Genomic DNA, 72089 nt, shown 5'->3' with positions numbered 1-72089 from the left:
GTTCTAGTTCGATCTAGAACACCCCCAAAAATCACTCGAGCCTCGAACTGGAGAACCACGAACCGCGAACCGCGCTCAACTCTACTCCCAACTCAGGTTTCAGGTAATTGACCATGTTGGTGTTAACCGCAGAGGTGGTGACAGAGTCAAGCTGCTCCGAGAGAGGGAAGCAAAATGGATCCACACTTTGGGTACTCTTGAGCCCTATGGACTAAATCGCAAGTACGAACAGGGTTTCTAACATGATATACATCTCCACGCAATATTGTCTCTTTAGTACCTCACGATTATTATAATTGCCGTATTGTTTATATTGTTTACATTGTGTCCGCATGGGTCACTTGTTGTTTATTGCCCTAACTATGACAACTCGTTTTCACCCATATATATCCTTATTCACAGACAAATCCCTTCTGTTTCTCATTGTCCCATCCTATTGATCTAAGGATACTACGAGTGTTACATTTTCCCAATATGAGCAATGTGTTATGCAATGATGTGTTTATTTTACATACATTTATGTACTCCAATATATGTATAACTTAATATATTTTTTTACATGCATCCTAATCTTTATTTTCATTCATTGCAGAACTAGCACCACCACTGCGGATGTACACCACTCTCACCTATCAGACCACCAACCAGCCTGTTACAGTTCCCTATCACTGCAGCTGCATCTCTCCTCCCAGGATTCTCCATTACTATCACCATGTGATCCTCAAACACGCCCTCCTTGCTTTATGTGTGCTCCACTGTCTCACTTCCGCGTTTCACACAGCGGTAGTGACGTGCCCTCCTCCCCTGACATGCACTGTGACACCCTACATCACCTGCACGATCGCGTAACGTCACTTCCGGTTTTCCAGAGTGCGAAACCGGAAGTGACGTAGCGGCATGGTCCCTGATAAATAAGCTTTCCTCTCACAGTTCCATACCTCTCAGGACACTCCCAGATGCTCTTGGCTACCACCATTACACCACAGGCACCTGGTAAGTGACTCACCTAGATGATCAGAGCCCATTAGTATTCCTAGAGCTCCTTTTTCATCCACCCTTCTCTCTTTCCTACCATTAGCAGCCTGGTAGTCTCTGGACTGATTACCAAACATTACCTATGGACCTTTTTTCCTAACCAACCTTGTGAAGTCACAGGTACTGATCATTTCAGCTGATACTAGTGATGACTATAGATTGTATGCTTTATCCTGGTCTCTCTATACCTAGATAGCCAGAGACCTGCACCTGCTAACCTGTTCACATATATGTCCACTTGAGATACCTCCCTGCTGATGTGGGATATCTTCCTGCTGAAGTGGCAAACTTCCTTATTCTTCTACTAAGGTAATATTTCCATGAAGTATTGCTACAGACCCTAATCATTATTCCTCAACATGGGACTTGCCTTTCCCCCCCTCTTCCCCCCTTCCCCCCACCCTCCCGCCTCCCTTTTCTCTTCCTTTTCTTCTCCTTTTTTTCCTCCTTTTTCTCCTCCTTTCCCCACCTCTAACCCTGTTTGTTTTCCTTTTTATATTTACCCAACATATGGTACAGCAATATACCATTAGAGACCCATATCTCCTACATTGGACCTGACTGTGCTGAAGTTGTACTTTTCAATCAAGGTACTTGCTTTGCTTCCTCACTCTATACCATATATGTCATTTATATCATACTCATTTTCTTAATGGCTTATACTTATTACCTATACAGATTATCCTCAGCAATCCCAAGGACATTCTTTACTCTGTCCACATTCTCTAGCCACTATAGAGAAGCATTCACGTTACTGCCTGATTGATTAGTCCTCTCCATATATAGGTATTTACCATATACAGGCTCTCTCAAGACCTCATAACCTATGCTATTTTAGCTACTGACATCCTTCTCCCTCTTCTAGCACACATACGGTCATCTGGGATATTTCCCTGCTGATAGGATATACCTCTGCTGATGTGGTAAACTCTTCCTGCTCTTTAACTCAGGTAAAGTCTATATGGTACACGGATATGAACCTTAGCTACTACCCTTCACTTGCCATTATCAGTCTTGCCTCTTTCCTTGTTTCTTCCTTCCCTTTTTCCACCTTTCACCTTTTCTTTTTTCCCTCATACTCCACCTAGGATTAGGTATAGCAGCACTTGAGGACATCGACTCCCTTGTCTTCAACATTCAGTCACAATAAAGAAACATCTTCCTTGTTATACACAGGTATTTACCATATGTAGACTCTCACAAGATCACATGACCTCTGTTACCATAGCCCTTTAACAATTGACAACTCTCTTCCTTCTACAGTAAATTGCTGTTAACACGTATCCCTTACTGGATAACCCTGAACACTATTGCTGCTTCAACCCCTGTGACTATGTGACTATATATATGTATGGTACGTCCCTATGTATTCCTACGTTACTTTCCTGACTCACCTGAGACCGGACATAATCTATAATCTATTATCTCCTCCTATAACAGCTTGATCATATACATCTGTATCCCACATATTACCCACTGAATCTAGGTGAGTTCCCTTACCAAACGTGTCGCATCTATCTGACACCACACATTGCTCACCACCACTTTCTTACCTGCACAAAGTTCCCTTTTCTATGATGGTCCTAGCTTCATATATCCATGGTATCACCATGGACCCTGGAAGATGTTACTGTTTTGTTTCTTTCCATCGTCTTCTCCATTCCAATGTTGTACTATGTTACTCAAATGTCAAATATGCTTATACAACTATATTGATGGATGTCCTTTTATTTTGTTTCTTGTTTTGTCACTTTGTAAATTTGTATCCAGTCTGTCCGACCTGAAGAAGGCCTCCTGGCCGAAACGTCGTCACCTGGCGGACATTACTTTGTACAGCACTTTTTTCACGATTTTTGCACAATAAAACAAAAGGAACTGAAATCTATTTTTTTCCGTGTACTTACTTCAATATACCTATTGGAAACGATTAGTGTGCCGGATTTACCCTCTTTGTGCTGATGTGTTTCACACACTGCAATGTTGCTGGTTAGGTTGCTATAACGTCACAAAATCGGTGACGTTACAGCGATGTCGTTTGCGATGTTGCAGTGTGTAAATGAGACTTAAGACTTCCAGGATCCAGAAACTACAATATTTGATGTCACAGCTGACCCTTCTTCCCCTTCCTTCACAATGACTATTGCATCGGCTCATTAGATACCGTAATTCAATACAAAAGACAGAGTTGAGATCTGACCATTGTGGCTATGTATATGTGTTGTTTCCTATAAAAAAAAAAGTTAAAGTCTACAAAAGCACTAGTGCCCATAGTGAAAATTACAAGATATTCAGTTTTTAGGTTTAATAGTAATTGTGATATTAGAAAAAGCAATGCAAACATTTCAACAAAAAATTCATTTAACACAAAAAAACTGATTTAAACCAAATTTTCTCATGAAACCTTCCCGTTATGTTCCTTCTATATTTAGGGTAACAAATGAAACAATATTAAGACTATAGATACTTCCATGTACTTGTATGTATATATTTTATTACAAACAGCTGATACATACTTTCACATGGCATTTCAGACAACTGGGGAATTAAAGTATAACAATCTGCAAAAGATATCAACTGACAAAAAGTATTAACTCTATACACATTATACTTCACAAAGCTTCATTTCAAGTTCAGTCAGCTGAAATATTGCAGTTAATATGATGCTGCTACCTATAAAATTGATACATAACTTCTTTCCTGTAGAAAAAGAAAGGAAGAAAGAAAAAATAATGGGAGAAAGAAGATGATAGATGGACAGACAGATAGATAGATAGATAGATACAGTGCCTTGCGAAAGTATTCGGCCCCCTTGAATTTTTCAACCTTTTTCCACATTTCAGGCATCAAGCATAAAGACAAAAATGTTAATGTTATGGTGAAGAATCAACAAGTGGGACACAATTGTGAAGTTGAATGAAATTCATTGCTTATTTTAAACTTTTTAAAAAAAATAAACAACTGAAAAGTGGAGCGTGCAATATTATTCGGCCCCTTTAAGTCAATACTTTGTAGCGCCACCTTTTGCTACGATTACAGCTGCAAGTCGCTTGGGTATGTCTCTATCAGTTTTCACATGGAGAGATTGAAATTCTTGCCCATTCTTCCTTTGCAAACAGCTCTATCTCAGTGAGGTTGGATGGAGAGCGTTTGTAAACAGCAGTTTTAGCTCTTTCCACAGACTCTCGATTGGATTCAGGTCTGGACTTTGACTTGGCCATTCTAACATCTGGATATGCTTATTTGTGAACCATTCCATTGTAGATTTTGCTTTATGTTTGGAATCATTGTCTTGTTGGAAGAAAAATCTCCGTCCCAGTCTCAGGTCTTTTGCAGACTACAACCGGTTTTCTTCAAGAATGGTCCTGTATGGGACTCCATCCATCTTCCCATCAATTTTAACCATCTTCCCTGTCCCTGCTGAAGAAAAGCAGGCCCAAACCATGATGCTGCCACCACCATGTTTGACAGTGGTGATGCTGTGTTCAGGGTGATGAGCTATGTTGCTTTTACGCCAAACATATCATTTGGCATTGTGCCCAAATAGTTCGATTTTGGTTTCATCTGACCAGAGCACCTTCTTCCACATGTTTGGTGTGTCTCCCCGGAGGCTTGTGGCAAACTTTAAACAACACTTTTTATGGATATCTTTGAGGAATGGCTTTCTCCTTGCCACTCTTCCATAAAGGCCAGATTTGTGCAGTGTACAATTGATTGTTATCCTATGGACAGACTCTCACACCTCAGCTGTAGATCTCTGCAGTTCATACAGAGTGATCATGGGCCTCTTGGCTGCATCTCTGATCAGTCTTTTCCTTGTTTGAGATTAAAGTTTGGATGGATGGCTGAGTCTTGATAGATTTACAGTTGTATGATACTCCTTCCATTTCAATATGATTGCTTGCACAGTGCTCCTTGGGATGTCAGCACAGTGGCTCATTGATTAGCACTGCAGTCTTGCAGCGTTAGGGTCCTGGGTTCAAATCCCACCAAGGACACCTTCTGCAAGGAGTTTGTATGTTCTCCCCGTGTTTGCGTGGATTTCCTCCGAGTGCTCCAGTTTCCTCCCACACCTCAAAGACATACAGATAGGGACTTTAGATTGTGAGCCCAAATGAGGACAGTGTTCCTGATGTATGTAAAGTGCTGCGGAATATGTTAGCGATATATAAAAATAAAGATTTTTTTTTTTTTATTTGATGTTTAAAGTTTTGGAAATCTTTTTGTAACCAAATCCAGCTTTAAACTTCTCAGTTATTTATTTTTTAAAAAAGTTTAAATTAAGCAATAAATTTCGTTCAACTTCAGAATTGTGTCCCACTTATTGATTCTTCACCATAACATTAAAGTGTTTATCTTTATGTTTGATGCCTGAAATGTGGGAAAAGGTTGAAATATTCAAGAGGGCCGAATACTTTCGTAAGGCACTGTAGATAGATAGATAGTGTAATGTCACCACTAGGGGGAGTTAGCAAACAGTGTGTGTAACGAGAACAACCACTAGAGAAGGAGCTAGAGCACAAGGCGTCCCAGGTAACTAAGTGGTTGCTAAGAGGAGTCGTGCTAACCGGGTCAGAGCCAAGAGGGAGCGCAGTACAAGGGAGGAGGCGGAGTCAGGGTCAGGAACAAGCCAGAAATCGGTAACCGGGAAAACAAGTTGAAAGAGGGGGCGCAGGGAAGGGACAACAAACAGGGAGCAGGAGGGAAGAACGGAAGGTAAGACAAGACGGAGAGGATGGGAGACAGGGAGATCAAGCAGAACAGAAGTGAGGGAGGTCAGGCAGAACAGACGTCAGGGAGGTCAGGAATGGCCAGGGGAAGTAGCATACAGAATCCAGAGCACTTACAGGGACCAGGAGAGCACATTGCTGAGCAGGACTTTAACTGGCACCATGTTGATGGAGGGAACTTCCTGATAATGCGGCATGCTCCTGGGAACGAGGCATAGAAGGATAGTCTCCTCCCACTGGGAAACGCTGACCACGGAATTAGGTGACACATACAACTCTGCAATGGCAGACTGCAAACAGCATTGTGACAGATAGATAGATAGAGATGGCTAGATACTTTTGTACTGTTAATACTGTTTAAAGTTTAAAGCAAGGCATGATTTTTCACAAATTGCAGTAAATGGAAAATGAAATGCAAGATGAAAGCTAATGACATTTCAATTACTTTTTCCCCTTAAATGTTATGACATTATTCTATTTTAAAAGTTTCCATCACGTACTGTATTATAAACATCTATAAGCAAAATCAAATCTATGTATTTACAAAATTATGACATACTTCCCATCCAACTCTCTTACAAAACACATACAGTGTACTTCACCAGCTTCGGGCTGAGGTTTTTAGCGCGGGGGACCAGAATGCTTAGGCCTTACCACGCTGAGAATCCCATCCCACCATCCTGACTGGTGATAAAAATACGGTGGGAGCCCACGCTTTTTTTAAATTATTTTTTATATAATAAAAAAAAATAATGGGTTTCCCTGTATTTTGATTGCCAGCCAAGATAAAGCCAGGCAAATGGGGGTGGCAGCCTGTAGCCGTTTGCTTTATCTGCGCTGAGAATCAATAATATCATAATAAAAATATAATAATATCATTTTTTTTAAATTATTTATTTATTTTTACACTACTATATGTGTGAGGTACAGCCAATCACAGACGCTGTCACACAGAATGGGCATCTGTGATTGGCTGTTGGAGTATCCTTGAATCTGCCCATACATTCTAGATGATAGAATGTATGGGCTGGTTTCAGCTTACTTCAGCATCCTATCACAGACTCCCACTCTGTGACAGAGTCTGTGATTGTCTGTTATTTTAACAGTAAAATAAAACAACACAGAAAAAAAAATATTTTAATAGAAATAAAACAAAAGACATTTAGGACTCCATCTTTATTACCCAAAAAAGCCTCTCCAACGTAGTCCAAAGGCAGATGAGCATCTTCAGCTCTGCTACATCTGTGCGAAAAGACAAACACAGGTCTGCTCACACAGACTCAGCTGAGAGCAGTCAGAGACTTCACACCCGAGTGCATAGCTGAGGCCGGTCAGCTGTGCCCTCGGGTAACCACCAATGACAACAGGACCTTCCATGACCAAATAGCCATGGGACAAGTCTGTAACCAACGAGATAATACAATATTCACACCAGACTGGTCACATGGCTATGACATCATGGAAGGTTCTGTAGTCAGTGGTGGTTACCCAGAGGCACAGCAATGATCGGACCCAGAAGCAAAAGCGGCCGGGAGACAGAGTCTGCAGGACGCGTCATGTGACCTGTAAGTATAATGACAAAGTTTATTATTAACTATATTCTTTATTTTACAGCCCTTCCCGCTCCATCACATAACTGTAAAGTCCAAATTTGGGGTTTGGACGCAAGTTTGCGTTATCTCCAACCCCAATCATGAACTTTACAAAATGTTTGGCGAGGCTCCTGGTCCCGAACATTGGGGGGATCACCCATCACGAATCACATACAGTGTAGTTTTTATCATAGGTACACTTCAACTGTGACAGACAAAATCTCCCCAAAAATCCAGAAAATCACATTGTATGATTTTTTAATAATGAATTTGCATTTTATTGCCTAAAAAAGTACTTGATACAATAGAAAAACAGAATGTAATATTTGGTAGAGAAACCTTTGTTTGCAATTAGAGGTCAGATGTTTCTCGTAGTTCATAATCAAGTTTGTATACTCTTCTGCAGGGGTTTTAGGCCCACTTATCCATACAGATCTTTTAGGTTTCGGGGCTGTCACTTGGCAACATTGAGTTTCAGCTTCCTCTAAAGATTTTTAGTTGGTTTCAGGTCTGAAGACTGGCTATGCCACTGCAGGATCTTGAAATGCTTCTTATCGACCCTCTCCTTAGTTGCCCTGGTTGTGTGTTTTGGGTCATTGTCATGCTGGAAGACCCATCCATGACCTATCTGCAATGTTCTTACTAAGGGAAGGAGGTTGTTGACCACAATCTCGCAATATATGACCTCCTCCACCCTCATTTCAATATAGTGCAGTCGCCCTGTGCCCTTTGCATAAAAGCATCCCGAAAGTATGAGATTTCCACCCCCATGCTTTATGGTTGGGACAGTGTTCTTAAGTTGTACTCATCCTTTTTCTTTCTCTAAACCGAGCGAGAAGAGTTCATACAAAAAAGTTCTCTTTTGGTCTGATATGACCACATGCCTCCTTTGGATCATCCAGACGGTCATTGCAAACTTCAAATAGGCCTGGACATACAGTTAGGTCCAGAAATATTTGGACAGTGACACAATTTTCGCGAGTTGGGCTCTGCATGCCACCACATTGGATTTGAAATGAAACCTCTACAACAGAATTCAAGTGCAGATTGTAACGTTTAATTTGAAGGTTTGAACAAAAATATCTGATAGAAATTGTAGGAATTGTACACATTTCTTTACAAACACTCCACATTTTAGGAGGTCAAAAGTAATTGGACAAATAAACCAAACCCAAACAAAATATTTTTATTTTCAATATTTTGTTGCGAATCCTTTGGAGGCAATCACTGCCTTAAGTCTGGAACCCATGGACATCACCAAACGCTGGGTTTCCTCCTTCTTAATGCTTTGCCAGGCCTTTACAGCCGCAGCCTTCAGGTCTTGCTTGTTTGTGGGTCTTTCCGTCTTAAGTCTGGATTTGAGCAAGTGAAATGCATGCTCAATTGGGTTAAGATCTGGTGATTGACTTGGCCATTGCAGAATGTTCCACTTTTTTGCACTCATGAACTCCTGGGTAGCTTTGGCTGTATGCTTGGGGTCATTGTCCAGCTGTACTATGAAGCGCCGTCCAATCAAATTTGCGGCATTTGGCTGAATCTGGGCTGAAAGTATATCCCGGTACACTTCAGAATTCATCCGGCTACTCTTGTCTGCTGTTATGTCATCAATAAACACAAGTGACCCAGTGCCATTGAAAGCCATGCATGCCCATGCCATCACGTTGCCTCCACCATGTTTTACAGAGGATGTTGGGTGCCTTGGATCATGTGCCGTTCTCTTTCTTCTCCAAACTTTTTTCTTCCCATCATTCTGGTACAGGTTGATCTTGGTCTCATTTGTCCATAGAATACTTTTCCAGAACTGAGCTGGCTTCATGAGGTGTTTTTCAGCAAATTTAACTCTGGCCTGTCTATTTTTGGAATTGATGAATGGTTTGCATCTAGATGTGAACCCTTTGTATTTACTTTCATGGAGTCTTCTCTTTACTGTTGACTTAGAGACAGATACACCTACTTCACTGAGAGTGTTCTGGACTTCAGTTGATGTTGTGAACGGGTTCTTCTTCACCAAAGAAAGTATGCGGCGATCATCCACCACTGTTGTCATCCGTGGACGCCCAGGCCTTTTTGAGTTCCCAAGCTCACCAGTCAAATCCTTTTTTCTCAGAATGTACCTGACTGTTGATTTTGCTACTCCAAGCATGTCTGCTATCTCTCTGATGGATTTTTTCTTTTTTTCCAGCCTCAGGATGTTCTGCTTCACCTCAATTGAGAGTTCCTTAGACCGCATGTTGTCTGGTCACAGCAACAACTTCCAAATGCAAAACCACACACCTGTAATCAACCCCAGACCTTTTAACTACTTCATTGATTACAGGTTAACAAGGGAGACGCCTTCAGAGTTAATTGCAACCCTTAGAGTCCCTTGTCCAATTACTTTTGGTCCCTTGAAAAAGAGGTGGCTATGCATTACAGAGCTATGATTCCTAAACCCTTTCTCCGATTTGGATGTGAAAACTCTCATATTGCAGCTGGGAGTGTGCGCTTTCAGCCCATATTATATATATAATTGTATTTCTGAACATGTTTTTGTAAACAGCTAAAATAACAAAACTTGTGTCACTGTCCAAATATTTCTGGACCTAACTGTATTTTGGCATGAGCAGGGGGACCTTGCATGCTCTGCAGGATTTTAGTCCATGATGGTGTACTGTATTACTAAGGCCTAAGACACACAGCATGAAAATCGGAGCAGGTGGAATGCGATAAACCATTGCATTCCACTTGGACCAATATTAGCCTATGTGCCAGCACCCATGAGCAATTATTTTCTCAGCCCTAATCGGAGCGAGAAAATAGTCGCAGCATACTGCGGGTGCAATGCAATCCTCATTTCTCTCACACCCATTCAAGTCTATGGGGCGAGAGAAGAATCGCACTGCACTCGCAGTACACCTGTGTACTGCGAGTGCAGAGCAAGAATGAAATAGCCAGCAACGGTGGAGAGAGGAAGATAAATCCCTCCCCTCTTCAGCACAGACCCTCCTCTCCTCAGCACTGGCCCTCCCCTCCTCAGTGCCAGCCCAGCCTCCGCAGCTGCGGTCCGATCGCATGATCGGACCTCAGTCGCAGTGACACTCGAATGACAATCGGCTCCTGCTGTGCTGCCAGCATGAGCCGAGTGTCATGCGAGGATCGCAGTAGTCCTCCGTGTGGCCCCGACCTTACAGTATTCTTTGAGACTGTGGTCCCCACTCTATTTAGGTCATTGACCGGGTTCTCTTGTGTAGTTTTTGGCTGATTCATGACCTTTCTCAGAATCATCCTTAACCCACAAGGCGAGATCTTGCATGGAACCCCAGACCGCGTAATATTGACAGTCATCTTGTGTTTCTTCCATTTTCTAATAATTCTGCCATCAGTTTCACCAAGTTGATTGCCTATTTTCCTGTATCTCATACCCGCTTGTAAAGTTCTATAATTTTGTCCCTAGTGTGATTGATTGTGTTGACAGGTGTATTTTATACATGTAACGGGATCAAAGAGGTGCAATTAATACAGGTAATGAGTGCAGAGCAGGAGGGCTTCTTAACACAGAAAATAACAGGTCTGTGAGAGGCAGAATTCTGTCTGTCAGAGTTAAAGTGTACATAAGATCAAAATTACAGACCTTTCCATTCTTTGTAGGTTCAAAACTTCCAAAATCGGCAGTGTATCAAATACTTATTTTCCTCACTGTGTTATATATTTTAACAAGCTCTAATTTAATTACTTTTGCACTTTCTTTCCTGATTGTTTCCTCTATAATTTTGCATTTTGCAAATGTCCTTGTCCTTACTGGTAGCATGGGACTCTACCCGCAGCCCAAGTAGTCCAGCTCCTCCTGGAATCAAATCCATAAGTTCCATTGCAAGGTTTACTATTAGGGATGATCGAATACCAAAATATCCGCTTCGACGAATATCCGACGAATAGGTCGTCACTATTCGACTATTCGCAAATATTCGATGTGCAATGTAAGGCTTTGGGAAACTCGAATAATTTCACAAAGGAAAAGGCTGAAATGGATGGGAAAAGGCAGAAACAGTATGGGCACAGCCTGTAGAAGGTGCGTGATTGCATTTCTGGTGTCTTTGAATAACGTGCTCAGAGCAGCACGTGGCATTTACGTAGTCGCCAGACCAGCTCTAAAGCCAAAGTATTTGCTTTTTTGACAAAAAGAACACAGGTCTTTCGGTCTCTCTCTCTGTTTGTCGGTCTCTGCCTCTCCCCCCTCTCTCATAGTCACCGATCACTGACCGATCACCGACACAGCGCTGCACGGCTGTCACACTGCTTCGGTGGCTTCTCCAGCTTTTGAAAATACCGGCCGCTCATTATTCCATCTCGTATTCCATGCTTCCCCTGCGCACTGGTGCCTATGATTGGTTGTATTCAGATATGCCCCCACGCTGAGTGACAGCTGTCTCACTACAACCAATCACAGCTGCCGGTGGGTGGGTCTATGTAGTGCAGTAAAATAAATAAATAATTTTAAATAATGGCATGCGGCCCCCCCAAATTTTGATACCAGCCAAGATAAAGCCATACGGCTGAAGGCTGTTATTCTCAGGATGGGGAGCCCCACATTATGGGGAGCCCCCCAGCCTAAAAATATCAGCCAGCAGCTGCCCGGAATTGCCTCATCCATTAGATGCGACAGCCCCGGGACTCTACCCGGCTCATCCCGAATTGCCCTGGTGCGATGGCTATCGGGGTAATAAGGAGTTAATGGCAGCCCATAGCTGCCACTAAGTCCTAGGTTAATCATGGCAGGCATCTATGAGACACCTCCAATGATTAACCTGTAAGTGAAAGTAAATAAACACATACACCCGAAAAAAATCCTTTATTTGGAATAAAAGACAAAAAAACCCACCCTCTTTCACCACTTTCTTAAAATCCCCAAATCCCCCTCCAGGTCCGGCGCAATTCTCACGAAGTCTCGTGACACATCCAGCTCTGCTACATAAAGCTGCCAGGAGCGGCCGTGGAACACCGCCACTCCCTGTCAGTTCCACGCAGCAACTGAAATGAGCCGCGCAATCAGCGGTGATGTCATTCAGGTTACTTTCAGCCACAGTTCTCAGGTGGAGGACTGTCGCTGACCGCGGGTCACCTGAGTGATGGCACTGCTGATCGCACGGCTCACTTCAGTCACTCAGGGGATTTGCAGTCACGGGTGAGTCCTTCACCTGTGATCGCAAATCAGGCCACGGTGCACAGACAGAGCTGTACGATGACAATGAAGTTGGGTGAAGTTCATCCGAGTTCATTCTGATCACGTGGCTCTGTCTCGCAGTCATCCATGCTCTATGCTCTGCTTACTGTCAATAAATAGAAATATTCCCTATCATCTCTGCTTGCTGCTATGGGCTGCCATTAACTCCTTATTACCCCAATAGCCACCGCACAAGAGCAATTTGGGATGAGCCAGGTAGAGTCCTGGGAATGTCGCATCTAATGGATGCGACAATTCCAGGCGGCTGCTGGCTGATATTTTTAGGCTGGGGGGCTCCCCATAACATGGGGCTCCCCATCCTGAGAATACCAGCCTTCAGCCGTGTGGCTTTATCTTGGCTGGTATCAAAATTTGGGGGGACCGCACGCCGGTTTTTTTAATTATTTTTTTTATTTTACTGCACCACATAGACCCGCCCACCGGCGGCTGTGATTGGTTGTAGTGAGACAGCTGTCACGCAGTGTGGGGGCGCATCTGAATGCAACCAATCATAGGCGCCGATGGGCGGGGGAATCAGGGAATACAAGATGGAATAATGAGCGGTCGGCATTTTCAAAAGCTGGAGAAGCAGCCAGAGCAGTGTGACAGCTGTGCAGTGCCGTGCCGGTGATCGGTCAGCGATCGGTGAGTTTGAGAGAGGGGGGAGAGGGAGAGACCAACAGACAGAGAGATAGACTGAAAGACCTGCGTTCTGTTTGTCAAAAAAGTGATTTATGGATCTGTGTGAAAGTGTGTTCAGCCCTTACAAGGACTATTTATTAGTTGGATCTAAGAACGCTCTCCCGTACACAGTACAGTGTATTTACACCGCCAGCTCCCTATGGCTGCGTGTTCATAAAATGGCCGCAGACTTATATAGCCCCTATAACGCTGTGCGGCCAAGCCAATCACAGTAACACCACAACAAATATGGCTGCGGCGTTACTGTGAGGGCAAGCAACATCAGATCTCGAACTGTACAGTTTGGGTTCACCTATCACAGCTCATCGGTCAGAAGGCTGACTGGAATTATGTGTGGAGGCTGACTGGCATTCAATTATTACTCTCTGCTGCTCAGAAAGCCTTAAAAACATATATAATGTTGAGTTCTAGCACTAGTCCCCGAGCTAGCACTAGCAAGTCCTACTGCAACACAAATGTAATCGGTAAAGAGCATAATGAGAAAAAATCAAAATGCTAGAATTTTGTTTTTTTTGGTAGTTGCAACATTGCAGTTGCAATAAGAGGCAATCAAAAGATCAAAACTATCCAAAAATGGTACAATTAAAAATGTCAGCTCAGGGCGCAAAAAATAAGTCTTCACAGAGCCCCAGATCCCAAAAAATAAAACTATAGATCTCAAAAATTATTTTTTTTGGACAAATTTCTCAATTTTCTTATCCCTTCAAATAAAAGTAAAACTATACATATTTGGTATGTATGAACTTGTACTGATCTGGGAAATCATATTGTGAGGTCAGTTTTACCATATAGTGAATATAATAAATAAAAAAAAAATGATCACTGCACTTGGAGTTTTTTTCCTGTTTTCCAGTACAATATGTGGCAGAATAAGTGTTGTCATTCAAAAGTACAAGTCGCCCTTCAATAAACAAGCCCACATATGGCTATACTGACAGAAAAAATAAAAAGTTATAGCTTTTGAAAGAAGGGCAGGAAACAATGAAAACAAAAAATGTTAAATCACCGGGTGGTGAAGAGGTTAAAACAGTCTGAAAGAACCCTTGGAATTTATGTTTTCCAGCTGTAAATCTGTTTGATTAATAGCCAAGGAAATCCTACTAAAGAAATGTAGGCAGTTAGTGACTTTATTGTATTTAATATATTTTGTGTTTCTAATCAGTCAATGTTAATAAAAATCATAATTTTGGTGGCTGACCATTCAAAAGGACCAATGATCTCCCTTAAAAAAAAATCAGTTTTTATTTACAGATTTATTGGATTTTGTGTTCAAGCAGACTATTGTCTCTAACTTAAGCGGGCTTTACACACTGCGATATTGGTTCCGATATCGCTAGTGTGGGTACCCGCCCCCATCTGTTGCGCGACACGGGCACATCGCTGCCCGTGCCGCACAACATCGCCAAACCCGTCACACATACTTACCTGCCCGGCGACATCGCTGTGACCGGCGAACCGCCTCCTTTCTAAGGGGGCGGTCCGTGCGGCGTCACAGCGACGTCACTGAGCGGCCGCCCAATAGCAGCGGAGGGGCGGAGCTGAGCGGGACGTAACATCCCGCCCACCTCCTTCCTTCCGCATAGCGGCCGGGAGGCAGGTAAGGAGAGCTTCCTCGTTCCTGCGGTGTCACACGGAGCGATGTGTGCTGCCGCAGGAACGAGGAACAACCTCGTTACTGCTGCAGTAACGATTTTTGAGAATGGACCCCCATGTCACCGATGAGCGATTTTGCAAAATCGCTCACCGGTGTCACACGCAACGGCATCGCTAATGCGGCCGGATGTGCGTCACCAATTCCGTGACCCCAACGAGTTCGCATTAGCGATGTCGTAGCGTGTAAAGCCCCCTTTAGAGTAGTAAGTGTATATATGATCAAGACATTGAACAAATGAAAATTCATATGTGTCATGAATGTGAAAAAATAATTAGATAAGTGTGAAATCTGCCACAGGAAACGCGCACACATGATCTAGTTATGCCTCCAGTTCCCCAAACTAAGATTTGTGAGTCACAGCTGCCAAAGGGACAGCTTTAAATGTAAAATATAATTCAACTTTTGTTCTTCAGTCTGTTACAATCACTCTAAATAGCAAGTTGATTTTTCATATTTTATTTTCTACTATAATATACCCACTCTTGATATAATACAATTTACAAAATCCTTTAAACTTCATATATCAAAAGAGAAAAAAAATCTATGATGCTGTCTTTTTGCAACCAATTGAAGTATGTTCACACATAGTGGATTCTATTGCTATATTTTCTAAAAAAAAAAAAAGCATTTTATATACACTTAGATCCAGAAATATTTGGAAAGTGGCACAAATTTCATCATTTTAGCTGTTTACCAAAACATTTTTAAGATACAGTTATATAATGAATATAGGCTTAAAGTGCAGACTCTTGAGTTTAATTTGAGGGTATTATTTACATCCTAATTGGAGGAAGAGTTTAAGAATTACAGCTCTTAATGTGTAGCTGACTTTCTTTCAATGGACTAAAAATAATTGGATAATTATCTCAAAATTTCTTTAATGGGCTGCATGAGTTATACCCATACCCTTATTAATTATGAATTAAGCAGGTAAAAGGTCTGTAGCTGAATCCAGGTGTGGCACTTGGAAGCTGTTACTGTGACCCCACATGTGATCAATAGAGCGCTTAATGGAAGTGAAATAGGCCATCATATGGCTGGAAAAAACCCCAGAAGAAATCCATCAGACAAATGGCAGAAATGTTAGAAGTGGTACAACTAACAGTTTGGTACAACCAACAGTTTTGTACATTCTGCGAAAAAGAGTACACTAGTGAGCTTGGGAAATAAAAAAAAGGCTTGGATTAACTCATTTTGACATGCTGATAACTACAGAACTTCATCCCTGATATATACGCATGCATGAGCAATCCATGTGCAGGAATTGTTTTGATCACCTAATTCTCTATATTTATTATGTATTTTTGCATGAACTCACTATTTATATGTATATTTTCATTTACATTGCTTTATTCCAATGGTATATAGCTTAATGCACTTGGCACTTTATCACATCCTTTGATCTATCCACTTACATGTTTTTTAAATAGAGAAGTATTTAACTTTTTTATAATAATTTGCTACATTGAGAATTTATTTATTATTTTTTCTATTTCAGTGCCACATGATATAAATTATACTCACATTGTATTTATTTAACTATTTTTTACCTATATTGTTCAATTTCTTATATGTATTAATTCCAGCCATGCTGCATTATCTATATTTATTCTGTCTCACTTCTCGCCTTTTTGTGTATAGTTTTAACCCCTTCAGGCCCCGGGCACTTTCCGTTTTTGCGTTTTTGGTTTTTGCTCCCCTTCTTCCAAGAGGCGTAACTTTTTTATTTTTCCATCAATCTTGCCATATGAGGGCTTGTTTTTTGCGGGACAAGTTGTACTTTTAAATGAAACCATACTTTTTACCATATAGTTTACTGGAAAACGGCAAAAAAATTCTAAGTGCGGAAAAATTGCAAAAAAAGTGTGATTGTACAATAGTTTTTGGGATATTTTATTCACTGTGTTCACTATATGGTAAAACTGAGGTATCAATGTGATGCCTCAGGTCAGTGCGAGTTTGTAGACACCAAACATGTATAGGTTTACTTGTATCTAAGGGGTTAAACAAAATTCACAAGCTTGTCCAAAAAAAGTGGCGCTTGTTTTGCGCCATTTTCCAAAACCCGTAGCGTTCTCATTTTTTGGGATCTGAGGCTCAATGATGGCTCATTTTTTGCGTCTAGACCTGACGTTTTTAACGGTACTATTTTTGCGCAGATGCTACATTTTGATCGCCTGTTATTGCATGTTGCACAAAATTTGCGGTGACCAAAAAACGTAATTTTGGCGTTTGGCATTTTTTTGCCGCTACGCCGTTTACTGATCAATTTTATTGATTTTATATTTTGATAGATCGGGCATTTCTGAACGCGGCAATACCAAATATGTGTGTATTTTTATTTTTTTAACCCTTTAATTTTCAATGGGGTGAAAGGGGGGTTATTTGAACTTTTAGGTTTTTCTATTTTTTTTTATATTTTAAAACTTTTTTTTTACTTTTTTTTATTATTTTACTAGCCCCCCTAGGGGGCTATAGCGATCAGCAATCCGATCACTCTGCACTATCTGCAGATCTCAGCTACAGAGATGAGAACTGCAGATTTGCTGCTTTACTTTCAATGCCGGCTGTATTCCGGCATTGAGAGGAAGTGAGTCATGTTAGCTACAGGTGTCATCACATGACCCTGTGCTACCATGGCAACCACCGAAAGTCACGGGATCATGTCACGTGACTTCCGGTGGGGGCGGGGTAAGTGACTGTCATGGCGGCGCCCATATACATATCGCTGCCAGATTTTGGCAGTGAAATGTAAGGGGTTAATGGCCGAGGGTAGCAGGCACACATGTCAGCTGTTGATAAAAGCTGATATGTGCGTGGATCGCCGCCGCCTGCCGGCTGCAGGGGGCGGGGCTTACCGGCACACGATCCATGACGTACCCAGTACGTCATGGGTCGTTAAGGGGTTAATTTATCTCTAATAAAAAATGTTAACTTTTAAGATCTCCATTTCTCTTTGGTTTGTCATTTGGTGTCTATGGAGATTGTATTACCGTATTTTTCGATTTATAAGACGCACTTTTGTTTCCCCAAATTTTGGGGGAAAGTAGGGGGTGCGTCTTATAAACTGAATATATGGGGGGGGTGTATATAGATATATATCTATATATATATGTATATATATACTGCAGGGTCCACTCTGGAGCGGTGCTGGGAGCTGGTGAAGCTGCGGGAGGGAGCCTTTGATCTCCTGCTCCCGCTCATATAATATGCACTGCCGCTGTCCTTCAGCATGGTGCTGAAACCGCATCGCGCTGATGGGCTGGGGCAGCGGGGCATATTATATCTGCCTGCGCCCTCCTTTGATCGCACATGATCCCTCCTGTGTTAGATATAGCCCCCATACTGCTGCCCATAGTAAAATAAAAAAAGATTTACTTACCTCCAGCACTGATCACCCGGTCTCCTGCTGCTGCTGTCTGTGATCAGGAATGCAGAGGTGATATCACTCTGCTCTGCCGATCACATGACCGGCAGCAAGAATCAGGAAGTGGAGGAAGCCGGAGCGCAACTGCAAGGAGGGAGACACGAGGAGGGACAGCGCTGAGAAGGTAAGGAAAGAGTGTTTTATTTTATTATGGGCAGCAGTATGGGGGGCATATCTAACACAGGGGAGGTGTGCCATCTATAGTGGCCATGGGCAGCAGTATGGAGGCCATATAAAACACAGGGGAGATGTGCCATCTATAGTGACCATGGGCAGCAGTATGGGGGCCATATCAAACACAGGGGAGATGTGCTATCTATAGTGGCCATGGGCAGCAGTATGGGGGCCATATCAAACACAGGGGAGGTGTGCCATCTATAGGGGCCATGGGCAGCACAGGGGGACATGTCCCAGCACAAGGGGGCTATAATCAATATAAGGGGGCCATATCCAGATTAAGGGGGGCTAATTTTAGGATGGGCGCTATGAGGCACATATACCCTATATGATTTGTTAGACGGACACTGGCATTATAAAGATGGATCTTAAAGTAATAATGCCTCTGACTGTCTTGTCTCTTTCAATCAATAATGCTACATTAGTGTAGCAATCAAGTAATAATGCTTCTGTCTTCTCCATGCAGAAATAAGGTTCCATTAGTGCTCATTCCAGAAATAATGCCCCATTAACCCCACTTTTAATTAATAATGCTGCTTACTGCTTTCTATTGAAAATGTTGCTCTGTTGATGCCCCTTTAACTAATAATGTCCCTGAGTTCAGCAGCACCAGCAAAAATATAAAGCTTACACTCAACTATTACAACCCCCTACTTCCTGAGTCTTCTGAAACCAAGAGTGGGTTAATTAAGGTGGCACAAAGCAGTGACATCATTGCGCCACCTGCACCAGCACTCTATCTTGTAAATCGCAGCCCTAAAGCAGCCTGCAGCCTATTAAATGGGTAATAGCAAGCTCTCTGTTCTACCATGAGATTGAACTTTAACAGCATCATATTAATGGCAGTACAGTTAAAAGTGGCACATGAAATAGAGCATTTATCCACTGTAAAATGCTTACAAGGTATTTTGTTTTTAGTACTTTAATACAGCTTCAAGAATTTTGGCTGCCAAAGTCACATGATTAAAAATGTTGTTAAAGGAAGCGTCTTCTTATGACAGAAAACACCTCCAAGATACCCAATGACCGATGGCATTGGATCATTTCAGATATTCAAAGTTAAGCATATTATATCGTTGATAATTTTTCTAATATTATAATATTTGGTTTGTTAATATTTAGGTTTTATTTTAGATTAGTTTTTTCAGTCTCAATTTTTACGTGACAGTAATTCACTTTAATCTGCCTCTTGATGAAAGTTATGTTATTAATTTTAGTCCACATCTCTAAAGCTAAGAATATTGTTTAAACAATATTATTTGTACAAAAACCATAATATTTCAAATATATAGGTTAGGTTAGTAATGATATCTAAATGTTGCAAGTAAGCAATAACAAAATTGGAAAACAAAAACGGAAACAAAACATAATAGAAAACTGAAACAAAACATGATAGAATCAGAAACTATATTGGAACATATTAGATCTGCACACATGTACCGTACAAATTGGTAACCACTAACCTATTTATATTATGTGTTATATTCGGCCCTGTATTGGTGAATGACCTTTCTTTGAGCTCGCACATTTTCCTCCTTAGTTTATGACTTGCTTACATATAAGCAGGTTCTTGTGCTGATAGATCAAACTCTATTTACTTCTCAGGAGCCCTTGAAATATGAAAAGGTCACTAGTAACCATATGTCGGTGGCATTTCCTTATACCTTGCTAAAAATATACATTAAATGATTGACACTCCATGAAGGCTCTGTCAGATTTCCAGCATTCATATATGAGTCCCTAAGGGATAAATGTCACTTATAGTTGTAAATAGTGCTCCTGCACAAGTAAATGTGTCTTTTTTTAAGCTTTCTTCACAGTTGATTTTTTTTGTGTTTTTTTTCTGGCTTGCAGAAAAGAATGGGAGAATGCACACGAAAAAATACAGCAAAGGAAAAAACTTGATCCCAAAAATACAACAAAAGTTTGATAAACATGTTATGTTATTTTCCTACTGACTTACTGCTAACATCGTCTACAAAAAAAATAGTTAAAAATAGCGGAAAAACACAGTGAAAAGGTAGCATGTCTGCAAAAAAAACCCTCAGAATGTGCTTAATTCATTAAGAATGGAATTTTGTATGTATGTCTGAATGAAGGCAGTGCTGGAGTAAGATGCACCTAATTCATTAAAAGGTATGCGCCTCTTACAATTACCATACACCTCCACTAGATATGTTACTCTAGTCAGCGGCTGGCATACATTTTGGGATAATTTTGCAACATTACAAGGTTATTTAAACCAGATTTCAAGCAAAACACCTTGATGAACTGGGCCTAATGTGGTAAATCACTCTTATTAAAGGGAATCTGTCAGTAGGATGAACCCTACTATGACACCTATATTCACATACAAGTCATAGAGAGTCATAAAATGATACCTCTCCATCTACCATCTTTATTCCAGAGAAATCCATGTTTTTTTTACATAGATGGAAATGAGCTGTTAAGATCTATGGGCCGCTCATACTGTAGATCGGCATTAATCTGCCTGCAGATCTTAGTTTAAGTAAAAAAAGGATTGCCAGCCTGAACCAAATAATGACTAACTTTCTGTATAGCTCCCAACTGATTTAGCGACACTGTCCAGATTTGAAGGGGCAAGTTCTACTATCCCTGTAGGTAAGGCCTGTGTCCTGACTTTAACTCACCCACCAGTCTTTTCTGTGGGACATTTTTCCTGATTGTGTCATGTTGGACATATTTTAATACTTTAAATAAAATCTTCATGTTGTATCATTAGCTATCTTTGATAAAAATGAAATTATTAGTTTTTCACCACATAATGTTATAAAATTCTGTGACATACCTATGGTATCAATATGCTCACTGTATACTAAGATGAATTCATTGAGTGATGCAGATTGTAAAATGGGGTCACTTGTGTTGGATTTCTGTTGTTCTGGCACCTTAGAGGCTCTCTCAATGGCAACCGCAAACCATTCCAGGAAATTCAAGTCCAATATGATGCTCCTTCCCTAAAGAGCTTTGCACTATACCTCAACAGTATTTCCCAATTACATGGAGGGTATTTGCACACTCAGGAAAAATGACACAACAAACTGTGTGGTCCATTTTATTCGTATTAACTGTTATAAAAATGTAAAAAATTAGGGCTAAAACAACATTTTAGTGAAAAAAATGTAATTATTATTTTTGCTCACCATCCAATGGTATAAATTCTGTGACACACCTGAGGTGTCAATATCACTGCACCCCTCAATGAATTCATTAAGGGGTGCACTTTGTAAAATGAGGTCACTTTTGTGGCATGTCAAGGGCTCTGCCAATGTGACATGGCACCTCCAAAATCTTCCAACTAAATCTGAAATCCAATATGGCATTCCTTCTCTTCTGATCTTTGCACTGTGCCTGAAAAGTTTTCAACCAAATATGGGGCACTGGCGAACTAAAGAAAAATTGTGCATCAAATCTTACAGTCCATTTTCTCTGATTACTCTTTTTGAAAATTAAAACTTTGGGGCCAAAGCAACATTTTAGTGGAAAAAAAATGTATTTTTCTATTTTCACAGTTCAATGTTATACAATTCTGTAAATCACCGAAGTATTAAAAATGCTCTAAACCTCTAGATGAATTCCTAGAGGGGTTTAGTTTCCAGAATGGGCTCATTTGTGGTCGGGTATCTGCTGGTTTACCATGTCAGGGAATCTTCAAATCTGACATTGTATCCGCAATCTATTTCAGCCAAATTTGCACTCCAAATTTCAAATAGCGCTTCTTCTCTTCCAGGCCCTTACTTTGTGCCCAAGTTTTCCACCACATATCGGGTATTCCTGTACTGAAGAGAAATTATATAACAAATTGTATGATCAACTTTCTCCTGTTACCCTTGTGAACTGTAGAAATTGGGGTTACAGTAATATTTTTGTGGAAAAAATGTATTTTTTAATTTTCATGGCTCAAGGTTATAAAATTCTATTAAGCACTTGTGGATTCAAGATACTCAACTTTAGATAAATTCCTTGAGCAGTGTAGTTTCCAAAATGGGGTGACTAGTGTTTTTTTAATATTTAGGCATATCAAGGGTTCTGCAAACGCAACATGGTATCTGCAATCTATTCCAGCCAATTTTGCACAATAACAGTCAAATAGCAGTCCTTCCCTTCTGAGCCTTGCCATGTGACCAAACAGTAGGTTACCACAACAAATGCAATATCAGGATACTCAGAAGAAATTACACGACAAATTGTATGATCCATTTTCTTCTGTTACCTTTGTGAAAAGGAAAAATTTGGGGCTGAATCAATATTTTTGAGAGAAAAAGTAACATTTTCATTTTTTTCCTTCAAAATTGTTTTTGTTCCTGTGAAGCACCTAAAATGTTAATAAACTTCTTGAATATGCTTCTGAGCACTTTTATTACTGCAGTTTTTAAAATAGAGTCACTTTTGGGTATTTTCTGTCACAAAGTCCCATAAAAGTCACTTCAAATCAGATATGGTCCCAAAAAAAACATTTTGTTGAAAAATGAGAAATTGCTGATTATCTTTTAACTCTTAGAACTTCCTAATGAAAAAAAATGATGCTTATGTAAAGTAGACATGTACAAAGAGTTATTTCTTAAATAAAAGGAAATCATATGACCAAAATTAATTAGTTACTAGTGATGAGCGAGCATGCTTGTAACTACTCGGTACTCGCACGAGTATCACTGTACTCGGGCTGCTCGGCGGGTACCGAGTAATTTTGCAATACTCGTGCTTTACTCGTGGTCTTCATCCCTGCATGTTGGCGCTCTTTTGAGAGCCAGCCCTCATGCAGGGATTGGCTGGCAGACCACTGCAATGCCACAGCCCTGTTAGTTGTGGAATTGCAGTGATTGGCCGGCCTGCACAGCGTGACCGAGCCTTTATACCGGCCGGCGCGCTGTGCTCTGTACACAGCCATCTCATATTCCCTGCTTTCCACGCCCACAGGCGCCTATGATTGGTTGCAGTGAGACACGCCCCCACTCTGAGTGACAGGTGTCACACTGCACCCAATCACAGCAGCCGGTGGGCGTGTCTATACTGTGCAGTAAAATAAATAAATAAATAATTAAAAAAACGGCGTGCGGTTCCCCCCAATTTTAATACCAGCCAGATAAAGCCATACAGCTGAAGGCTGGTATTCTCAGGATGGGGAGCCCCACGTTATGGGGAGCCCCCCACCCTAACAATATCAGTCAGCAGCTGGCCAGAATTGCCGCATACATTATATGCGACAATTCTGGGGCTGTACCCGGCTCTTCCCGATTTACCCTGGTGCGTTGGCAAATCGGGGTAATAAGGAGTTATTGGCAGCCCATAGCTGCCAATAAGTCCTAGATTAATCATGTCATGCGTCTATGAGACACCCTCCATGATTAATCTGTAAGTTACAGTAAATAAACACACACACACGAAAAATCCTTTATTAGAAATAAAAAACACAAACATATACCCTGGTTCACCACTTTAATCAGCCCCAAAAAGCCCTCCATGTCCGGCGTAATCCAGGATGCTCCAGCGTCGCATCCAGCGCTGCTGCATGGAGGTGACCGGAGCCGCAGCACACACAGCCGCTCCGGTCACCTCCACACAGCAAATGAAGACAGCCGCGCGATCAGCTGCTGTCACTGAGGTTACCCGCTGTCACCGCTGCATCCACCGGTGGCCGCGGGTAACCTCAGTGACAGCAGCTGATCGCGCGGCTGTGTTCATTTGCTGTGTGGAGGTGACCGGAGCGGCTGTGTGTGCTGCGGCTCCGGTCACCTCCATGCAGCAGCGCTGGATGCGACGCTGGATCATCCTGGATTACGCCGGACATGGAGGGCTTTTTCGGGCTGATTAAAGTGGTGAACCAGGGTATATGTGTGTGTTTTTATTTCTAATAAAGGATTTTTTCTGGTGTGTGTGTGTTTATTTACTGTAACTTACAGATTAATCATGGAGGGTGTCTCATAGACGCCTGACATGATTAATCTAGGACTTATTGGCAGCTATGGGCTGCCAATAACTCCTTATTACCCCGATTTGCCAACGCACCAGGGCAAATCGGGAAGAGCCGGGTACAGTCCCAGAACTGTCGCATATAATGTATGCGGCAATTCTGGGCGGCTGTTGGCTGATATTGTTAGGGTGGGGGGCTCCCCATAACGTGGAGCTCCCCATCCTGAGAATACCAGCCTTCAGCCGTATGGCTTTATCTGGCTGGTTTTAAAAATGGGGGGAACCGCACGCCGTTTTTTTTAATTATTTATTAATTTTAATTATTAATTTTAATTATTTATTAAATAATTAAAAAAAACGGCGTGCGGTTCCCCCCATTTTTAAAACCAGCCAGATAAAGCCATACAGCTGAAGGCTGGTATTCTCAGGATGGGGAGCTCCACGTTATGGGGAGCCCCCCACCCTAACAATATCAGTCAGCAGCTGCCCAGAATTGCCGCATACATTATATGCGACAGTTCTGGGACTGTACCCGGCTCTTCCCGATTTACCCTGGTGCGTTGGCAAATCGGGGTAATAAGGAGTTAATGGCAGCCCATAGCTGCCACTAAATCCTAGATTAATCATGTCAGGCGTCTCCCCGAGATTCCTTCCATGATTAATCTGTAAATTACAGTTAAAAAACACACACCCGAAAAAATCCTTTATTAGAAATAAAAAACACTAACAAAGTCCCTCATTACCAATTTATTAACCCCGACAAACCCTCCATGTCCGGCGTACTCCACGGACTCCGGCGTCGCGTCCAGCTCTGCTGCATGGAAGTGACAGGAGCTGCAGAAGACACCGCCGCTCCGGTCACCTCCACGCAGCTAATGAAGACAGCCGTGCGATCAGCTGAGCTGTCACTGAGGTTACCCGCTGTCACTGGATCCAGTGACGGCGGGTAACCTCAGTGACAGCTCAGCTGATCGCGCTACTCACCTCATTTGCTGTGTGGAGGTGACCGGAGCGGCGGTGTCTTCTGCAGCTCCGGTCACCTCTATGCAGCAGCGCTGGATGCGACGCTGGAACATCCTGGATGACGCCGGACATGGAGGGCTTTTTGGGGCTGATTAAAGTGGTGAACCAGGGAATGTGTGTGTTTTTTATTTCTAATAAAGGATTTTTCGGGTGTGTGTGTTTATTTACTGTAACTTACAGATTAATCATGGAGGGTGTCTCAGACGCCTGACATGATTAATCTAGGATTTAGTGGCAGCTATGGGCTGCCAATAACTCCTTATTACCCCGATTTGCCAAAGCACCGGGGCAAATCGGGAAGAGCCGGGTACAGTCCCAGAACTGTCGCATATAATGTATGCGGCAATTCTGGGCGGCTGCTGACTGATATTGTTAGGGTGGGGGGCTCCCCATAACGTGGAGCTCCCCATCCTGAGAATACCAGCCTTCAGCCGTATGGCTTTATCTGGCTGGCATTAAAATGGGGGGGACCGCACGCCGTTTTTTTTTAATTATTTATTAATTTATTTTACTGCACAGTATAGACACGCCCACCGGCTGCTGTGATTGGGTGCAGTGAGACACCTGTCACTCAGCGTGGGGGCGTGTCTCACTGCAACCAATCATAGGCACCGGTGGGCGGGGAAAGCAGGGAATAGGAGATTGTTTAATGAGCGGCCGGCTTTTTCAAAATAGTAAAAGCCGCCGGTCACCTCCACGCAGCTAATGAAGGGAATAGCGCGATCAGCTGCTGTCAGTCAGGTAACTCCCGGCCACCGCTGGATCCAGCGGTGGCCGCGATTAACCTCAGTGACAGCAGCTGATCGCTCTACTCACCTCAGTTGGTGCATGGAGCTGACTGGAGCGGCGGTGAGTAGCGCGATCAGCTGAGCTGTCACTGAGGTTACCCGCGGCCACCGCTGCATCCACCGCTGGATCCAGGTAACCTCAGTGACAGCTCAGCTGATCGCTATACTCATCTCATTAGCTGCGTGGAGGTGACCGGAGCGGCGGTGTCTTCTGCAGCTCCTGTCACTTCCATGCAGCAGAGCTGGACGCGACGCTGGAGGACTGTGGAGTACGCCGGACATGGAGGGTTTGTCGGGGTTAATAAATTGGTAATGAGGGACTTTGTTAGTGTTTTTTATTTCTAATAAAGGATTTTTCGGGTGTGTGTGTTTTTTAACTGTAATTTACAGATTAATCATGGAAGGAATCTCGGGGAGACGCCTGACATGATTAATCTAGGATTTAGTGGCAGCTATGGGCTGCCATTAACTCCTTATTACCCCGATTTGCCAACGCACCAGGGTAAATCGGGAAGAGCCGGGTACAGCCCCAGAACTGTCGCATCTAATGTATGCGGCAATTCTGGGCGGCTGCTGACTGATATTGTTAGGGTGGGGGGCTCCCCATAACGTGGAGCTCCCCATCCTGAGAATACCAGCCTTCAGCCGTATGGCTTTATCTGGCTGGTATTAAAATTGGGGGGGACCGCATGCCGTTTTTTTAAATTATTTAATTATTTATTTCACTGCACAGTATACACACACCGGCTGCTGTGATTGGTTGCAGTGAGACAGCTGTCACTCAGTGTGGGAGCGTGTCTCACTGCAACCAATCATAGGCGCCGAAAAGCAGGACAGCAGGGAATAGGAGATTGATTAATGAGCGGCCGGCTTTTTCAAAAGAGGAAAAGCCACCGGAGTTTGAACAGCTGTGCAGTGCCGCGGCAGTGATCGGGGAACGGTAAGTAAGAGAGAGGGGGGGAAACTGACCAACAGACTGTGAGAGGGGGACAGACAAGACAGAGAGAGACAGACCGACGGACTGAGGGAGATAGAATAAAAAAAAAAAAATGACCGACATCGCTAGTAAAAAGCACAAAACGTGCGTTTTGGACATCGGAGTGCCACACAAGGTTTTCATGTAAAATCTTTCATGTATTAATCTCAAAAAGTAACATACACCAGCTCTATCTCACTATTGGGTATGTGCCCTTAACATTTCCGCCATGAAAATTCATTTTGGTGTCATTTTGGAAGGTTTTCTGGTGAGTCCGTAAAAATGGCGTAAAACTCGGACAAAATTGTTCACATCTGTGACTTTTGAGTGATAAATGCTTCAAGGGGTCTTCCCCATGCTGATGCCATGTCATTTGAGCACTCTTCTGAGACTTTTGTGACATTTTTAGGGTTTCTCCATGCTGCCGGGGGGTCATTTCACAAAAATACTCGGGTCTCCCATAGGATAACATTGGGCTCGGTGCTCGGGCCGAGTACACGAGTATCTTGGGAGGCTCGGCCCGAGCTTCGAGCACCCGAGCTTTTTAGTACTCGCTCATCACTATTAGTTACATGAAATACAATGTGCCATGAAAACAGCATCTCAGAATCACTAGGGTCCAAAATTATTACCTTACAAAATGACACTCATCGGAATTGTAAAATTTGGCTTGGTCAGACAGGTGAAAACAGGCTCAGGAATGAAGGTGTTAGTGTTTTGTGACCTACCTTCATTAATGTTAGTAGCTCCATTTTTACATGCACTGTTATGCATTACTAGTGGTGGGCACACCCAGACTGTAAAAGTCCAGATCTGCGCGGGTCCAAAAGTACCCTTGCACTGAACCCGGGCCTGGAGTTCTCAAGGAACTCTGGGTACCGCTCTGCATTTGGCCACCCAGATAATTAAAAAAATAAAGGAAAACTAAAGAAGAAAAGGGGAATAGCAGGCGCTATATACATACCAGTGTCCTGTGCGGCTGTAACGCTATTTATGGGGCCTCTTATACTACTTCCAGGGCCACTCATTGTCCCACATGCATATGCACTACTTCCCCCACCCACCTGCAGTCTCAGCATCTCTGATTGATTGCAGTCAGATGCGCCCCCCACCCTGTGTGACAGCATGTCTGGCTGCTTTCATTCACAGATACTGTCTGCATGTCTATAGTGTAAAAATAAATTTAAAAAAATTGGCGTAGGGTTCCCCATACATTATGATACCGAGGACAGACAAAGCATATGGTTACAGGCTGCAGCCCCCAGCCGTGCGCTTATCTTGGCTGTGTATCAAAATAAGAGGAACCGTACGCGGCTTTTTTTAACTATTTAAATAAATACTTTTTAAAAATCGGCATGTCGTTTCCCCCCAATTTTGATATCCAGCCATGATAAAGCCAATAGCTGGGGGCTTGTATTTTCAGGCTGTAAAGTCCCTTGCTTATTGGCCCCCTCAGAGCCTAAGAATAGCAACCTGTTACTTCCCAGGATTATTGCATCCATTAGAAACGACAATCCCGGAACTTTAAATAGCTCATCCCGATTGCCCCGGTACAGTGGCAATCAGGTTACTAAAAAGTTAATGACAGCTAACAGCTGCACCAAGCCCTAGCTTAGTAATGGGAGGTGTCTGTGAGATCCCCCATTACTAATTTGTAAGTGAAATGAAATAAAGCACAAAACAAAAATAAATCCTTTACTTGGATTCACTAGGATTACTGTGGTCATCGCTTCATCAGGGGGGAGAAATCAATGGCCACAGTAAGCCTACAAACAAAAAGCAAAACATACATTGTGGACTGTGACTTGATGTAGGCATCATCTCTTTTAACTCCAGCATTCATTATAATGGGTATGTACCTTTGACAGTTTACGCTCATTTATGGGTCAGCATTTGGTATTTGCTTCCTGTCTGTCATTGTCTTAATGGGTCTGATATACTTTAATTTAACAGCCTATTTTACTATTCACCATTGTCCTGTATAAGCCACCCATTATATTTATGTTATGTTATGCTGCCACACCTATTTTAAGCTGAGTATTTTTAAATTACTGTTCATATCTAAATAAAAAAAATTCTGTGTTGGCACTTTATACTCCTGTTTCTCCAGTTTATCCTTGTGTATTTTGTAGTTTTCTGCCATACTGCTGGTTTTCATTATTATGGGGCATTTGTCTCATTTCTACCAGGAGATGAAGGTCTGTGAACTCAGTAAGCTCACCTGTGGTGCAGTCACTGACTCTAATGAGGTCCCCTGAGGTCATTTTTTTTGCGATCAATGCTGGGATACGGTGGGAACCTCCAGCTATGGTGGTAAATAAAATGAGTGATGTCACCGCTTATCGCTGTAGCTTAGTTTCTGCCTGAAGCCCATAGTGTGCAGTCATTTTCTGTGCCTGTACACTGTAGATTCAGTATCTAGCAGAACTGGGAATTGTCATGGAACTTCATGTGGATTACATCAAAACTGGGTGTTTTGGGGGTTAATAAAGGGGAGAAAGATTTTTTGTATTTTATTTCAAATAAAGGGGTAGCTCAAGAAATTCCAATTTTTTTCCAAAAATCTCTAATTGTAACAATAAGTACAGTTTAGAATTTTTAGTGCAGTAGTGCACATTTAGTGCTGGCTATTTTGTTTTTTCTTCATTGAATTGGTCGGTGGCTGACCCCCACCTTGCCATGCACCCCAATTTGGGTTGTATTCCACCTGTCTTGATTTGGCAATTGGTGGCTATTCACATTCAGCCATCAAGCCCTGTCCACAGGCTATTTACTTCAAGCAGCTTTTGCTTGGGCCTGTCTCGCCCACAGCCATGATTCAGTCATGGGTACGGGACTGAAAAGCACCAGGCAAGTGTTGCTAAGAACAGGTCTACTTATTTCATATATGAGGCCGTATGGCATATTTTAAATAAAAATAATTTAGAGTAGGACTTCCCCAAAGAGATTTGCCGTAACGTGGCGGGGTAGCTCAAGAAATTGCAATTTTTTGCCAAAAATCTCAAATTTTAATAATAAGTACAGTGTGGAATTTTTAGTGCAGTAGTTCACATTTAGTGCTGGCTATTTTGTTTTTTCTTTACTGTAGATTCAGTATGCAGCAGAGCTTGGAATTGTCATTGAACCTTATGTGGATTACATCAAAACTGGGTGTTTTGGGGGTTAAAAAAATGGGAGAAAGAAAGTTTTGTTTGTATTTTATTTCAAATAAAGGGTTTTTCTGTGTTTTGTGTTTTATTTCTTTTCACTTACAGAATAGTTCTGGGGGGTCTCATAGACTAGGGCTTAATAGCAGGTATGAGCTGTCATTAACCCCTTATTACCCTGATTGCCAGTGCACCAGGGCAATTGGGATGAGCTGGGTAAAGTTCTGAGATTGTCGCATCTTATGCATGTGACAATCCTGGGAAGCTGTAGGCTACAATCTTTAGGCTGGGGGGGCAAAAAACTATGGGTTCTCTCCCGCCTGAGAATACCAGCCCCCAGCTGTCGGCTTTATCATGGCTCGGTATCAAAATGGGGGAGACTGCAAGCGGATTTTTAAAATTATTTATTTAAAATTTTTTTTAAAAAAAAGCCGTATGCGGTCCCTTTAATTTTGATACAAGAAGTAAACAAGGCATTCCCAAAATAAGTTGAAAGGTGAGCCCCCATGCGGTCGTGGATTCCGCGCCTAACAGATCTATGCTGTTTCTCCTCTCATCTATGTGCTACTGAGGAAGGTCCATGTTGGACCGAAAACATTCTTCTGTTGTGCACATAAATAAATACACCTTTCAGCCTATTTTGGGAGTGCCTTGTTTACTTCTTGTATCATATGGCTTTGGAACCTGAAGTGCACCCCGATACTCATCAACATTCATACTAAGTAAGTGCCAAATATTTCATATTATACCTTTTATTTTGATACAAAGTCAAGATTAGCGTATATCTGGGGGCTTTAGCCTGTGGCCATACGCTTTATCTGTGCTGGATATCATAATATGGGGGAATATCAAGCAATCAGGATTGATACAGGTTGATCACAACCGAATCGTCGCCATGCCATACAGGTTATTAAAAGTCCACTTTTTCACTTTATTTGGAGTGCTGCCTTTCCTTTTTTACTTATCTATCTATCTAGCTATCATCTATCTAACTAATAAAAGAGTATATCAAGATGTACTTTATTTTCATTTTATAAATCATTATGTAATGAGACAATTCCTTCAAGGAACAATCATTACTCAAGATGAGCAAATCTGATGAAATTTGAATTCGGCAGATTCATTTGAATGAGATCAGAAAATTTCATCTACATTGAATTAATTTGATGTGTATTGAATATACAGTAATATGTTTTCTCCAGACCCAAGTGTAAAATAAATAAAATACATATGTAAAATAAAACAAAAACAATTATGCTCACCCGACCCTTGCCTTTCCTGCAGCACAGAACCGATTGAGTGGCCTTCTTTACAGCACTGATGCAGTCTCCACAAAGGCATCTTTGACCCCTCTGGGGCGAAGAAGATTTTTTAAATTTTAAATTTTTTTTTCCCATTCCCAGCCCTCTATAAATGAGCAGAATGGCAGTCGGCCATTATTTTACTTGATTTGAATGAAGTAAATCAGAAAGAATATGGATTTGGCAAATCTTAAAGCTTGTAAAATTTAAGACCAATGCAACTCAGCTGAAACCGATTAATTCATTTATAACCCTTGCAAATAAATACAAAAAGAAAAGAGCAACCATGAGCATCTGTTCTGCATATATTGACACACAGCCTTACTGTGAGCTAAAAGACAGTTACTGACACATTACACTTTCCTCTGTTTCTATAACATTGCAAATAAACTGCTAATTGCTCTCTAGAAGCAGTCTAGGTAAACAAACTGAAGATTATTTTCCAGGCACAGAGAGTTTTGGTGTAAAGGTTTAAGAACAGCGCATGTTAGGCCGTAATTATCTGCAAAGTAGAAGAATATTATTAAGGTAGAAAGTAATAGAAACATGGAGATCACATGATTAAAACACCTATCAGTCCCTCATAGCTTGGAACAACTAAACTTCTACCTTTATATATAAGTATGACAATCGAGTAGTCGATATTATTAAGACCTCTTTCACACATCCGTGTTTTGGTACGTGTGATATTTGTTTTCAGACGTACCGGAGATTAAAATCAAGGGACTTGCACACATCAATGTTTTGACATGGACCCTGTGACCATGTGGAACACACGTGTCCATTTTTCTCCGGCAGCCCTGATGTCACATGTCCTGCACATTGATGTTATCTGTTTGACACGTACTGGAGAAAACAAGTGTCTTTGAAATTAAATAATTATCTATACTTGCCTGTCTCCACTCTCCAGCCCTGCTGTATTCAGAGTTGCTGTCACTTGGTTCCAGCCCTGCTCATTATTCTCATGAATATTCACTGCACCCCGGACCCAGAAGCAGCAGCAGCACCGAAGACATCAGCACCATGGACAGGTGAATATAGAAGTTCATGCTGTCTGTGTGCTATGCGGATGTCACACAGATAGCACACTGACAGCATACGCTGAAAACACACATGGACATATACGCACCTACACCACGAACCGTTCATATCGTGTGTGTTGTGCATGTTCGATCAATGGTTTAGTGGTAGGCTTGTGGGTTGGGATGTGTGAGGTTGTGGGTTCGAATCCCAATGTAAGCTCCTGTATATTCAATGTGTCTTTGTCCAAAGGGATAGTTCAGTGGTCAATGATGCCTGCCTGTGTAAATGTACATGGGGTGGAGAATAATGGAAAAATGCTAATTGGAGTTTGCTCTAAGCCTCCTAACATACCTGAATAGGTAGGGAGTGAAATGCTTGAACAATTTGAAAAGGCAGCAAATAATAATAACAATTGGGTTCTTATTATAGGGGATTTCAACTATCCAGACATACAGCGGGACATAGAATCTTCTAGTTGTGCTAAAATCTGTAAGTTCTTATCTACAATTCAAGACAATTTCCTCTCTCAGATGGTAGATGAACCAAGGAGGGGAGATAATTTGCTAGATCTGGTCCTGTCAAATAGACCGGATACAATTTCAGATTTACAGATCCGGGAGCACTTGGGCACAAGCGATCATAATATGGTAAGCTTCAACGTAATATTCAATAGAACATTTAAAAGGGAAAATTCTAAAACCTGGAATTTTAGGAAAGCTGATTTCAACTAAATAAGGGAAGAGCTTAAATGTGTAGATTGGGATAATGTCATGGTAGCTGGGGATACCGAACATAAATGGGGTAAGTTTAAGGATATACTGCTAAAGTCCTGTAAAAAACGTATACCCTCTGGTAATAAAATGTCCAGGAATAAAAAGAAACCAATATGGATGAATAAGACTGTACAAAGTATAATAAAACAAAAACAAAGGGCAATTAAAATCTTAAAGGCAGATAATACAGAAATAGCATTTCAGAAGTATAAAGATATCACTAGGAAATGCAAAAAAGAAATCAAGCAAGCAAATATAGCAACTGAAACAAAAATCGTCAAGGACATTAAAATAAATCCCAAAATCTTTTATAAATACATTAATGCAAAAAGGAAAACAAAGGATAGTCGGCCCTTTAAAATATAATAAAAAGTTAGTTATAGAGGACAAACAAAAGACTGAGATATTAAATAGGCATTTCTCATCAGTGTTCACCAAGGAACAGACTGTTCCAGGGATCATTCAACAAGTGAAAAATCAAAGTTCACCATTCGATATAATTAATTTAACTCAAGAAAAAGTACACCTGTGTCTGTGTAAATTAAACATTGACAAATCCCCAGGGACAGATGGCATTCATCCATGAATATTGAGGGAATTGAGCTCCGTAATCGACAGAACGCTGTATCTTATCTTTTTAGACTCACTTGTAACAGGGTTGGTGCCTCAGGATTGGAGGATTGCTGATGTGTTACCGATATTTAAGAAAGGTAAGAGGGTGGATCCAGGCAACTACTGTCCCGTAATCCTGACATCAGTAGTATGCAAAGTTTTTGAGGGCATTTTAAGGGATGACGTGCAAAAATATATTGCAGAAAAAAATATAATAACTGACAAACAGCATGGATTCATGAAAGATAGGTCGTGTCTAACCAACCTGTTGGGGTTCTATGAGAAGGTAAGTGCAAATCTGGATATTGGTAATGCAGCTGATGTGATTTATTTGGACTTTGCAAAGGCATTTTATACTGTACCACATAATAGCCTTATACTAAAGCTCCAGAAGCAAGGACTAGGGGAAACTATATGCAACTGGGTAAGGAATTGGCTAAAAGATAGCAAACAAAGAGTAGTTATAAATGGTACATTCTCTAAATGGGCTATAGTCAGCAGTGGGGTGCCGGAGGGAGCTGTGCTAGGACCGATTCTTTTGAATCTCTTTATTAATGACCTTGTAGTTGGGATTGATTGTATAGTGTCAGTCTTTGTTAATGACACCAAACTATGTAGGATATTAAAAACTGACCTTGATAGTACAATATTATAAAAAGAACTGGATAAGATGTTGGAATGGGCAGATACCTGGCAAATGAGATTTAATGTTGATGAATGTAAAGTAATATACCTAGGATGGAGTAATCCTATAGCTGCATAAATATTAAATGGAAGTAAGCTTGGGACTACAGAACAGGAGAAAGACTTGGGTATTTTCATTACAATTAAGCTGAGCAGCAGTACTCAATGTCAGGCAGCAGCTGCTAAAGCAAACAAGATTTTATGGTGTATAAAAGAGAGATTAGATCCTGGGATCCCAACTTATTGTTACCCCTCTATAAATCACTTGTAAGGAGAACTCATCTGGAATATGGGTTCCAGTTTTGGGCTCCACATTTTAAAAAGGACATACAGTAGTTAGAATCAGTTCAAAGGCGGGTAACTAGACTACTACAATGAATGGAAGGCCTCCATCTCCTGATGAGATGTTGAAAAAGTTAGATATGTTTAGCGTAGAAATAAGACGTCTCAGAGGAGATCTCATTTATATGTATAAATACATGTGTGGTCAATATAAAGGACTGGCACATGACTTATTTCTTCCAAAGATCAATACTAAGGACCAGAGGGCATACACTGCGAATGGAAGAAAAGCGATTCCGGCAGCTAAATAGGAAAGGGTTCTTTACAGTTAGAGCAGTCAGACTGTGGAATGCCCTACCACAAGAGGTAGTGATGGCAGACACTATAACAGCTTTTAAAAAAGGGCTGGTAAATTTCCTCAGTACACAAAACATTGTTGGTTATAAGTGACTTAGGGACAAAATGTAGAACTGGTGGAGGAAGGTTGAACTAGATGGACCTAGGTCTTTTTTCAACCTATGTAACTATGTGTGAAAGAGGTCTAAAATAAATCTTTGGGTATATTTTAATAATTTATAAAATGGGACTACCAGGGTAATAAAACATGATAGTTTTATCCATGCCAAAAGTGAATGTATAAGAAAATACACTTTTTTCATTTTGAGAACCATTTCTAGAATTTGGATGTAAGGGGTGATGCAGAAACATACTACTATATGCTCAGTGTTTTTTTCTGAAATTGCAGTCTGGGATACTTATTTTCTAAAAACAAAATGCCTTCTGCAGTTAAAATATTACATAGGTGAGGTATTGTTTTACATTATAGGTACAAAACTGCTTGATAGTAGCGGTATCAATATCTTGTCCACATTTGTAAACTGTTTGTTACATAAAATGTATAATCTGTTTGTTAGTTTGTCTCTTCTATTGTGAAGATATGCAGAAGAGGATAAATATGCAAGAATAGAAAGATATGCAGAAGAGCAATCGCTAGATATTCTAAAATAAAACTTTAGAATATTGCAACAAATCTCAGAAATACCCAGAAGGAATATTAATAGATTATTTAAATCAGAAAAAAGAGGGTTAATTTATTTAGGTGTAGAATGTTGAAATAATTATCATAGATACATAAATGACCTGTTCAAAATATTACGGTTTTCTTGAAATTCTCTTCCATGTAATGATATTAAGTATTCACAATGGTATTTAATCATAATGTACTAGTAAATGTCAATACAATGCACATCAAAAAACATCCATCACACATAGCACAAAAGGGACATAAGTTCTTGGAAATGGCGCTACGTGTAATCTAATTAGTGAAACGCACTTGTCTATTTTTTTCACATTTCACAAGAAATGTCACACATCAACATCTGCATATAAGTGCTAATTATATCATTAACATTTTTGAATGTGTGACATGATACAATCTGCTTTTTAGTTGACTGAGTTCATCAGCTACACCTGTTTTTTTTTTTTTACTACTTGATTTCAGCAAATGAAACAGTAGGACGTGATGCTAACATCCTATTAGGGGTTTGAATGGCAGAATTGTGACACTTACTATGAAATGAGAATTATTGTAATATACCTAAAAATATAAAGAAGGAAGTTGATTCATTTGGTTCCAGTTATTCATTAATCCACTGCTTCCCTTTATTACATTTTAAAAGAATCATTTTTTTCAAAGACATCTACAGGAATATTTTTACTATTTCCTGTAAACATCATAGTCTAGTCATAGGGCTCGTTGTTGATTGACGTGACATCATTGCTGCAGAACAGGGAAAAACGACCAATGGTGAGCTCTATATAAAAATTGCAGTTCCACCAAGGTTAGTACATTGGGCCCTATATGTGCCAATAACCCATTAGCGCAAAGGGATGAGGAGCTGAGCTCTCTACATGTACAGTTGATGGCACCCATCTCTAAAAGTAGTGGGTAGTGCTGAGCGCTAATCACTGCAGTTACCCATGTTGAGTGGAGCAGTTGCCAGTGTGTACGGACTGTATCTCACTGGGCCCTTGCAATGCAATCATGGGGCACTAATGGGTTTGGAACCTGGCTAAATCTTGATACTCCTGTTAAGCATAGCCACAGGCTGGGCATGAACCTCCATTTTCAATATGTGCTGCAATACTGATTTGTTGCAGAATATAATATAAGCAAATAGATGAGCAATCAGTTGAGTCCCTTAAGAAGACAAAAATAAGATCAAGCCAAAAATGAAAAAAAAAAATAGTTTTAAAAATTATAAAAAGTATATACAAATTAGAATTACCCCACATTTTTCCCCATAAAATAAATAAAAAAAATTCTGTAAAGATGAAAAAAAACTAAAACACCTTAATTGTGGCATGTCAGTCACCACATCTCTAAAAAAATGCACTAAAAGTAATCCACACATCATACATACAGTAAATTCTAAAGCAAAACAGCTACCAGCAATAGATGAGCCTCATATAGTTCTACTGATGGAAAAATAGAAATGTTATAGGTTTTAGAAAATGGCAACAGAAAGCCACATTTTAATTAAATGTAAGAGTTTTTTTGCCAATTAAATAAAGAAATATATTTTCATGTTTTACATCATTGGTATATTTTAAAATTTTATCCGATGCATTGTATGGTACAATAGATGGAGTCAATCAAATATACAATTTTTGTTAATGGCTGTTGGAAGGAGGGGATGGAGGGAATAGGGAATTAGAAACATAAAACAAAAGTACAGTGTGGAGGAAAGGAGTCAATGTGAATCCCATAGATTGCAAAGAAATGTGTAAGTTTGGGAAATAACCAAAGGGGGACACAATCCCTGTGCACTGTACAATAATAAAAAATCTTCATACATGACAGCTAGACAAAAAACATAAAAGCCCAGAAAAAACTTGTACAAACCATTTTGGTAGGACAAAGTAGAGAACATTTGCTGGATTTAAGAACAATGACTAGTTAGAAATAGAGATGAGTGAACCTAAGGTTCGGTGTTGGTACTACAGTTGAGCGCGGTTCGTGGTTCTCCAGTTCGCGGCTCGAGTGATTTTGGGGGCTGTTCTAGATCGAACTAGAACTCGAGCTTTTTTGCAAAAGCTCGATAGTTCTAGATACGTTCGAGAACGGTTCTAGCAGCAAAAAGCAGGGCTTTTTACAGCTACAGTGTGCAGTAGCCATCGCTGGCAGCCTGCCAGAAGCTGGTAACCAAGATAAACATCGGGTATCCAACCAAAGCGCTTTGGTTAGTAACCCGATGTTTATCCTAGTTACATGCAGGAAGCCCACACTTCCCCGCTCAGCTCGCTCCGCCCCCTCCTAGCCGCGGCATGTACACACACACACACACACACACACACTCTGCACAGATGGCCCCGCTCGGCTTACCTGCGGTGATGAAGTCCCACCATCCCGACCTCAGCGCTGTCACTGTCCTCCATGGCCGCCGCTTGTCACATCACCTTCTCTCGCTTCCGACCCGAGACTGACTAGCGGTGATGTCACGGGCCTCTCGCGATACTTGGCTGTGAAGGCGGCGGTCATTGAACTCAGTGACAGGTGCTGTCGGCAGTGCAGGAGATCAGCGCAGGTAATGTACCTCGCTGACAGAAGCACTTGTCATGCCCTGCAGTGACCTGGGCTGACCTATTGATGTTAGCTCAGGTCACTGCACTGCTCTCCCAGCCAATGGGGAACATTCTGCTCTTCATTGACTGGGACAGTGTGGATCGTCATGGCAACCTCTTGGATTACACCAGACCTGGATTTGTTTTTCTTTCTAATAAATTGGTTAAAGAGGGAATGTTTTGGGAGGTGTTTTTTCAAATAAAAATGTGTTTGTCGTCTATTTTTTTTATTACTGACTGGGTTGGTGATGTCGGGTATCTGATAGACGCCTGACCTCACCAACCCCAGGGCTTGATGCCAGGTGACATTACACATCTGGTATTAACCCCATATATTACCCCGTTTGCCACCGCACCAGGGCGCGGGATGAGCTGGGGCGAAGCACCAGGATTGGCGCATCTAATGGATGCGCCACTTCTGGGGCGGCTGCGGCCTGCTATTTTTAGGCTGGGGAGAGTCCAATAACCATGGACCTCCCTAGTCTGAGAATATCAGGCCCCAGCTGTCTGCTTTACCTTGGCTGGTGATCCAATTTTGGGGGGACCCCTACGTGTTTTTTTTAATTATTTATTTAATTTAAAATAACAGCGTGGGGTGCCCTCAGTTTTGGATTACCAGCCAAGGTGAGGTTGCCAGCTGTGGTCTGTAGGCTGCAGCCGTCTGCTTTACCCTAGCTGGCTACAAAACTAGGGGGAACCCTACGTCATTTTTTTTTTTCATTTTTTTGGCTAAATACAAAGCTAAGCACCCCTTAGTGCCACATGAAAGGCACCAAAGGGTGCAAAATTACAAAATGCATTATAATGACAGAAAAGACTGATATGAAGTGCACAAGCACAAGAAAATCACCAGAGCGCTCTACGCTGTGAAAACCAGTAGAAAATGGCACTGGAGGGAACATGTGACCGCCTCATGTAGGATGAAGCTATGGATCCTGGGTAAATTTATGCATTTACCCTCCTTCAGTTTTTTTGCAGTACACAAAAAAAACGGAAGGCACACGGATGACAAACAGATGACATACGGACCGTCTACGGAACGGAAACGGATGCCACACGGATGCACCCGTGAAAAAAAACGGACTATTTTTTGCAGACCGCAAAAATGGATCGGTCGTGTTAATGTAGCCTTATTCTGATCTGCCGTTTATAAACAGCAGGCAGAAATAAGTGAATAACGCCCCCCGGCGTCAGAAAATCTCCGGGGTTTCAGGGCTAGCTGAGACCCTGGAGATCATGATTCAGGACGTTCTTTCCGGTCCCCGCTCACGTGATCACAGGTATACACCGTACACCAATGATCACGTTACAGTAAATGACAGCGCCGGTAAAAAATTATTCATCTCCCATCTGGCATGAACAAACACTTCTTCTCCACTTCTTCTCCACTTCTCCACTTCTCCACTTTTTCTCCACTTTTTTTTCCACTTTTTCTCCATTTTTTCTCCACTTTTTCTCCACCTTTTCTCCACTTTTTCTCCACTTTTTCTCCACTTTTTCTCCACTTTTTCTACATTTTTTTCTCCACTTTTTCTCCACTTTTTCTCCACTTTTTCTCCACTTTTTTTCAACTTTTTCTACATTTTTTTCTCCACTTTTTCTCCATTTTTTCTCCACGTTTTCTCCACTTTTTCTCTACTTTTTTTCAACTTTTTCTCCACTTTTTCTCCACTTTTTCTCCACTTTTTCTCCACTTTTTCTCCACTATTTCTCCACTTTTTCTCCATTTTTTTCTCCATTTTTTTCTCCACTTTTTCTCCACTTTTTCTCCACTTCTCCACTTTTTCTCCACCTTTTCTCCACTTTTTCTACATTTTTTCTCCACTTTTTCTACATTTTTTTCTCCACTTTTTCTCCACTTTTTCTCCACCTTTTCTCCACCTTTTCTCCACCTTTTCTCCACTTTTTCTCCACTTTTTCTCCACTTTTTCTCCATTTTTTTCTCCACTTTTTCTCCACTTTTTCTCCATTTTTTCTCCACTTTTTCTCCACTTTTTCTCCACTTTTTCTCCACTTTTTCTCCATTTTTTCTCCACTTTTTCTCCATTTTTTCTCCACTTTTTCTCCACTTCTTCTCCACTTTTTCTCCACTTTTTCTCCACTTTTTCTCCACTTTTTCTCCACTTTTTCTCCACTTCTTCTCCACTTTTTCTCCGCTTTTTCTCCATTTTTTTCTCCATTTTTTTCTCCACTTTTTCTCCACTTTTTCTCCACCTTTTCTCCACTTTTTCTACATTTTTTCTCCACTTTTTCTACATTTTTTCTCCACTTTTTCTACATTTTTTTCTCCATTTTTTCTCCATTTTTCTCCACTTTTTCTCCACTTTTTTTCCACTTTTTCTCCATTTTTTCTCCACTTTTTCTCCACTTTTTCTCCACTTTTTTCAACTTTTTCTCCATTTTTTCTCCATTTTTTTTCCACTTTTTCTCCACTTTTTCTCCACTTCTCCACTTCTTCTCCACTTTTTCTCCACCTTTTCTCCACTTCTTCTCCATTTTTTCTCTATTTTTTTTACATTTTTTTCTCCACTTTTTCTCCACTTTTTCTCCACTTTTTCTCCACTTTTTCTCCATTTTTTTCTCCACTTTTTCTCCACTTTTTTTCAACTTTTTCTACATTTTTTTCTCCACTTTTTCTCCATTTTTTTCTCCACGTTTTCTCCACTTTTTCTCTACTTTTTTCAACTTCTTCTCCACTTCTTCTCCACTTTTTCTCCACCTTTTCTTCACTTTTTCTACATTTTTTCTCCACTTTTTCTACATTTTTTTCTCCACTTTTTCTCCACTTTTTCTCCATTTTTTTCTCTATTTTTCTACATTTTTTCTCCACTTTTTCTCCGTTCTTTTTCTATGGTCGGTCTACCCATTAGCTTTGCCATGCATAGTGTAGCTCTACACCTACTGCACATGTTACTTTATGATTGACATCTCTTTCGTACCAGAGCTGTCTAAGCCTACTCTGACCCCATATTTGTCATTACTATATTGTCCTTGTACTGTATTATGACATTTGTATCATGTGTTTCATTTCTTGCTGTGTTGCAATTTTTTTGCTGCATCCCAATTGTACCTCTACATTGTTCGAGTTTATGTTATTGTTCTCTCACTCTTATGTGATACTGATTATTGTCATTTTTCATGATTACATGCAGATAAGTCCAATCTGACGAAGGCTCAGGCCAAAACATCATTTGTAACTTGTTTTGGACAAAAACTTATGAAAAAATTTTTTTTCTTAATACGGACCAATAAAGAGTGATTTTGCATTACTATCCGTTGTGACTTACTGACTTAGTCTGGGAGATTTAGAGTGCCGAGGTTACTCACTAATTTTATCTATTATTACCTCTAAACACCTATATACCAGTGAGCAGAGCTTCCTCTACAGTAGTTTTCCTGATTAGGCATGCCCTTACCTCATGAGCAGGGCATTGCAGCTTTGGTAGCAACCATTACGACATGGACTCTGCTGCTGTGGACCTGGGGAGAGTGAGTGCAGATTCATTGCACCCACCCTCCTCACATTAAGGGTCCGCACTCCTAGAAAATGGGGGATACATTCCCTGAGTGTCTCCCCCCCATATTGTAGACGATCCAGAGTCGTCGTGGGACCCCTTTATTTTTTTTCTTACAATAAATTGGTAAAAGAGGAAATGTTTTGGGGACTGTTTTTTCAAATAAATTTCTTTTGTCGATTTTTTTTTTTTTGTTAGTACTGACAGTTTATGATGTTGGGTATCTAGTGGATGCGCCACGTCTGGGGTGCCTTCGGCCTGCTACTTTTAGGCTGTGAAGGCCCAATAACTATGGACCTTCCCACCCTGAGAATACAAGACCACAGCTGTCCGCTTTACCTTGGCTGGTGATCCAATATGGGGGGGACCCTACTTTTATTGTGTAATTATTAATATTTATAAAATAATTATAAAAAAGAGCCTGAGGGGACCTCCACATTGGGTCCCCAACCACGGTAAAGCTGCCAGCTGTGGTTTTCAGGCTACAGCCGTCTGCTTTACCCTAGCTGGCTATCAAAAATGGAGGGACCCAACGTCATTTTTTTTTAACTATTTTTTAAATAAAAAAAATTAATGGGCTTCCCTGTATTTTGATTGCCAACCAAGGTAATGGCAGGCAGATGGGGGTGGCAACCCATAGCTGTCTGCTTTATCTGCGCTGAGAATCAAAAATACCGCGGAGCGCTACGTCATTTTTTTAAAGATTTATTTTTACAGCACTGGGATGTCCAGCAATCAAAATACAGGGAAGCCCATTTTGTTTTTAGTTATTTAAATAAATAATTAAAAAAAATATATATGGGCTCCCGCTGCATTTTTTGTAATCCAAGCAGCTACTGGCTGCTAACCCCCACTGCTTGGTGTTACCTTCACTGGCAATGGAAAATCCAGGGAAGCATTTTTTATTTTTTTTGCCAAAAAACTACATAAAAAGGACGTGAGCTTCGCCATATTTTTGTATGCTAGCCAGGTATAGCTGGCAGGTGCTGGAAGAGTTGGATACAGCGCCAGAAGATGGCGCTTCTATGAAAATGCCATTTTCTGAGGCGGCTGCAGACTGCAATTCGCAGCAGTGGGGCCCAGAAAGCTCAGGCCAACCTGTGCTGCGGATTCCAATCCCCAGCTGCCTAGTTGTACCTGGCTGGACACAAAAATGGGGCGAAGCCTACGTCATTTGTTTTCTAATTATTTCATGAAATTCATGAAATAATAAAAAAATAACAAATAATAAAAAAAGAAATAAATACACAGACACATTAGAGACTCCATCTTTATTACCCCCTGTCAGCCCTCCACGATCCATGGTCTTCTGTCTTTCTCGTTCAACAAATGCAGTTCTGCTACATCACTGCTGCATGGGGGAAGACGCTGCTTCCCATGGAGCATTCACTCCGTGAAAGCTGCACGAGAAGCAGCGTGCAGCCTTCACTCCGTGAGTGATCAGTGCTGCTAGCGGTAACAGCGGTAACGCTGACAGACGCGTTACCATAGCAACGGTGCTCCCGGAGCCGCGGTTAGCAGTGACGTCACCGCTAACTGCGTTGCTATGGCAACGGTGATCTCCGTTAATGACCGGCTGTGTCAGCCGGTCCCTAATGGAGTGGGGAGTCGACCGTGTGCTAGAGCATGTCGCCGGTACACGGCGATACACAAATGTGCACCGTGTACCGGAGAGATGCACTCGCAGGTCCTACATGACGCGTCATTGTCATGTGACCAGTCTGTAGCCAATGAGATAATAGCCACGTGACTAGTCACATGGCTATTTTGATGTCACGATAGGTCCTGCATCTCTGCTGGCAGTGCCGGTCACCGGGAGGATTCAGCGATCATCGGATGGAATAGCGGCAGGAGACAGAGTGCAGGAGGGATCACGGGGACCGGTAAGTGTTATGGCAATGTTTATTAACTGTATGTGTACATTTATAATGCATTTTTATGTGTTTGTGATTGCCTCCCATTATAGCCTATTGGTTCGAGTTCGGTTCGTCGAACGTTCGACGAACCGAACTCGAACGGGACCTCGGCTCGGCGAACCGACCTCGAGCCGAACCGCGACTGGTTCGCTCATCTCTAGTTGGTACCAAACACAGACTTTACTAAAAACAGAATTAAGATTTGTAATTCGGATGCTTTATGTATGTTAACCACTCACGCGAACATCGCTGTGCTCGGGTACGCTCGGTACTTAGCCCAGTGCTAACCATAATGTTTGGATGGCTTGCACTGGGGGAAAAAAGGAAGGGATCAGTTTATGGATTGGTACATTTAGGTGGAGACCTGAACTGCCCAATCAGTGACTTCCATTCATGTTCAGGTCATGTACGGGTCTCGATCAGAACTTTATCTAAAGTCTGGCTGAACCCGCTGAACCAAACTTCCATAGGTTTACTCATCTCTAGTTAGGAAGAAAGGATCCAGGATAATTACTCTTCATCTGATTGTTTATTTCCAAATAGAGTATATACAGTATTTGCAGTAGCACTGCGTGTTTACACTGTTAAAAATTCTGCATGGGATACACATGTGGGAACATAACCTTACAGATGCATACAATAACATTCCTATACATTCTACATTTATGTCTTTTACTTATCATGTGTACTTAACTTTCAATACATATTTATTGCAGATGGTAGGCTCTATGTCCTATGGGAAAGCAATGTTCTATATCCCATGGGAAAATGCTATATTTGTATATTTTAGGAAGTTAGACATTTTTGATGATTTTTTAGAACCCATGTGTATTTTTACACAGTATTTTTTGCAAAGTTCAGAAACTTTCTTAATTGTTTACTTTCAAAATGAAATCTACCATTTAGCTCCTGCAATTTCTGGAAGTATTTTATTTAGCTGAGTGCTTTTATAAAAATATCACCAATCCATTAGAAGTTCAGTTTCTGGTTCTAACAGCCCTCTGAGCTATGCTTTTCAACTCCCTTCTTTCAGTGTTAGAGATAGCAGCAGTAATGGGAAATCAGTTGTAGACAGATCTCCACAGCATTGAAAGGGAAGAAAGTACGGTATCTCAAGGAGGGCAAAGAAAAGAGTCAACATAAAAGGAAGATGGAATAAGTGAAGGATCGACCCAGTCCTGTTATATGAGCTATTGAAGGCAGCAGTACCCTGGATATACATAGATCTTCATTTAAGAATATTTTACTGGGAGAGACATTCTACCATGAGAAATATCTGAAACTTGGCTCAAAGTGTAAACTGCATATAGGGTGATCTGAAAATGAGTAGAAGGGAGGAAGGATTTCAGACAGAAACTTTGAGTAATTTTATTAGCTGAAGGTTACCACTAACATGTTAAAATCACTAATAATACATGGAACAGTCTACCACAGGAACTGGTTAAAGTGGAAACTGACAATGGTTTCGAAAAAAGGCTTAGATGCATTTTTTTAAATAAGTACTGATGTTGATCGGGTCGATCTACAACAACGTTCTGGAAAAAAACCCTTACTATTTAGGGCACACTGGATCATAGTTACAAAGTTAGTTATATAGATTGAAAACAGAGCTAGGTCCATCTAGTTCAACCTTCCTCCGCAAAGTATATATTTTTGTATTTATTGATGTATATACACCCCTTCCCTTTACCCTGTCTCATACTTTGGTTAACTTGATGGACAAGTCTGTTTTCTTTAACTGTACCATGTAGCTATGAAGTCAAACAGTGTCATAATCTCCAAGTTTTGAGGTCACTGCTTTTCTACTGTACATCTTCTATTAGCAAATGCACATCTTATTTTTTATTTAAAAAAATAGTCAAATAACTTGCTGGTAATGCTGATTTAGTTTACAGTATTAAGCAGGAGAATATGTTATTTCAGTAATAGGTGTTTGGTTTAGCAAAATGTTATAGTGCATTTACAATGAGTACAATGTGTTTCTATTCTGTATACTCTTGTGCCGTAAATATTGTCTCATTATCTGGAATTGTTTGCTTCCTTTGTAGTTTGTCCTCAAACTAAATCAAACCCTGAAATAAATATTGTAGACACTTTTAAACATTTCTTTTTATACCGTCTGAAAAAAAAGTCATCAGTTTAGCACTAAAACAAGAGGTGAAGGGTTAATTCATTAGAAGACATTCATTTGCATTCAGCACAGCTTGCCTACAGACCACAACTTGTATATAGCTTTTCATAGATCTAACAATAGCTTGAGAGGTCTTTTAATCTCTTTCTGTTTATAACTGTATTGTTTGACCTTTTTTGCAGCAAGGTCTCTTGTATATAAAATGCCAGGGAGCAGATTAAATATGTGGGACAAAGAAATAGTTTAATTAAAAGGAGTCTTTAGAGAATAAGAATAGCCAACTGATTCAGACAAATATTTAACAATAGATCAGTATTTATGGGAGTGGAAGAACAAATGTAAGTTAATGGAGGGGCAAACATAGCATTATTAGTCTGCACCTATTTTACACTTTGTAATAAAACACTATAGTCGATCAAACATTTTATCAAGATGGGGCCAATACATTTTTATAATATAATCACTTCGATCTGATAACTAAAATATAGGGATTTCATTTCACTAAAGTGATTCAAACTTCTAGTTAGTTTTCTGAATAACAATAACAGTTTATTTACCTATAACAGCATTGTACCTATAGCCAGATTATCAATTTATGCCAATCTGCCACATGCTCATTTATTATTTAACGGCATAAAAGACTAGAGATGAGCGATGTTTAAGGTTTGAGGTTCGCCAATTTCATGTTCGAGTGATTTTGGGGGGTGCTCGAGATCGAACTCAAACTCAAGCTTTTTGCTAAAAGCTCGATAGCTTGGGTTACGTTCGAGAACGGTTTGATCAGCAAAAAGCCTAGCTATTTACTAGATGGCTTTTCACTGTAATAGTGTGAGTCACTGTGATTCACACCATTATCAAATTTCAGCGTATAGTGTGCGGGGGACACGGGGTTTAGATCTGTGCTGCAGCTGAATGCAAAGATAATGCCAATCGCCATTTTTTTTTTTCCCAAAGCGCGCGTGCAGTGTGGCGGGCCAGGATGTCAGCCAATCACAGACACATACACAGCTAAGTGTACTTTTTGCCAGACAAGCAAGGGCATGTGTCATAGGCTGTGAATGTCACACGTCCTTGCCTTGTAAATACGGCCATTTTCCCTCACGCCGCCATTATCTGCTTTCTGTGTGTGGGTGACAGTCACCGCTCACGCTGCTCCTGCCACCGCTCCTGCTGTGTACGCTATACACACAGCGCTGTACAGATTAGGGACTACAGTTTTCTTCAGCCATTTCCAAAGCTTATTTGCAGGCGCTCAGAACCATAGCTGACAGGCTGGTCCGTGCAAACGCTGTATACAGCTTCAGATAACATTGTCTGTGTATCTCAGCTCAAGGAATTCCATGCTGCATTTCATCATTGGAGGGATAGAAAGTGACGCTTCCTTTCCTGTCCTGGTACCCACAGAAACCGGGCACTGTACCCACCTGCCCATTTTTGCCAAGCCATTTTTATAGCAAACAGTACTGACAGTGGCATTCAAAAAGTGGCTGCTATACTAATTTTGTGTCCCACTAGTGCCAAGAAAGTTCCACCACCTCTGCATTCTACCCTCCAGCAGATTTTGCTATGCTATTTTTATAGCAAACAGTACTGACACTTAGTGGCATCCAAAAAGTATCTGCTATACTAATTTTGTGTCTCACTAGTGGCAAGCAAGTTCCTGCACCTCTGCATTCTACCCTCAAGCACATTTTGCTATGCTATTTTTATAGCAAACAGTGCTGACACTTAGTGGCATCCAAAAAGTGTCTGCTATACTAATTTTGTGTCCCACTAGTGGAAAGGAAGTTCCACCACCTCTGCAGTCTACCCTCCAGCACATTTTGCTACACTATTTATTATAGCAAACAGTGCTGAACATAACTGGCATCCACAAAGTGTCTGCAATACTAATTTTGTGTCCCACTAGTGCCAAGCAAATTCCACCACCTCTGCATTCTACCCTCCTGCACATTTTGCTACGCTATTTTCATAGCAAACAGTGCTGAACATAAGTGGCATCCAAAAAGTGTCTGCTATACTAATTTTGTGTCCCACTAGTGGCAAGCAAGTTCCCCCACCTCTACATTCTACCCACCTGCCCATTTTTGACAAGCTATTTTTATAGCAAACAGTGCTGAACATAAGTGGCATCCAGAAAGTGTCTGCTATACTAATTTTGTGTCCCACTAGTGGAAAGAAAGTTCCACCACCTCTGCAGTCTACCCTCCAGCACATTTTGCTACACTATTTTTTATAGCAAACAGTGCTGAACATAACTGGCATCCACAAAGTGTCTGCTATACTAATTTTGTGTCCCACTAGTGCCAAGCAAGTTCCACCACCTCTGCATTCTACCCTCCAGCACATTTTGCTACGCTACTTTTTATAGCAAACAGTGCTGAACATAAGTCACATCCAAAAAGTGTCTGCTATACTAATTTTGTGTCCCACTAGTGCCAAGCAAGTTCCACAACTGCTGCATTCTACCCTCCTGCACATTTTGCTTTGCTATTTTCATAGCAAACAGTGCTGAACATAAGTGGCATCCACAAAGTGTCTGCTATACTAATTTTGTGTCCCACTAGTGGCAAGCAAGTTCCCCCACCTCTACATCCTACCCACCTGCCCATTTTTGACAAGCTATTTTTATAGCAAACAGTGCTGAACATAAGTGGCATCCACAAAGTGTCTGCTATGCTAATTTTGTGTCCCACTAGTGGCAAGCAAGTTCCACCACCTCTACATTCTACCCTCCAGCACATTTTAATACGCTATTTTTATAGCAAACAGTGCTGACACTTAGTGGCATCTAAAAAGTGTCTGCTATACTAATTTTGTGTCCCACTAGTGGCAAGCAAGTTCCACCACCTCTACATTCTACCCACCTGCCCATTTTTGACAAGCTATTTTTGTAGCAAACAGTGCTGAACATAAGTGGCATCCACAAAGTGTCTGTTATACTAATTTTGTGTCCCACTAGTGGCAAGCAAGTTCAAACACCTCTGCATTCTACCCTCCAGCATATTTTGCTACGCTATTTTTATAGGAAACAGTGCTGAACATAAGTGGCATCCACAAAGTGTCTGCTATACTAATTTTGTTTCCCACTAGTGGAAAGAAAATTCCCCCACCTCTGCATTGTACCCTCCAGCACATTTTGCTACGCTATTTTTATAGCAAACAGTGCTGACACTTAGTGGCATCCAAAAAGTGTCTGCTATACTAATTTTGTGTCCCACTTGTGGCAAGCAAGTTCCACCACCTCTGCATTCTACCCTCCAGCACATTTTGCTATGCTATTCTTATAGCAAACAGTGCTGACACTTAGTGGCATCCAAAAACTAACTGCTATACTAATTTTGTGTCCCACTAGTGGTAAGCAAGTTCCGCCACGTCTACATTCTACCCACCTGTCCATTTTTGACAAGCTATTTTTATAGCAAACAGTGCTGAACATAAGTGGCATCCACAAAGTGTCTGTTATACTAATTTTGTGTCCCACTAGTAGCAAGCAAGTTCCACCACCTCTGCATTCTACCCTCCAGCATATTTTGCTATGCTATTTTTATAGCAAACACTGCTGAACATAAGTGGTATCCACAAAGTGTCTGCAATACTAATTTTGTGTCCCACTAGTGCCAAGCAAGTTCCAACACCTCTGCATTCTACCCTCCTGCACATTTTTCTACGCTATTTATATAGGAAACAATGCTGACAATTAGTGGCATCCAAAAAGTGTCTGCTATACTAATTTTGTGTCCCACTAGTAGAAAGCAAGTTCCACCACCTCTACATTCTACCCACCTGCCCATTTTTGACAAGCTATTTTTATAGCAAACAGTGCTGAACATAAGTGGCATCCAGAAAGTGTCTGTTATACTAATTTTGTGTCACACTAGTGGCAAGCAAGTTCCACCATCTCTGCATTCTACCCTCTAGCATATTTTGCTATGATATTTTTATAGGAAACAGTGCTGAACATAAGTGGCATCCACAAAGTGTCTGCTATACTAATTTTGTGTCCCACTAGTGGCAAGCAAGTTTCACCACCTCTGCATTGTACCCTCCAGCACATTTTGCTACGGTATTTTTATAGCAAACAATGCTGACACTTAGTGGCATCCAAAAAGTGTCTGCTATACTAATTTTGTGTCCCACTAGTTGCAAGCAAGTTCCACCACCTCTGCATTCTACACTCCTGCACATTTTGCTATGCTATTTTCATAGGAAACAGTGCTGAACATAAGTGGCATCCACAAAGTGTCTGCTATACTAATTTTGTTTCCCACTAGTGGAAAGAAAATTCCCCCACCTCTGCATTCTACCCTCCAGCACATTTTGCTACGCTATTTTTATAGCAAACAGTGCTGACACTTAGTGGCATCCAAAAAGTGTCTGCTATACTAATTTTGTGTCCCACTTGTGGCAAGCAAGTTCCACCACCTCTGCATTCTACCCTCCAGCACATTTTGCTATGCTATTCTTATAGCAAACAGTGCTGACACTTAGTGGCATCCAAAAAGTGTCTTCTATACTAATTTTGTGTCCCACTAGTGGCAAGCAAGTTCCACCACCTCTACATTCTACCCACCTGTCCATTTTTGACAAGCTATTTTTATAGCAAACAGTGCTGAACATAAGTGGCATCCACAAAGTGTCTGTTATACTAATTTTGTGTCCCACTAGTAGCAAGCAAGTTCCACCGCCTCTGCATTCTACCCTCCAGCATATTTTGCTACGCTATTTTTATAGGAAACAGTGCTGAACATAAGTGGCATCCACAAAGTGTCTGCTATACTAATTTTGTGTCCCACTAGTGGCAAGCAAGTTCCACCATCTCTACATTCTACCCACCTGTCTTTTTTTGACAAGCTATTTTTATAGCAAACAGTGCTGAACATAAGTGGCATCCACAAAGTGTCTGTTATACTAATTTTGTGTCCCACTAGTGCCAAGCAAGTTCCACCACCTCTGCATTCTACACTCCTGCACATTTTGCTATGCTATTTTCATAGGAAACAGTGCTGAACATAAGTGGCATCCACAAAGTGTCTGCTATACTAATTTTGTTTCCCACTAGTGGAAAGCAAATTCCCCCACCTCTGCATTCTACCCTCCAGCACATTTTGCTACGCTATTTTTATAGCAAACAATGCTGACACTTAGTGGCATCCAAAAAGTGTCTGCTATACTAATTTTGTGTCCCACTAGTGGCAAGCAAGTTCCACCACCTCTGCATTCTACACTCCAGCACATTTTGTTACGCTATTTTTTATAGCAAACAGTGCTAAACATAAGTGGCATCCACAAAGTGTCTGCTATACTAATTTTGTGTCCCACTAGTGCCAAGCAAGTTCCACCACCTCTGCATTCCACACTCCTGCACATTTTGCTATGCTATTTTCATAGGAAATAGTGCTGAACATAAGTCGCATCCACAAAGTGTCTGCTATACTAATTTTGTGTCCCACTAGTGGAAAGCAAGTTACCCCACCTCTGCATTCTACCCTCCAGCACATTTTGCTACATTATTTTTAAAGCAAACAGTGCTGACACTTAGTGGCATCCAAAAAGTGTCTGCTATACTAATTTTGTGTCCCAATAGTGGCAAGCATATTCCACCACCTCTGCATTCTAGCCTCCAGCACATTTGGCTACGATATTTTTATAGCAAACAGTGCTGCCAGTTTTAGGGCCATAGTTGCATTGTCAGGGATAGTCAGTGTTGGTTCTTCAGCTGACAAAGCTAGACCACCTCTGCAATCTACACCACCTCTCAATTTTTGCTACCACATTTTAAGTGGCCAATCTTGTCGCTATCAAAATGAGTGGCAAAAGGACAGATGCTGGTGGAAAAGGGAACAGGCATGTTGGAAAAGGAAAAAATGTTTGTGTCCATGGGGAAGGTGGGAAAGGTACATTAACATTTGCTGAAGATAGGCCATCTTCCAGAAAAAGTAAGATGTCTACTACTTTCCGTGGATAATCCGATGTGCTCCCTTTTTTACGGAACAAAACAACTGGAACAAAGGTAGACGATGCACAAAAAAACACATGCTTGAATAGATCTCAAGTGCTCCAACGAGTGGCCTCTCCTCCAGCTCAACTTCAAAATCCAAAAAACAACAGTCCTCTAAGTTGTCATCCCAATCGCACTTGCTTTCTCCCAGCTCTCAAGTCTCCACCCGCCCTGCAGAGTATGGTGTAACAGAGATGGCTGAGTCTGCAGAGCTGTTCAGTCACACTATAGCCTTGGAATCAGAGGTCTGCTCCCAAGCTACAGTGAGTACAGACCAGGAAATGGTCTGCAGTGATGCCCAGAAGCTTTGTGAGTCAGATTCAGGCCCTGATGACCACGTTTCTGAGCATAATGTTGAGCCTCATTCCCAAACTGTAACACCTGTTTGTGGAGACAATGAGGAACATACTGATGACGATGAGATGCAGATACCAGATTGGGATGACAACGTAACTATTCAGTCAGGGCAGGAAGAGGTTAGGTCTGAGGGCAAGGGGAGTGCAAACACAATGCGTGATGATGAAGTTCTAGATCCCACATACTGTCAACCCTCAGTCGGGCACTCAAGGAGGTCACCAGAGGCGGTGGAGTAGGATGCAACTGACGACGAAGTTACCTTGCGCCTTCCTGGACAGAGTCGGAGTACTGGAAGCAAATCAATAAGTGCATCCTCAGCCACCACTCTGCCTCTGAGCACAAGTCGGTGTGGCTCTGCAGGTCACATGTCCTCTAATCCTTGCCTAGCCTGGTCCTTTTTTGACCTTGCAAAGGATCTCCCAAATCATGTGATCTGTAAAATTTGTTGGCAATCTATAAGTAGAGGCCAAAACCTCACCAGTTTGACAACTTCTTCCATGAATCGTCACATGAATAACAAGCATAAGTCCCAGTGGGAAGCTCACCGTGCTGCAATGTGTTCTAGCGGAGCAGGCCACCACCGCCTGCCCCTTCCAGTGCATCCGCACGCTCTTCATCTTCTATGACTGTGGGGACAGCTGTCAGACCTATTCTTCCACGCAAACCTTCCACTACTTTAACCTCAACAGGCAGTTTGCTTGGTAGGTCGTCAGTTGGTTTGGAAGGGGAAACAAGTGCTGGTGTACAGCTCTCTCAGACATCGAGAGCACCAACTTTGGATGAAGGCAACATCATGTCTCCGCCTGCACATTCCTCACAGACCTGCAGTTTTTCAGGGACACCCTACTCACCACCATCTCCACCCAACAGCCAGATCTCGGTCCCTCAGATGTGGACAAATAAAAGGCCATTTCCTCCGAGCCATGACAAAGCTAAGAGGTTGACTTTATCCCTCTGTAAGCTCTTGGCTAATGAAATGCTGCTTTTCCGCGTGGTGGACACAGGGGATTTTCGAGACCTTATGTCCATCGCAGTGCCTCAGTACCAGATGCCCAGTCGCCACTACTTCTCCAAGAATGGTGTGCCTGCGCTACACCAGCATGTCGCACACAACATCACAGCTTCCTTGAGAAACTCTGTGTGTGACCGGGTGCATTTCATCACCGATTCTTGGACCAGTAAGCATGGACAGGGGCATTACATGTCGCTGACTGGGCACTGGGTAACTATGGTGATAGATGGAGAAGGGTCTGCTCAACAAGTCTTGCCGTCCCCACGACTTGTGCGTCAATCCTCTGTATGTCCAAGTTCCTCCACTGCTTCTGCCTCCACAACCTCGTCTGGGTCCTCCACCTCTGACCCAAGCCTGCCTGGTCAGGCCACCCACGTTGCAACTGCGCACAAGGAATCCTGCACACCTCCTTACTAGAGATGAGCGATGTTCGAGGTTCGCCAATTTCATGTTCGAGTAATTTTGTGGGGTGCTCGAGATCAAACTCGAACTCGAGCTTTTTGCTAAAAGCTCAACAGTTCAAGTTACGTTTGAGAACGGCTTGATCACCAAAAGCAGGGCTTTTTACAGCTAAAGTGTGCAGGGAGCCATCGCTGGTAGCCTGCGTAAGCTGGTAACCAAGATAAATATTGGGTATCCAAGCAAAGCACTTTGCTTGGTAACCCGATATTTACCCACGTTACGTGTGAAGGGTGCCGACACTTCCCCGCTGGGCTCCGCCCCCTCCTGAACGTGGCATGTACACACACACACACACTCACCTGTCCCCAGCCATGCAGTCCCCGGCACTGACATCCTCAACGCCACATGGCCACGCAAGGCTCCACCCACTTCGCACTATGCCGCTCGCACACATGGCCCCTCTTGGCTCCACCCACTTTGCACTCCGCCGACCGCACACATGGCCCCACTTAGCTCCACCCACCTTGCACTCCACACACATTACCCCGCTCGGCTCCACCCACCTCGCACTCGGCACACATGGCCCCGCTCGGCTTACCTGCGGTGATGAAGTCCTGCCCTCCCGAACTCAACGCTGTCACTGTCCTCCATGGCTGCCGGTCCACATTTCCTTTCTCTGCCGACCCGAGACTGTGACTAGCGGTGACATCACAGGCTCCCGCGATACTTGGCTGTGAAGGCGGAGGTCATTGAAGTCAGTGACAGCTCTGCTATCAGCAGTGCAGGAGATCCTCACCGCAGGTAATGTACCCCGCTCCTGACAGCAGCACTTGTCATGCCCTGCAGTGACCTGGGCTGACCTATTGATGTTAGCTCAGGTCACTGCATTGCTCTCCCAGCCAATGGGGAACATTCTGTTCTTCATTGACTGGGACAGTGACTATGGTATGGATCGTCATGGGAACTCTTTGGATTACAGCAGACCTGGATTTGTTTTTCTTTCTAATAAATTAGTGAAAGAGGGAATGTTTTGAGGAGTGTTTTTTCAAATAAAAACGTGTTTGTTGTCTATTTTTTTTTATTACTGACTGGGTTGGTGATGTCGGGTATCTGATAGACGCCTGACCTCACGAACCCCAGGGCTTGATGCCAGGTGACATTACACATCTGGTATTAACCCCACATAGTACCCTGTTTGCCACCGCACCATGGCAACGGGATGAACTGGGGCGAAGCACCATCTAATGGATGCTCCACTTCTGGGGCGGCTGCAGCCTGCTATTTTTAGGCTGGGGAGAGTCCAATAACAATTGACCTCCCTAGTCTGAGAATATCAGACTCCAGCTGTCCGCTTTACCTTGTCTGGTGATCCAATTTTGGGGGGACCCCCACGTGTTTTTTTTTTTTAATTATTTATTTAATTTAAAATAACAGCATGGGGTGCCCTCAGTTTTGGATTACCAGCCAAGGTGAAGCTGCCAGCTGTGGTCTGCAGGCTGAAGCCATCTGCTTTACCCTAGCTGGCTATCAAAAAGAGGGGGAACCCCACGTTGTTTTTTTTTTTTTGGTAAATACAAGGCTAAGCACCCCTTAGTGCCACATGAAAGGCACCAAAGGGTGCAAAATTACAAAATGCAGTAGAATGGGATATTATGTGTCTTTCTGCCATTATAATGACAGAAAAGACTTATATGAAGTGTACAAGCACAAGAAAATCACCAGAGCGCTCTACGCTGTGAAAAGCAGTAGAAAATGGCACTGGAGTGAACATGTGGCCGCCTCATGTAGGTTGAAGCTATGGATCCTGGGTAAATTTATGTATTTTCCCTCCTTCAGTTTTTTTGCAGTACGCAAAAAAACAGAAGGCACACGGACCGTATACGGAATGGAAACGGATGCCACATGGATGCACCCGTGAAAAAAATGGACCGTTTTTTGCGGACCGCAAAAACGGATCGGTCGTGTGAATGAAGCCTTATTCTGATCTGCCGTTTATAAACAGCAGGCAGAAATAAGTGAATAGCGCCCCCAGCGTCAGAAAAACTCTGGGGTTTCAGGGGGTAGCTGAGACCCTGGAGATCATGATTCAGGCCGGTTTTTCTGGTCCCCGCTCACGTGATCACCGGTATACACCGTATACCGATGATCACGTTACAGTAAATTACAGCGCTGGTAAAAAATTATTTATCTCCCATCTGGCATGAACAAACATATCAGATGGGAGATAAATCTCCTCCCCGGTCCCCTCCGGTCCCCCGGTGTCGCCAAAGTGCCCCCCCGAACCCCTCCTGGAAATCCAAGATGGCCACACGAACAACAGCGCGCCGGCCGCTTTCACTCTACTCCTCTGATTTCTGTCGCATGTGCCATGACACATGCGACAGAAAACTCCTCCCCAGACCCTGCCAGGTCACCCCCTATAACCCCACCGGTGTTCCCCAGTGTCCCACGGTACCTGTGCAGCGTTGATCCCCCGCGGCCCCCTCCTTCACAATAGATGCTGCCGCATGCACAGAGCGGCTGTCAGCTCAGCTTCCTGTGTTCAGACACAGTGAGTGGTGGTAACCATGCATCTGTAAGCTACTGCAATGCCCTGCTCATGAGGTAAGGAATATAGTTGATCAGGAGAGCTATACTACATTTCCAAATGTACAGTTAGGTCCAGAAATATTTGGACAGTGACACAATTTTCGCGAGTTGGGCTCTGCATGCCACCACATTGGATTTGAAATGAAATCTCTACAACAGAATTCAAGTGCAAAAATATCTGATAGAAATTGTAGGAATTGTACACATTTCTTTACAAACACTCCACATTTTAGGAGGTCAAAAGTAATTGGACAAATAAACCAAACCCAAAGAAAATATTTTTATTGTCAATATTTTGTGGCAAATCCTTTGGAGGCAGTCACTGCCTTAAGTCTGGAACCCATGTACATCACCAAACGCTGGGTTTCCTCCTTCTTAATGCTTTGCCAGGCCTTTACAGCCGCAGCCTTCAGGTCTTGCTTGTTTGTGGGTCTTTCCGTCTTAAGTCTGGATTTGAGTAAGTGAAATGCATGCTCAATTGGGTTAAGATCTGGTGATTGACTTGGCCATTGCAGAATGTTCCACTTTTTTGCACTCATGAACTCCTGGGTAGCTTTGGCTGTATGCTTGGGGTCATTGTCCATCTGTACTATGAAGCGCCGTCCGATCAACTTTGCGGCATTTGGCTGAATCTGGGCTGAAAGTATATCCCGGTACACTTCAGAATTCATCCGGCTACTCTTGTCTGCTGGTATGTCATCAATAAACACAAGTGACCCAGTGCCATTGAAAGCCATGCATGCCCATGCCATCACGTTGCCTCCACCATGTTTTACAGAGGATGTGGTGTGCCTTGGATCATGTGCCGTTCCCTTTCTTCTCCAAACTTTTTTCTTCCCATCATTCTGGTACAGGTTGATCTTTGTTTCATCTGTCCATAGAATACTTTTCCAGAACTGAGCTGGCTTCATGAGGTGTTTTTCAGCAAATTTAACTCTGGCCTGTCTATTTTTGGAATTGATGAATGGTTTGCATCTAGATGTGAAACCTTTGTATTTACTTTCATGGAGTCTTCTCTTTACTGTTGACTTAGAGACAGATACACCTACTTCACTGAGAGTGTTCTGGACTTCAGTTGATGTTGTGAACGGGTTCTTCTTCACCAAAGAAAGTATGCGGCGATCATCCACCACTGTTGTCATCCGTGGACGCCCAGGCCTTTTTGAGTTCCCAAGCTCACCAGTCAATTCCTTTTTTCTCAGAATGTACCCAACTGTTGATTTTGCTACTCCAAGCATGTCTGCTATCTCTTTGATGGATTTTTTCTTTTTTTTCAGCCTCAGGATGTTCTGCTTCACCTCAATGGAGAGTTCCTTAGACCGCATGTTGTCTGGTCACAGCAACAGCTTCCAAATGCAAAACCACACACCTGTAATCAACCCCAGACCTTTTAACTACTTCATTGATTACAGGTTAACGAGGGAGATGCCTTCAGAGTTAATTGCAGCCTTTAGAGTCCCTTGTCCAATTACTTTTGGTCCCTTGAAAAAGAGGAGGCTATGCATTACAGAGCTATGATTCCTAAACCCTTTCTCCGATTTGGATGTGAAAACTCTCATATTGCAGCTGGGAGTGTGCACTTTCAGCCCATATTATATATATAATTGTATTTCTGAACATGTTTTTGTAAACAGCTAAAATAACAAAACTTGTGTCACTGTCCAAATATTTCTGGACCTAACTGTAGGTATTTGATTTTATAGTTGCCCTGCTGAACTACTACCAAACATGAGAGTCCGTTATACGCCACAAGAAAACATGTCTAAATAGCGAGCTCTGTTTAGTATTCATTCAGCAGGATAACTTGACTTAAAGGGGTATTCCATCTCCAAAATCCTATCCCCAATATATAGTAGGTGGAATAGCAATAATATCAGCAAATACCAATATTTGGAAATGTAGAATAGTTCTCCTGATTAGGCATGCCTTTAGCTCATGAGCAGGCCATTGCAGCTTTGCTAGCAACACTTACGACATGGACTCTGCTGCTGTGGACCCGGGGAGAGTGGATGCAGATTCATTGCACCCACACTTCTCACATGGAGGGTCTGCACTCCTAGAAAATAGGGGATACGTTCCCTAAGCGTGTTCCCCCATATTCTAGACGGTCAAGAGTCATCGTGGGACCCCCTTACTTTTTTTCCTTACAATAAATTGGTGAAAGAGGGAATGTTTTGGGGAGTGTTTTTTCAAATACATTTGTTTTTGTATATTTGTTTTGTTAGTACTAACAGTTTGTGATGTCGTGTATCTGATAGACGCCATGACATCACAAACTGCTGGGCTTGATGTCAGGGGACCTTACAGCTAGTATCAACCCCATTTATTACCCCGTTGGCCACTGCACCAGGGCACTGGATGATCTGGGGTGAAGCGCCAGGATTGGCGCATCTAGTGGATGCGCCACTTCTTGGACACCTGCGGCCTGCTATTTTTAGGCTGTGAAGGGCCAATAACTATGGACCTTCCCACCCTGAGAATACCAGACCACAGCTGTCCACTTTACCTTGACGGGTGATCCAATTTGGGGGGGACCCTACTTTTTTTGTAATTATTAATATTTATAAAATAATTATAAAAAAAAGAGCCTGGGGTGACCTCCACATTGGATCCCCAACCACGGTAAAGCTGACAGCTGTGGTTTTCAGGCTACAGCCGTCTGCTTTACCCTAGCTGGCTATCAAAAATGGGGGGACCCAACGTCATTTTTTTTTAACTATTTTTTGAAATAAAAAAAATTAATAGGGTTCCCTGTATTTTGATTGCCAGCCAAGGTAACGCCAGGCAGATGGGGGTGGCAACCCGTAGCTGTCTGCTTTATCTGCGCTGAGAATAAAAAATACCGCGGAGCACTACGACATTTTTTTTAAAAATTTATTTTGACAGCACTGTGATGTCCAGCAATCAAAATACAAGGAAGCCCTTTTTTTTTAGTTATTTAAATAAATAATTAAAAAAAATAAATATGGAATCCTGCTGCATTTTTTGAATTGCTAGCTAATGGTAGTCCAAGCACCTTCTGGCTGCCAACCCCCACTGCTTGGTGTTACCTTCACTGGCAATGGAAAATCCAGGGAAGCCTTTTTATTTTTTTTGCCAAAAAATTTAAAAAAAAATTACGTGTGCTTCGCCATATTTTTGTATGCTAGCCAGGTACAGCAGGCAGGTACGGATGCCCCCAATCCCCAGCTGCCTATTTGTACCCGGCTGGGAACTAAAAATATATGGAAGCCCTTTTTTTAATTATTTCATGAATTTCATGAAATGATTAAAAAAAAACAAAAAAAAACAAACACGTGGGCTTCGCCCCATTTTTGTGTCCAGCCGGGTACAACTAGGCAGCTGGGGATTAGAATCCACAGCACAGGTTAGACCAAGGTTTCTGGGCCCCTCTGCTGCGAATTGCAGTCCGCAGCCGCCCCAGAAAATGGCGCTCACATAGAAGCGCCATCATCTGGCGCTATATCCAAGTCTTCCAGCAGCCCTGAAGCCGGGTGGCTTGCTGGGTAATAATGAGTTAATACTAGCTTTGTTTCACTAGCTAGTATTAAGCCAGAGATTCTTAATGTCAGGCACGTTTGACCCGGCCATTAAGAATCTCCAATAAAGGGTTAAAAAAAAGACACCACACAGAGAAAGAATACTTTAAAAGAATTAAATACACAGACACACTTAGAGACTCCATGTTTAGTATTCCCTCTTATCCCTCCACGATCCTGGTCTTCTGTCTTCTTTCTCCTTCAACGCATGCAGCTCTGCTCCATCAGCAGCACTGCATGAGAGAAAGACACTGCTCCCCGTGCAGGCTTTTCACTCCGTGAGTGATCACTGCTGCTGGCTGTTAGCAGTACCGTCACCGCTGACAGACGGGTTGCCATAGCAATGGTGCTCTGATCAAGTGATTCCCGATGCCGCTGCGGCTCTTAGCGGTGACGTCACCGCTAACAGGCGCGTTGCTATGGCAGCGGTGATCTCCGTTATTTACCGACTGTGTCAGCCAGTCAATAATGGAACGGGGAAGCAGAACGGGAAGTCGACCGTGTGCCAGAGCATGTCGCCGGTACACGGCGATACACAAACCGTGCACCGTGTACCGGAGAGTGCAATGACAGGACCTAGCATGACGTCAAAGCCATGTGACCAGTCTGTAGCCAATGAGATAATAGACACGTGACTGGTCACATGGCTATTTTGACGTCATGATAGGTCCTGCATCACTGCTCGTTACCGGGAGGACGTAGCGATTACCGATGGAAAAGCGGCGGGAGACATATACATACAAATATACACACATTTGGTATCGCCGCATTCAGAAATGCCCAATATATCAAAATATAAAATGAATTAATTTGAATGGTAAACGGCGTAGCGGCAAAAAAATTCCAAACGCCAAAATTATGTTTTTTGGTTGTCAAAACTTTTGTGCTAAATGCGATTAAAACGTAGCATCTGCGTAAAAAGTGTACTGTTGAAAACATCAGCTTGAGATGCAAAAAATAATCCATCACTGAGCCATAGATCCTGAAAAATGAGAACGCTACGGGTCACGGAATATGGCATAAAACGTACGCCACTTTTTTCGGACAAACTTCTGATTTTTTAACCCCTTTAGATAAAGGTAAACCTATTCATGTTTGGAGTCTACGAAATTGCACCGCCCTCAGGCATCACACCCACACATTAGTTTTACCATAAAGGGAACACAGTGAACAAAAATATATCAAAAACAATAGTGCTATCGCACTTTTTTTGCAATTTTTCCGCTTTTGGATTTTTTTTGCCGATTTCCAGTACACTATATAGTAAAATGTATGATTTCATTTAAAAGTACAGCTCGTTCCTCAAAAAACGAGCCCTCACATGACCAAATTGACCAAAAAATAAAAAGTTACGACTCTTGGAAGAAGAATGGCGAAAAAAAACGGAAAGCGAAATAAGGCCGATCATGAAGGGGTAAGTATATGTTGCTAGTAGTCTTGGTCTTTGTATAGTGATTGTTTGTTTCAGTAACAGCATGGTCAAAATAGTTAAAAAAAAGGAGGATCACCACACTCACTTGGAATTAAGCCTAGATGACCAAACTGCAGGGTGCAAGCTCCTGCAAATGACTTTCGACTAACATCCACACTAATTCGAACCTCCCACTCCCGGATCGAAGACTTCTTCCGAGCTGCACCAATCCTCTGGAACGCTCTACCCCAAGAAGTTAGTACGAATCACAACTTACTCAGCTTCAGACGCACCCAAAAAACACATCTTTTTAGGGCGGCCTATCACACTCCCTAATCAAATCCAATTCACACAGTCCCTCTACAACATCTCACAACATAACCCCATGTCAAACTCCATGGCAGCCAAATACATCTCAAGGTTCAGACCAATTGGTCCACGAAGGCATTATCTATTCCCCATTTCCTTGAGATGGCTAGATTGTCATTGTAAATAAGCTCTTGTATCTTGCCCCCCCCATATCTCATTGTAGATTGTAAGCTCTCACGAGCAGGGTTGTCATTTTTTTTCCCTATAAATATTGTCTTTTCTATAACTGTTAAGGCCGCTTTACACGCTACAACATTGCTCAAGCGATCTCGTTGGGGTCTCGGAATTTGTGATGCACATCCTGCCGCTTTAGCGATGTCATTGCATGTGACACCTATGAGCGATTTTGAATCGACGCAAAAATGTTCAAAATCGCTAATCGGTGACATGCCCCCTATTCGCAATTATCGTTGCTGCTGCGTGTACGATGTAGTTCGTCGTTCCTGTGGCAGCACACATCGCTATGTGTGACACCGCAGGAACGAGGAACCTAACCTTACCTGCGGCCACCGGCAATGTGGAAGGAAGGAGGTGGGTGGGCTGTTCCGTCCTGCTCATCTTTGCCCCTCCGCTTCTATTGGGAGCCCACTTAGTGACGTCGCTGTGACGCCGAACGAACCGCCCCCTTAGAAAGGAGGCGGTTGGCCGGTCACAGCGACGTCGCTAGACAGGTAAGTAGTGTGACGGGTCTGAGCGATCTTGTGCACCACGGGCAGCGATTTGTCTCCTGAATTGTAAAGCGCTGCGGAATATGTTGGCGTTATAAAAATAAAGATTATTATTATTATCCTGCTGTGCAGCACAACTACGTATTGCAAAAATAAAAATTTGGAGTACGTTGCAGCACAACCACTCAATAGTAATATAAAAGATTAAATCATTATTCCAACATTGTTAAAAAATTGAATTAATCCATCAAAAACAAGATGCTTCAAAATAGCATTATGGGAGACCATTATATACAGTATGTGCAAGAGTTAATCAAATGACACACAGACAATGGAGTGGACACACCTACTTGTAACCTGAAAAGCCAAAATAATTCATCCTATAACTGTATGCAAAAACTATAATGTAAAAAATACAAAACACAATAAACTTAACTCAATAAATAAATAGTTTTTATAATTCATGCTATTTTGCATACTTTATATTGAGAATCAGAATCCAGAAAGTTTTACGGAGGGATAGCTTTTTCTGCCAATTACTACCTCTCACAGGATTTTATGTTTTGAATCACAAAATAATTAAAATTAAACCTTTCTCCATTGTATACTGTAATAAAGTGCTTTACAGCTCCCAAATATGAACTATTTTTGTTGTTAATGTTTTTTATGTTTTCCACTTTTTAGCAATATTCAAATTTTTAATTTTCATATTCTTAATGTCACACAAAATAGTTAATGAATAACATTTCTGACATTCCTACTTTACATCAGTGCAATTTTTGAACCATCATTTTTTTTGTTAGGAATATTGAAGGGTTCAAAGTTTATCAGCAATTTTTGATTTTTCCAACAAAATTTACAAAACCATTTTTTAGAGACCACATCACATTTGAAGTAACCTTGCGAGGCCTAGGTAACAGAAAATACCCAAACGTCACACCATTCTAAAAATTGCACCCCTCAAAGTGCCCAAAAACAGATCCAAGAAGTTAATTAACCCATCAGGTGCTTCACAGGAATTAATGCATTGTGGAATGAAAAAAAATATATATTTTTACCTAAAAATGTTGCTTTAGCCCTAATATATTAGGAATGAAGGGCCTGGACTAGGGTCACTACAGCAGGATGTTGCTCCTAGCAACCAGGAAAACAACTGCTGTAGGAAGGAGGGAAATAGGAGTGCAGCAAAGCCCAGACAGATGTTGGTGGTAGGGGACTCTATAATTAGGCGGACAGACAGGGTCATCTGTCGCCGAGACCGTGAATGCCGAACAGTGTGTTGTCTGCCGGGTGGTCGGGTTCGGCATATTGTGGATCGGATAGACAGATTGCTGGGTGGGGCTGGGGAAAACCCAGCGGTCATGGTGCACATTGGTACTAATGACAAAGTTAGAGGCAGGTGGAAGGTCCTTAAAAATGATTACAGGGAACTAGGAGAGAAGCTGAAGTCCAGGACCTCCAAGGTGGTGTTTTCAGAAATACTACCGGTGCCACGAGCGTCACTAGAAAGACAGCGGGAGCTTAGGGAGATAAATATGTGGCTTAGAAATTGGTGCAGGAAGGAAGGGTTCGGGTTCATGGAGAACTGGGCCGACTTCTCAGTCGGCTACAGGCTCTACGGTAGGGACGAGCTGCACCTCAATGGGGAAGGTGCAGCTGTGCTGGGGGAGAAAATGGTTAGACGGATGGAGGAGCTTTTAAACTAGGATCGGGGGGGAGGGAGGGTAGTGGAGCAAATAAGGGGATAGATAGAGCAGATAGAGACAGGGAGACGGTAGGGGTCAATGAAGGATTAGGGGGGGATGGGACATACAAGGAACTTAGGGAGGCTAGGAGTAATAAAGGTGTTAATAGGATTAAATGTCTACTGGCAAATGCAAGAAGTCTTGCAAACAAAATGAATGAATTGGAGACTCTTATGTTAACCATGGATTATGATGTGGTGGGCATTACGGAAACCTGGCTGGATGAAAGCCATGACTGGGTGACAAACATACAGGGTTATAGTACATTTAGGAAGGACAGGAAAGGCCAAAAAGGTGGTGGGGTGTGTATATTTATTAAATCTAACCTAAAACCTGTGTTGTATGATGACATTGAGGGGAACAGCAACAATGTAGAGTCAGTATGGGTAAATGTACATGGGGAGGGGAATAATGGAAAAATGCTAATTGGAGTTTGCTATAAGCCTCCTAACATACCTGAACAAATAGAGGGTAAAATGCTGGAACAAATTGAAAAGGCAGCTAATAATAATAATCGGGTTCTTATTATGGGGGATTTCAACTATCCAGACATTCAGTGGGACATAGAATCTTCTGGTTCTGCTAAAATCTGTAAGTTCTTATCTACCATTCAAGACCATTTCCTCTCTCAGATGGTAGGTGAACCGACCAGGGGAGATAATTTGCTAGATCTGGTCCTGTCAAATAGACCGGATACAATTTCAGATCTACAGGTCCGGGAGCACTTGGGCACCAGCGATCATAATATGGTAAGCTTCAACATAATATTCAATAGAACATTTCAAAGGGGGAATGCTAAAACCTGGAATTTTAGGAAAGCTGATTTTAACAAATTAAGGGAAGAGCTTAAATGTGTAGATTGGGACAAAGTCATGGTAACTGGGGATACCGAACATAAATGGGGTAAGTTTAAGGATATACTACTAGAGTCCTGTAAAAAACGTATACCCAGTGGTAATAAAATGTCCAGGAATAAAAAGAAACCACTATGGATAAATAAGACTGTACAAAGTATAATAAAACAAAAACAAAGGGCATTTAAAATCTTAAAGGCTGAGAATACAGAAATAGCATTGCAGGAGTATAAAGATATCAATAGGAAATGTAAAAAAGAAATCAAACAAGCAAAATTAGCTACTGAAACAAAAATCGCCAATGACATTAAAATAAATCCCAAAATCTTTTATAAATACATTAATGCCAAAAGGAAAACAAGAGAAAACTGTGGAAAAAACAAGCGCAGAAATAGGGTCTTATCTGATAGATAAGGGGATACACTAGTAGAGACAGGTACTCACCTGTTTCAGTTGTGACAGGCACAACTCCTATGCAAGCATATAGGTAGATCATGCAGCAGCGGTCAGCAGCAGCCCCGAAGCAGGAATAGCAGATAACAGGATGGCTGGGAGAAAACCGGGTTAAATGCTGCGCTAGAAAACCACGATTCCGATGGATAAAATAAATCCTTTCCTTTATTGGCACAAGTCAACGCAGATGCTGTTCTTTTCTTGTACTGTCTTGTCCTGATGAAGAAGGCGGATATGCCTTCGAAACGCGTTGACTTGTGCCAATAAAGGAAAGGATTTATTTTATCCATCGGAATCGTGGTTTTCTAGCGCAGCATTTAACCCGGTTTTCTCCCAACCATCCTGTTAAAAGGAAAACAAAGGATAGTATCGGCCCCTTAAAATATAATAACAAGTTAGTTATAGAGGACAAACAAAAGACTGAGATATTAAATAGGCATTTCTCATCTGTATTCACCAAGGAACTGACTGTACCAGGGATCATTCAACAAGTGAAAAATCAAAGTCCACCACCCGATATAATTAATTTAACACAAGATGAAGTACGCCTACGTCTGAGTAAATTAAACATTGACAAATCCCCAGGGCCAGATGGCATTCATCCACGAATATTGAGGGAATTGAGCTCCGTAATCGACAGACCGCTGTATCTCATCTTTTTAGACTCACTTGTAACAGGGTTGGTGCCTCAGGATTGGAGGATTGCTGATGTGGTACCGATATTTAAGAAAGGTAAGAGGGTAGATCCAGGCAACTACCGTCCAGTAAGCCTGACATCAGTAGTATGCAAAGTTTTTGAGGGCATTTTAAGGGATGACATGCAAAAATATATTGCAGAAAATAATATGATAACTGACAAACACCATGGATTCATGAAAGATAAGTCGTGTCTAACCAACCTGTTGGGGTTCTATGAGGGGGTAAGTTCAAACCTGGATATTGGTAATGCAGCTGATGTGATTTATTTGGACTTTGCAAAGGCATTTGATACTGTACCACATAATAGCCTTATACTAAAGCTCCAGAAGCGAGGACTATGGGACACAATATGCAACTGGGTAAGGAATTGGCTAAAAGATAGGAAACAAAGAGTAGTCATAAATGGTACATTCTCTAAATGGGCCATAGTCAGCAGTGGGGTGCCGCAGGGATCTGTGCTTGGACCGATTCTTTTTACTCTCTTTATTAATGACCTTGTGGATGGGATTGATAGTACAGTGTCAGTCTTTGCCGATGACACCAAACTATGTAGGATATTAAAAACTGACCTGGATAGTACAATATTACAAAAAGATCTGGATAAGATGTCAGAATGGGCAGATACTTGGCAAATGAGATTTAATGTTGATAAATGTAAAGTAATGCACCTAGGACGGAGTAATCCTATAGCTGCATATACATTAAATGGAAGTAAACTCGGGACTACAGAACAGGAGAAGGACTTGGGTATTCTCATTACAAATAAGCTGAGCAGCAGCACTCAATGTCAAGCAGCAGCTGCTAAAGCAAACAAGATTTTAGGGTGTATAAAAAGAGAGATTAGATCCCGTGATCCCAACGTATTGTTACCCCTCTATAAATCACTTGTAAGGCCACATCTGGAATACGGGATCCAGTTTTGGGCTCCACATTTTAAAAAGGACATTCAGAAGTTAGAGTCAGTTCAAAGGCGGGCAACTAGACTATTACAAGGAATGGAAGGCCTCCCATATGATGACAGGTTGAAAAAGTTAGATATGTTTAGCTTAGAAAAAAGACGTCTCAGAGGAGATCTCATTTATATGTATAAATACATGTGTGGTCAATATAAAGGACTGGCACATGACTTATTCCTTCCAAAGACAGTACTAAGGACTAGGGGGCACTCACTGCGAGTGGAAGAAAAGCGATTCCAAAACCTAAATAGGAAAGGGTTCTTTACAGTTAGAGCGGTCAGACTGTGGAATGCCCTACCACAAGAGGTAGTAATGGCAGATACTATAACAGCTTTTAAAAAAGGGCTGGATGATTTCCTCAGTACACAAAACATTGTTGGTTATAAATGACTTAGTGACTAAATGTAGAACTGGTGGAGGAAGGTTGAACTAGATGGACCTAGGTCTTTTTTCAACCTAAGTAACTATGTAACTATGTAACTATGTAACTATATATTCACTATTAAAAGAAATAACAAGATAAAAGGACTTCAAAATTTGTCACCTGGTTTCCTATGAGTGCGCTGATACCCCACATGTGGTCAGAAACCTCTGTTTAATAAAAGGGAGGGCTCAAAAGGAAAGGAGCACTGTTTGAATTTTGGAACACAAGTTTCGCTGAAATAGTTTGCAGGCACCATGTTGAATTTGCAGTGCCCCAAAGGTACCTAAAAAACAATAACTCCCTCACAAGTAACCCCATTTAAGAAACTAGACCCTTCAAGGATTTTATCTAGAGGTATAGTGAACATTTTGAATCCACAGGATACTTCACAGAATTTGATAACATTAGGTCGTTATATTGAATTTTTTCATTTTTATTCACAAAAATGTTGGTTAATTACCAAATTTCTCACTTTTGCAAAAGGTAGAACCAAAAAGTGGATGCCAGAATTTATTATCCACTTTGTTATGAGTGCAGTAATATCTCACATGTAGTCAAAATGCTTTGTTTGGACAAATGGGAGGGTTCTGAACAGAACGAGCACTGTTTGGATATTGTAAAGCAAATTTGTCTGAAATAGATTGCCAGTACCATGTCGCATTTGCAGGGCCACTGAAGTAAAAAAACATCAGAAACCCCCCACAAGTGACTCCATTTTGGAAACTAGACCCATCAAGGAATGTATTTAGCGGTGTACTGAGAATTTTAAACCCATCAGTGGGTTTAAACTTTTCAAAATGTGGCTATCAATATGATAGTTATGTTTTTCTCAACTAAAATGTTATTTTAGCCCAAACTTTGAAATTATGACAATGGATAATTAGGAGAAAATGGACCCCAGAATTTGTTACGCAACACCCATATTTGACTCCATTTGGTAAACTAAACCCTATAATGAATTCATTTATTGGTGTGGTTAGTATTTCTAATGCGCAAATTACTCAAAATTTTATTAGATTGGATAGTGAAAATGAAAATTGTAGGTTTTTTCTTATAAAATTTTACTTTTGCCTAAAAATGTTAATTCACACAAAAGGTTACAGGAGAAAATGGACAGGACATTTTTTTACTCAATTTTTACCGAACATGGCCGTACCCCGTATGTGACTGGTCACTACTATTTGAGTACACAATGGAGACCAGTTGGGAAGGGGTGCAGCTTGGTATTTATAATGCTGATTCTATTTGAATAGATTGTGGGCTCCATTACCCGAACCCCTGTGGTGCCAGATCATCAGAAACCGCACAAGTGACCCTATATTGGAAACATCACTATGTATAGAATTCATCTAGGACTGTAGGGATTATTTTGAACCCACAGGTGCCTCACAAAATTTTATAACATTGTTAAGTGCAAATATAACATTTTAGTTTTAACATATTTTTTTATTAGTTGCAAATTTGCCTGTTATACAAGGGTTAAAAGATAAAAATGGACCCCACAATTTATTATGCAATTTCTCCCAAATACGGTGATGCCCTATACACCATGTGCAGAATTATTAGGCAAGTTGTATTTTAGAGAATTTTTTTTATTATTGATCAACAACTATGTTCTCAATCAACCCAAAAGACTCATAAATATCAAAGCTTAATAGTTTTGGAACTTGGAGTGGGTTTTTTTTTAGATTTGGCTATCTTAGGAGGATATCTCTTTGTGCAGGTAACTATTACTGTGCAGAATTATTAGGCAACTTAATAAAAACCAAATATATTTCCGTCTCACTTGTTTATTTTCACCAGGTAAACCAATATAACTGTATACAATTTATAAATAAACCTTTCTGACATGCAGAAACAAAACCCCAAAAAATTAGTGACCAAAATAGCCACCTTTCTTTATGATGACACTCAACAGCCTACCATCCATAGATTCTCTCATTGCTTGATCTGTTTACGATCAACATTGCATGCAGCAGTCACCACAGCCTCCCAGACACTGTTCTGAGGGGTGTACTGTTTTCCCTCCCTGTAGATCTCACATTTTATGAGGGACCACAGGTTCTCTATGGGGTTCAGATCAGGTGAACAAGGGGGCCATGTCAGTATTTTTTCATCTTTTAGCCCTTCACTGGCCAGCCACGCAGTGGAATAGTTGGATGCATGTGATGGAGTATTGTCCTGCATGAAAATCATGTTATTCTTGAACGATACTGACTTCTTCCTGTACCACTGCTTGAAGAAGTTGTCTTCCGGAAACTGGCAGAGTAGGTCTGGGAGTGGAGCTTCACTCCATCCTCAACCCGATAAGGTCCCACAAGTTCATCTTTGATGATACCAGCCTATACCAGTACCCCACTTCCACCTTGCTGAGGTCTGAGTTGGAGTGGAGCTCTCTGTCCTTTACTGATCCAGCCTCTGGCCCATCTATCTGGCCCATCAAGAGTCATTCTCATTTCATCAGTCCATAAAACCTTTGAAAAATCAGTCTTAAGATATGTCTTGGCCCAGTCTTGACGTTTTATCTTATGTTTCTTGTTCAAAGGTGGTCGTTTTTCAGCCTTCCGTACCTTTGCCATGTTCCTGACTATGGCACACCTTGTGCTTTATGATACTCTAGTAACGTTGCAGCTCTGAAATATGGCCATACTGGTGGCAACTGGCATCTTAGCAGCTTCACGCTTGAGTTTCCTCAATTCTTGGGCAGTTATTTTGTGCCTTTTTTGCCCAACACACTTCTTGCGACCCTGTTGGCTATTTGCCATGAAATGCTTGATTGTTCAGTGATGACGCTTCAAAAGTTTGGCAATTTCAAGACTGCTGCATCCCTCAGCAAGACATCTCACAATTTTGGACTTTTCAGTGCCTGCCAAATTTTTCTTCTGACCCCTTTTGCCAAAGGAAAGCAAGTTGCCTGATAACTAAGCACACCTTATATAGGGTGTTGATGTCATTACACCACAGCCCTCCTCATTACAGAGATGCACATCACCTGATTTACTTAATTGGCAGTTGGCTCTCAAGCCTATACAGCTTGGAGTAGGACAACATGTATAAAAATTATCATGTGATCAAAATACTCATTTGCCTAATAATTCTGCACACAGTATATGTCATCCGAAACTGAAACTACTGTTTGGCCACACGGCAGGGCTGAGCAGGAAGCAGGACTATTTGGGTTAAGGAGAACAGATTTTGCTAAAATGGTTTGCGGACAACACATGCAGAGCCCATAAGGTGCCAGAAAGGAAGAAACATCCCCAAAATAACCCGCACTGTAGAAATTGCACCTCTCAAATAATTTATCTGTGGCTGCAGTGACTAGTTTGTAGCATCCACCCCACGCTCTTTTTCTGGAGAATTACAAATATGATCATTAAGTGCCCATGCATTGTCCCTCAAATATAGTAGCGTCCCCATACATTATTCCCAGTTCATCTTCTGGAGACACAGACCTCGTAAATTGTTAATTGTGCATTACCCACTACAATAGTGCCATGCACTGGGCTGCTTCCTGCGGTTTAGGCATAGGGGGATCACAGAGAGAAGGGTATTTAGATTTTGGAGCACAGAAGTTACTGGATTTTATTTGGGTGGTGGGTGCCATATGGCTTCCAGAGTCTTTGTTCTACCAGTAATGTGGAACCTCCAGATATTTCCAGTGACAGATGATGGGTCTAAGTGAGGGCTTGCTTTGTACAGGATAAATTAGGGGTTTTATTCTTAATATGTTCGGATACAGAACATTTTTTATGTGCTTTAAGGCTGGGATCACATTCTTGTGTTCTGCATTGAGGACCTATGTCAGAGTTTCCGTGTGCATCCCCCAAAAATGTTATTCAGACAAAGCTCCTAATGGAACCATTCACTATAATGAGACAAAGGGAAAACCTTTGGACTCCATTTGGCATCTGTTTTGCTGGTGTTCATCTTTTAGGTGTGCACAGAACTATGGTCATCCACATTTGTGTGGTAAAAAGACAACTAAAATTATGGTACACCACCAGGCCAGAATAGAGACCAAATAGAGTCCAAAGTGTCTCCATCTGCCTCATTATAGTGAGTGATTCCAATAGGGGTATTGTCTAAATAGCGGTTTTTTTTTATTTACATGGAAACCCCAAAGTAACGCTCAGTGGAGAACAGTGGAGAAATAGACAGCAGTACAGGAACAGTTCTTTTTTATTTTTGCACAGTTCCCCTGCAGTATTAGATATAGGACGAATTTATTCTGTGGGTCGGTGCAATTATAGTGATACCAGATTTTTATAATATCGTTTATGTTTCTCTTCTATCACACACTAAAAATGCTCTTTTTATAATTAATACTTTTTCCGTCGCAATATTTTGAGATCTATAACTTTTTTCTTT

This window comes from Anomaloglossus baeobatrachus, chromosome 4 (genome assembly GCF_048569485.1).
Source record: "Anomaloglossus baeobatrachus isolate aAnoBae1 chromosome 4, aAnoBae1.hap1, whole genome shotgun sequence".
NCBI lineage: Eukaryota > Metazoa > Chordata > Amphibia > Anura > Aromobatidae > Anomaloglossus > Anomaloglossus baeobatrachus.
Note: the sequence above shows the minus strand (reverse complement) of the source record.